Source organism: Musca autumnalis, unplaced genomic scaffold (genome assembly GCF_047663935.1).
Source record: "Musca autumnalis isolate F117 unplaced genomic scaffold, ASM4766393v1 scaffold_1, whole genome shotgun sequence".
Taxonomy (NCBI): Eukaryota; Metazoa; Arthropoda; class Insecta; order Diptera; family Muscidae; genus Musca; species Musca autumnalis.
In genome coordinates this window covers 119,242,230-119,314,318 of record NW_027411644.1, presented here as the reverse complement: position 1 = coordinate 119,314,318, position 72,089 = coordinate 119,242,230, and the positions used below count along the sequence as shown (strand labels likewise).

Sequence of the window (72,089 nt, the reverse complement as noted above, 5' to 3'; positions counted from 1 at the left end):
CTTTTTACCTGCATTAAAAATGTGTGTTTCTGACGTTTCGAAACACGTAGCTTCGCAGTTATTAAACACAACGGTGTTAAGAAATAACACTTCAGCCCTGATACTTGACTGACTTCTGAAACGTCAGTTGCTTTGTATTCGTGCATGAAACTAGGGGTCCTTAGATCGAGTTCCATACTAACGGATATGTTCTGTGACACACTTCACCTCTCACTTCACGTTACAAGCATTTTATTCACCCCATTTACGCTTCTTTTTAAATACCCTAATGAATCTTTGCCACAAGAAATTCGCGTGGAGAAATTGAGGCGTGAAGTGAGGTGTAATGTGTCTCAGAACATACCCGTAGAGTAATTTTTTTGAAATTGCAGTTTCGGAAATCAGTCATGTTTGCTTTTTACCTGCGGTAAAAATGCATATTTTTTGGGCCGATTCCGTACAGCGTGGCGAGTCGTGTCGCGTTGGCAAATGCAATTTTTCGATTCCGTATGGCAATATCGCCTGACGTCGTCAAATTTTGTCGCCGAAATGTTCATTTTCCGGCGACAACAAATTAGCTGTCGCCGTACATTTTTACTAACGAATAAAAATAAAATAAAAAAAAATAAAAATAACTTGTTATCGACGATTATTTTCTATCGCTGTACGTAGTGCATTTTTTAAATTTTGTCACAGAGACGATAGACGACGCGACATGACTCGCCTCGCTGTACGGAATCGGCCCATTTGACTTTTTGAAACACGTAGCTTCGCGGTTAATACGGCTTTAAGAAACATAATGGGGGTTATCATGAACGGCAATTCCCCGTGAATTTTTTTCACTTTCCTTAAGTTGCTACGGCGGAAAAACAAGTCACGGGAAAATTTCATTCATGATAACCCACAATACTTCACACATTTGCAGTCATTTGTCAAGCAACTGACGATACGGAAGTCAGCCTATATCTGATTCCTTGGGTGCAATAAAATGTTTGCAAGATGACAATAAAAACGCGGGTTTTTAACCATTTCGGAGCGTAGGTGATATATTGTCGTGATCAGGGAGCAAAAAGTTTTATCGCGATCCGAGCTTAGTCCCGGTCCACACTAGAACGATTTCAATGAATAAATTTCAAGAAATTAGGCGTTTAGATTGAGTTCCCACTATAGCAATTTCATAAAATTACTTTAGTATGGATCTCGATCTACGAACGACTAATTTCATGAAATTTTTCCAATGAAAACGCTCTATAGTGGACCGCGATATAACGGGTCAGCTCAAATTTCTGGATGCTTTATTGTTAGAGGACTTTAAAAATTGCATATTTAGAGGCCGACTTCAGTTGCGTTTCCGACAACAAATTTAGGGGTCGATCATCGATAACAATTATCGTTGAGTGGCGTTGCCAGTTGTCAAAATTGATCCACGTATGACGATACGGAAGTCAGCCTATATCTGATTCCTTGGGTGCAATAAAATGTTTGCAAGATGACAATAAAAACGCGGGTTTTTAACCATTTCGGAGCGTAGGTGATATATTGTCGTGATCAGGGAGCAAAAAGTTTTATCGCGATCCGAGCTTAGTCCCGGTCCACACTAGAACGATTTCAATGAATAAATTTCAAGAAATTAGGCGTTTAGATTGAGTTCCCACTATAGCAATTTCATAAAATTACTTTAGTATGGATCTCGATCTACGAACGACTAATTTCATGAAATTTTTCCAATGAAAACGCTCTATAGTGGACCGCGATATAACGGGTCAGCTCAAATTTCTGGATGCTTTATTGTTAGAGGACTTTAAAAATTGCATATTTAGAGGCCGACTTCAGTTGCGTTTCCGACAACAAATTTAGGGGTCGATCATCGATAACAATTATCGTTGAGTGGCGTTGCCAGTTGTCAAAATTGATCCACGTATGGCAACTCTCAACTGAAGTTGCGAATCTCAGTTGATGAAGCGGCTGTTTTTCAGCAACCACCAATTTAATTTAATAATTGAAATTTCCATTTCTGCATTGAAATTCATATCAGTTGATTTTGTAGACAGATTGGAATGTCTCGGTGTCATTTTGGACAATAAGTTGGACTTCACTTATCACATTGATCGAGTAGTCTCACGTACTAGCTTTGCTTTAGGCCAACTTTACAATTACAACTTGTTTTTACCTCGAGACATTAAAAAAGACTTTCATTAACGCTTTAGTCATGCCAAACATACTATATTGTCTTGAGCTTTTTTCCGGAACTACCTTATCCAGACTGAAACTTGTTAAAAACAACAATGCTATTCACGCTTTTCACACATAACGCCTTTCGCAATAGATTTTTTAGGATGCACATTTGACGATCTGATTAATCTTCGGTGCCTCCTCCCTTTTTTATAAGATTTTTAAATTCCAGTGTCCTTGTTTCCTTGCGACTTCCTTTACATTTTCTCGATTTACACGATCTACTAGCAGTTTTAAGTTAGAGTTTCTCGTCTCTTCAATTCCCTTCCCAATAATCTAAAAACGTTAAATTTCTACATTTCGAAAGCGCTTTCTTCTATTCTTTAGATCAACATATTAGTAATACCTCGCATATCCTGTTTTATTAATGTGTTATGATAAATTAACAGAAAAAAACAATTACATATGTATTTATAACTTTAAATTATAACTTTAGCTTATAAATAACATGTATTTATATATGAATTTGTATACACTATTTATATTACCGTATTTTGGAGTAGAAACTTTTATTATCAATATTGTAAAACTTATTGGCCTTAATGGGTACTTTACACGATATGTATTTTACATATGGATTGTCACTTTGCGTATAAATTTTGTATATAAAAGGTGACAACCCATATGTAAAATACATATCGTGTAAAGCAGGGGTGCTCAGAATTGTTCGTGTATTAGTAGTGCAATGGCAAATGAGAAATAAAGAGAGAATACGTGTGGTTTGTTTTTACGCTGATCAGTATAGATGTAACAAAATGTTTCAATAAATAAAATACATAATAAAAAAATGATCATAATGCTGAATTTGACAAAAATGCCTGTCGTTTCACTTTATTTAACTGTATGATTATCTCTTCTGACAACGCAACTACAGTTGAGTTGCTATCCATAATCGACCCCATTAGAATGTTAGTGCGATTTTACTGAGAGATTTGTTATCGCCGAATGACGAATAACTAACCACCTTTTTTTATTTGTTATAGTTCTCTCCTAGTTTGATGCTAATTTATATTGAATATACATATGTATTTCTAAAAACAACGACAATCATTATTACTCCAACATATATTTTTGTCGGTACATTAAAAGTTTTCGTATCCACCTTTCCTGTTTCTGCTCCTGATCGCCTAAGAACTAAAAAATTAAATATTTATTGGCATTGTAAAGTTTGAAAAAAAAAAACAAATAAAACTTACATTTGGATGGAATATTTCATCATCTTTTGCTAAATCGCTCTGTATTTCCATAGGCTTTGGAAATGATACAGTTTCTGCATTGAGGTCTATAATAACTTTTTCCGATTTTTCTGCCTCACGATCTCTTGTACTAAAGAATGTTGCCGGCTTAAAAGAGTCTTCCTCGATAGTCTCCAAGGCTTTTTGTACCTTACTATCCATTAAGTCGATACTTTTGGTAGCATTTGCTGTGCTGTTGCCGGTGGATTGTGATGTTGCGCTGGGAGCTCCTCTTGAGTTGCTTTCTGAACTTGGAGTTGGAGCTCTTGTTTTACTACTACGTGATGTTGAGTATTTAGAAGATGTTCGGCTGCTTCTACTACTACGACTACCTCTGGAACTTTCAGATGATTCCGATGAAGAACTGCTAGAACTAGAACTTCGGCGATGATATTTTGATTTCTTTGAATGTTTAGATTTCGATTTGCTTTTGTGTCGTCTTGATGAAGAAGAGTAGTAATCCCGATCTCTGTCACGGTCACGTTCCCTGTCTCTATCACGCTCACGATCACGGTCTCTTTCACGATACCTATCCCTATCACGCTCCCGTTCTCTATCCTTTGACCTAGACGATCTATGTCTAGAACTTTGATAGCTTGACGATCGTGATGAAGCCCTTTCAGATCCTCCCATACTTCATAGAACTATTTTTGTTTATTCTTTCCTGTTTGCGAAGTAAATTTGTTGTTTTGTTTTTTTCCGGTTGAATTAGTTTAATGTAATGGTTCTGTGAAATGAACCGTCGAAACCTGAGCAGATTAAAAAAGGTACTTCTACAACAATAATCAAATGGCCTGTTCCATGGTACAATTAGAAAGGTAGATGCCTCAGCCCAGCTGATCGAATCTAAAACGTCAAAAAACTATGAATTCGCCATGAAAAATCAAAACAAAAAACCATATGATTCGGTAAGTAAGAGATAGCATGTCTACACTTTATAGACAAACACAAGCGACAAAAAGAGACAACAAGAGACCATTTAGCGAAAATTTTGGCAGTTTACATTACAAAAAAAGTTGCTTTGTTGTAGCAATTCGCCGATGCATCTACCTTTCTTATTGTACCATGGTACAAGTATTGTACCATGGTACAATTTTGCACAAGTAATTCACAGAAATGTAAAATAGAATAAACAATTGCTTTTATTTTATAAAAATAATAAAAAATGCATTTTACTTTTCCGAAAAATGTGTACGTGTAACTACGGATTTACTTTCTCACACACACAAATCAGAAAAGCACGAAATTTCTATTTTTTTCAATGAATTTTAGGTTTCGAATTTTTGTTCCGATAATATCGATAGGCAAAACTATCTATCGATATTTAATTTTTAAGAAATAATCGATTTTATCGATATTGTCATCGATATTTTGCCGGCACTCCATTGGGAAATTTAAAATATTTTTTATTTTGTTATTAAATACTTTTTATTTTATATTAACCATTTTTTGGAAATGTTAACACGCTTATCTCTTTTTGGAAAATGTAGAGATGTACAAACTGATTTATGTACTTGTAGGGATCTCTAACAACTACTAATAAAATGTAGCGAACGGAGTGCCTTTTTCACGACTCCGTTTGGACTGCATCCGGATGCTGTAAAATTGTGAGGAATTGGAGTGCCTTTTTCACGACTCCGTTGAACTGCATCCGGATGTTGTTAAAATGTGACAAGTGGATGTGATTCTTTGGATTGCATCCAAATGCGGTTAAAATGTGAGGAATGGAGTGCCTTTTTCACGACTCCGTTTGAATTGTATCAAAACATGCCGTGAAAGAACTAGTCCACATTGCACTACTTCCAATTTATTTTGCTAGGTTATATATTCTCAATGTACCAACAACAAGCCGTATGAACTTCAAAAGCGATGTCGACAACAGTGCTCTATGTTACAGAGGTTTAATTAGCAAAGCTAAGAACATAAGGAGATCGCAATATTCAAATAAATAGTCAGTGCAATATTTACATTAGAAGACGATGGTAGTGATGCTACCCTAGCTTTAAGTAAATGTTTGTGTTTTTATTTGTACGTGATTATTGCGAACAGGGCGACGACGATACCAAAGTCCAGCGTTTATCTGTTTGTCGGCATATATTTCAAATGAATTTGAATTTTTCGGCATCATGCCCAACAGTGTAAAAACGGCCAAAACGACACAAAACTTTACCCAAACGTTGTATCTGTTTACAGCTGAAGATGCAATTGAAGAAATTGCGAAATATCGAGCTTTATTTAATGAAAACAACATTGTATAACAAAAAGGTCGAAGAAAATTCAATATTTAACAGTTTTCTTCTTTCTGGATTCACTTTGGCAGTTTTGTTGAGATGTGTGTTTTACTTACTATTTGTATGTAGTCAAGCTTAATCTCATGTTTGTTGTTTTCAAAATTAAAAACAACAAGTTTAAAGTGGGATCAGCGTTGCCAGTATTTTTAAGCCTCTTTTCCCCAACTTGTCCAAAACTTTTCCCCAAAATTCCCCAGATTTTATTGAATTTCCTCAAAAAAATCCCCAAAATTTTTTTTTTTAACAAAAAATTACAAAATATCAAAAGTAGTTTTATTTTACTATTGAAATTCATATCATTAAACTTGTAAAGTATTCTATACACTTATATATGAATTAAATTAACGAGATTGGAAACTACACTTTCAAGTGATTCAGAATCAGTAGTCTCATTGGATTTATATAAATTTGTATAATGAACGAGTTGTAACATTGATTTACGTGGGTCAAAATTTCTGCAACAAATGGAGTTGTTAGAAAATTGATTATTTATTCTAGTAACACGTACTGCATTTTTTTTTTTTTTTTTTTTTTTTTTTTTTGAATATGATTCTAAATAGAAGACTCTTTCTACTTAAGAATTACTTGTTGGAACGGAAAGCATATTTAATACCATCTCCAATTAACGAATGACAACATTTTCCTTTGCGAATCGTAAACATTCGTGGAGATTTTTGTGTTGACAACTGGTTCTAAAAAGGTTCGTATAGAGCTAAAATTATGTTGACCCAGTGAATTGCTGCAAAAATGGCTTTTATGTTTAAAAAAACTGCATATTTGTAGGCATCGGTTTCAGCATTTGTAGTAACAGCGTTTAAGATATTCGGCACTGGTCTTTTTAACTTTAATAATTGTTTACTCAAAAAAGGTGCAAGTCAGAATGAAAGCCTAGGTCCATGGCTCCTCATGGTAAATATGCCGAGTAGTTTTCGATCGATTCCACTATTTTTTTTATATCTTCTTAATTTTTATAAATGGTTTCAATATTCGAGTCCACAGGGAAAAATGCATATTAACAATGTGCATCGGTTTGAAAACTTAAATTAAGGCCCGTTCTTACATATTTTCTTTAAAATCCCGTTTTGTAATACCTTACTTTAAGAAAAATAAGGAATAAAGTTCGCATTACCAGGGATTTGTTATTACATCTTCCATTCCATTTCAAGGAAAACAGTCTGTATACATCAAATTTACTCAAATCGGATTGGTTGATTTGAATTTGCTCTCAAATTTTACTTGTTTTTGGGCGCACTTTAAATTTTAAAAGGAACACAAAGTTCCTTTTAGTTTATCTGACACTTATTATTAAAGCAAACTTGTAGGAATAAAAAACGGGTTATCTGTCCGAAATCGGCCAACATTTAACAACAAAAAGGATATTATAACGGGCCTAATACCCCGGTTACACTTAACCGGATTAACCCAGTGGGTTTGGATTTCAAATGTCAATTCCATAGCGCAAACGTTAAATAAATCCCCTCAAAGTGAGTTAACCCGGCAAAAAACTATAGAGTAACCGTGCTGTAAGCATATTTATCTTTTTTATAATTGGATACATGAATGTTAAATAAATGGTCTGTTCCAGTACTGCAAAAATCTATTAATTTTAATTTCATCATTGCCCATCAATCCGGAAATCATTTCTGCAGTTTAGTCCCCTTCAGCAGTAGAAATGATGGAAAACGTTATTTCAATTCAACCCACTGTTCTAGTACGCTGTCAGTCTCCGCATAATAACACTTCAGATCTGTCATAAATTATTACAGCTGCGACCAGTTAGTATATATATATGCATGTTATTTGTGCGTCACGCATGCTACTGCTGTTCACGTTCTGAAATTAAAAAAGATCAGATAATCTGAAGTAATTAGTCAAAAAAGAAATTCCCCAAAAATCCCCAAATATTTTTAAGATTTCCTCAACATTTTCCCATGGTAGAACAAAGAAGGTAAAGTAAGTACTACAACAAATACAACTCAACAACAACCACATAGGAATTTGTTTTTGTTTGTAACACTAGTGTCAAATAAAAATGTAAACAAAATAAGGAAATGTCCAAGGCCTACAGAACAAGGTCTAGTATAAGGTCGGCCAATAAGCCCAGCTGACTATTATGTTTGATGTCAAAAACATTATTGTGATTTAAAATACAAAGGAACTAAAATCACAATAATGTAAAATCTATTATGTTTGTTGTCAAATGTTGTTAACAGAACTCTGAATGGCCAACTGTATAAACTGTGCTACAGAAGGTCGGACATTCAGAGTACTGTTAACAACATTTGACAACAAACATAATAGATTTTACATTATTGTGATTTTAGTTTCTTTGTATTTTAAATCACAATAATGTTTTTGACATAAAACATAATAATCAGCTGGGCTTATTAGCCGACTTTATGTAGGCCTTGGAAATGTCTATAAATTGGAATTTAAAAAACTATTATTTTTCCACATTTGATTGAATATTTTGGAAAACATAAATGAAAACTCGTTAGATTTTCAATTTGAATGTTTCCATATCATTCCACCAAATGCATTACTTCTCGCAGAAAGTATAATTCTTGCAAATATGTTTGAGGTCGCTGGGAATTCATTGAAAAAGGAGAAGCTGTTTCAATCTCTTGTTTTTGAAATCAAAAAACTCATGTTTATTAGGGCTTTATTTTTTCAAACTTATCAAAGTACCACTCCATATTAACAAATGTTGTACCGCCTCTATAAGCGGTTTTAGTGTGCGGCACGTCGTTCGGACCTGGAGGAGGTTACATGTCATTTATAGGAAGAGTCTTTATGGGAAATAGTTTTTTTCTGATGAATAAATTTGTTCTTCAAAAAATATATATCCCTAATATACATCGAACATAGAAATAAATATATAAAATGTCGTATGGAATTTGACACTAACACTACAGCCCATTTCAGTCAGCTGGGTATTGCTGTTACCTTTTCTTGTTCTACCATGACATTTTCCCAATTCCCCAAGTCGAAATTTTTTCCCCCATTTCAGATAAAAATTCCCCAATTTGGGGAAAAATCCCCAATACTGACAACGCTGAGTGGGATGTAGTTAAAATTGATTACTTTTGGGGATGGCAGAGAATACTAGTTTCGTCCAACGCCACTTGGACTCATCAGTTCTCTTAGTTCTTTGTATTGAAACAAAGAACCCTTCCCCAATTTTATGACGACTCGAGCTCAAAAATAAGTGTGACTGATGAATTCGTTTTAATGCGAATTCAACCGAAAACACCTAAAAACTCTCGTAGCCGCATATGTAAACCAAATTAACTACTCCCACAGGGTTCTTTGTTTCAATACAAAGAACTTAAGGCCTGCGTACATAAGCCGCTCTGCCTGATTGCCTTGCTTTCCTGCTTCATTTCTGACGTAATAAAAATAATAGAATAAAGACGAAATTTTGAACTGGGTTGCCATCAGTTGGAAATTGGGTCGGCCTTCTTTGTTCTTTTATTTTTTATTGAAGCAGCAAAGCAAGGCAATCAGGCAAAGCAGCTTATGTACGCAGGCCTTAAGAGAACTGATGAGTCCAAGTGGCGTTGGACGAAACTAGTATTCTCTGCCATCCCCAAAAGTAATCAATTTTAACTACATCCCACTTTAAACTAGTTGTTTTTAAATTTGAAAACAACAAACATGAGTTTAAGCTTAACTACATACAAATAGTAAGTTTTCTTCTTTCAATAAAAGCCTTTAACAACTATAGCAAGAACATTGGCACCCTGTCACTTCTGAAATGAAACGTATCTCTAAAAATCGATGTCAAATGAATAATACTCAAGTTTTCTAACCAAAAGTCATCCTATGGAATGTTGTTAGAATTGGTATACTAAAAGGGGGTCTAAGAGGATTATTTCGCAGTGTTACATGGATTTTGGTCAAAACAAATTTGTAATACACTTTCCACATTATAGTGAAGTTGTAAATCAGTGGGATCTAAAACCATATATTTTCATTGAACTTTACATTTTGTTGCAAAAATTAAGTGGATCATTTGGACCAATAAGTAATTATGATAAAGCCTTTGCTTACACGTTTCCTCAAAGCTTTCTTATAAAATTAGTAAACGATTCACAAAATTTATGAACCCCCTGTTTTTGTAACTATTTTTTGTTCGTTCGTCTATATTCGTAATAATTTGGGCATTCATAGCTCAGTCCCTCGATGACATACAGATCTAATTCTTCGTATACACGTTCTATATATAGTTAAGAATTCCTCATTCAAAAATCAGCTATTCACATTTGCGCTAAGGCGAGTAAATCGATTTACAAATTTTGACAATTCGTGTGAGAACATACAATTTCTTTTACAAAAACAGGGGGTTATGTTCATCTCTCTACCATATTAAAATAAAATAAATTTTTTTTTGATAAATGTAGAAAAGAAGAATTTTGCCTGGGGTCGGAGTCGAGCTTTTTTTCACGACTCCGACTCCAGCAAAATTTGCTAGACTCCGACTCCGCAACCCTGCTTCATACCCCTCGCCTATAAACTTGACGTCGTCATGTTGAAGTCGTGCTAGTCTGAGCATCGACTTACAAATTGTCGAGTATGCCGACACACACACACTTAATATTAGGTCTGTCTGGTTACTTTCCCGGCAAGAATTGTCCAGCAAGAACTTTCTCAGAGAGTAAGTAGTTTTTATTCTCTTTTGCAAGAAAATTGTAAAGAGTAAACAGACACCTTCCCAGCAAAAACCAGCAAGCAATCAGCTGACTTGCCAAAACAGAACAATTTCTCCGCTAACTACGCGTTTACACCAGACAGTTTGTCTTCAAATACAACTCTGATTTACTAACACATACATACATTTGTCGTTTGTCTTCCAGCTGTCCATCATTTTTTCACAGACAGTAAGGAAGACAAATTTTTGGCATTTTTGTAAAAATAAGTAAGATAATAATTGAAATGTGTTGAAAACAAAAGAACATGAACAAAAACAAAATATGTGAACGGAAAACAAAAGGATGTCGATGATTTTCATTCAAAATTTTACAACTGTTTTTGCAGTTGTCGGGACGCCTACGTCACACAGGCAAGTTGTGGTATTTTGACAATCAATACATGAAGTCAACTGTCCAGTCATTTGTAAACGCAGGGTTAAGGGGTGTTTACGCTATCTATCAATAGGTGTGTTCGTTTACTCAACAATTTGTACAAATTAGCTCTGTTCCTTTACGTGCAAGAATCTTAAAGTTTTACCACTTTTTACACGAAAAGCGTTCCTTTACTTCTGACACCATACAATTCATATGGGTAAGTTTAAAACTTTTACTACTTTTGCCGGTTTTACCATTTTCAAAAGTAAAGGAACAAACCAATTGTTACAAGTCTAGTAACTTCTTGTAATCGGCTAAAGTCTTTTGCATTGTACTGTAGAGTAAACGAACAACATCCAGTAACAATTTGTACAAATTTTGAGTAAACAAACACACATAAGCTCTGTTCCTTTACGTGCAAGAATCTTCAAATTTTACCACTTTTTACTCGAAAAGCGTTCCTTTACTTCAGGCACCATACAATTCATATGGGAGCAGTTTACAACTTTTACTACTTTTGCCGGTTTTACCACTTTCAAAAGTAAAGGAACAGACCAATAATGTCATATGAGCTGTCAGTTCTTTTATCCATTCGACAACCTTTATGTTTGTCAAAGTCCATACCACTTTTAGTTTTTGCGTTCACACTTGCATAAAATTTCATATGACCACAAAATATAAACCACGCAAATAACACAATATTGTTAAAAAATTTAATCGCACTCACATTTTCGTTTTCTTTACCTATCTCCATCATTTTTGGTAAAATTGTTTTCTTCTAACAATTAATTTCTCAAGTGCATACGAAAATGCATGGCCGAATAGAGCGCTTCCTAAATGAAAAATCTACATATGAGTTGCCACATCATTTTGATAGATGAAATTTTTCATAGTGGTCACACTATGAGTACAACATTCACATATAGCAAATTTGACATCTCATATGACATTCATAGATAGTGTAAACACCCCTTAATGAAAGAACCAAAAATGTTGTATTTTATTAAAAATAAAAATTACCCAAAAAGGATTTTTTCCACTTTGCAACTTTGTTCTCCAGCAAGAATTTGCAAACTCTCAGTAAAAGAACTGTCAAAATGTCTCTCTCGAATCGCTCTCTTTTGCTGACTTTTTGTGTTAACAGACGACTTCCAGCAACAATTGGTACAAATTGTTACAAATTTTAGGGTAACCAGACAGACCTATTTATGCTTCGGGTCCTTGTCTTGGTAGTACTTATATTGCAATTTGTTTGAATTTTCAGGGCCAACAGGCCCAAATTTCTTGACGTTTTTTGTTAAATCATTTTTTAAAACGTCTCAATAAATCTCCTCTGTCATAGTTTCCTTCAAAATCTGGATGTCACCAACGTCACTGCTTGATATCCATACCATAACTGATAGTTTTCCGAACATTACGGTATGGATTAAATTTTTTCCATGGCTGTAAAGGCCTCGTCACATAAGAGGATTTCTGGCTTAATTCATTAAGTTGCATGTTCTTCCGGCTTTAAGTCAAAAGTGAAAGCATATGAAATCGTGTTTCGTCACACATTCAGCCGCGTAGAGAATCAGAAATCCGTTTTCGGAAAACTGTTTGAGGGCCAGGGAAAACTGTTTGAGGGCCATAATTTTAGTCCCAGCAGAAAATATAACGTCATCCCACTACTTAATGCTTGGTTTACATTTACGAAATCCACTCGATTTCAACTGTAAAATCCATAGGTTAAACATCAAATGAAATCCAATGGATTTCTGATGAGATTTCATTTGACGTTTGAGCTATGGAATTGACAGTTGAAATCGAGTGGGTTTCGTAAATGTAAACTTAGCATTAGATGACATGAAAAGTTGTCTGCAACAAGTCTGAATAGTTTCTATATATTGTGCTGGGAGGGCAATGGTTTTTACCTAATCACTCGTGATGAAGGCTTGTTATTATGTGGCACCTTTCTGACTTTTCCATGTGACACACTTTCTCCAAAATCTTACTTGATTAGAAAAATCAATTATCGCTGGGAAAATCCCACGATTTTATTGCACATTCATTAATTTTGAAATTATTTAGTTGACATCACAAAAACCAGGTACCTATACTTTTTCCCGTTGTTTCTGTTATTTATGACCGATTTCTGCATTTATTTGCTTGATGTTGTCATTAACAGGTAAATCAGCAGATACGTACAAAAGAATTTCTTGTAGTAATTCGTAATTAAAAATTTAAGGTAAGAACACATTGAGAAATTCATGCTTATCCAAGCCTGAATTTGTGTAAAGGAATAAAGAAATCCAAAATCGCATTTGAATTAGGTAGTACCTTGCCTTTATTCATTTACTTTAAATTGAGCGTGAACCAAGCAACAAAAGTCATTGTGTTTCTACCCAGCAAAAAGTTTGCATCCGCGGATGCAGTTAAATCACTAGAACAATTGCCGCTGGAGTACATCTTTTCCTATGAATTCACCTATGAATTTTACAAGAGAGCGCGCAGCTAGGATGCACTCCATTTTGCTTCCACGGCACACAGCTAGGATGCACTCCATTTTCGATCCAAATCACAGCCTTTGATGTAGTGTTTTGGATTGAATTTAAATGCACTCTAAAGATGTTATAAAATGCAAGCCATTGCAAATATCCCAAAATAAATAAAATACATTGCTTATTCGTGTAAAACAAGAATATTAACTTTATTACATTAACACAAATTATAAAAACTCTCCATTAAATTTGATCGTAACTAATAGCTCATTTAGACTAGCCATAAATCCTCGACTGGATTTAATAAATCCAGTACAAATCTCATTGCATTTAGATATACATTTTGGAGGATTTAAGTGGCAGTCAGCTGATTTTTGTTCATAGCACAATTACCAAGGTAGATGCATCAGACCATCTGAACGAATGTGAAACGTCAAAAGAATTTTTTGTAAATTGAAATCGTCTCAAAAAGCATACGTCAAATTACAAATGTATTGTTTAATACTGAAAATGTTAGCACATTATGCTACTAATGCTTACTAAAGAGCAAATAAATTATTATTTTATCGCAGTTTGCCCATCTAAAATAAATAAACGAATTATTTTATCGTTTAGACATCACAAATATTAGTCTTGATTGATTAAAATCAACTTTGTACATCAAAACAAATTTAATTTTTCTGCCTTGTTTACAAATTTTTACATTTTAAATTATTTTTAGTGTAGCAATTCACCGATGCATCTACCTTGTTTCTTGTGCCAGCTTGCAACTTTTTGTATTTTCTAGCAACATGTTGCTAAAAACAGAGTTGTATACGAGGATTTATGCCAGATTTAAAACAAATCCACTCAATAGGAGGATTTATTTTTGTATGGGAAATCTGGTAGATTTTGGCTGGATTTAGCAAATAAATCCTGATAATGCGCTAAATCCGGCTAATGGTGTCATATCTAAATGGCATATAAGTTTACTTCCTCTACTCTGCTTGTTATAACATAGAAATTGATATTGCTTCATCATCCAAATGGTTTTTCATTTTTCCTTCTACTTCAGTTCAGATTTCCAAAAAACTCCAACTCCACTTCAAAAATATTTTGCGTCTCGCGAATTACAGCAATGTTCATAACTTTAGTTTGTATTTCTTTATTTTTTATAAAACAGATTCTTAGAATTTTAACACTCTTTCTTGTGTTCAGAAAAAAGACTGTAGGGATCAAAAAATTGGCTTGTTTGGCTAGGGATCTTTAAGCGATTGCTTCCAAAATGTATCGAGCGCAGCGCATTTTCATAACTCCGTGTGGACTGCGTCGAAAGATGTATTGAAATCATAACTCTGGATTGAACTACTTCCAAACTTTTTTTCTGGGTACCTTAAAGGCCTCGACACATAAGAAGCATGGCATTCTTGCTGAAGTCATATCTGATAAAAGACTAAAGACCAAGTTCGACCTAATAAAAAGATTTCAGAATCCCATTTGAATTAGGTCGAACTTGGTCTTTAGTCATTTACCAGATATGACTAATACCTTGTTCATACTGACGGTAATTCGCTCTCTATTCATTGTTCGAGCCCAAATTATGTATTAATTACTTCATTTTCCATACAAAATTCTGAGAGCGAAGAACGATTTTTATACATAGTTCAATTTAAATTACTCTCCGAATTTATTGAAATAAATTAATTTTGACAGACAAAATTCAAAATTTATGAAAAACACGAACATTTTTAGAAAAACTGCAAACATTAATGAAAAGTAAACGGTGGAACGATTAGTATGCATTCAGATCATAGTAAATTTTGTCTTCTCTTCCATTGCAGTTGCATATTTTGTTCATTGTTTCAAATTCATGTACAAATCTAGAAACAAAAATCAAATGCCTGCCTGAAAGTCTGTATACCAAAAAGTTATTTGGCAGGTCTCTCTTTCGTTAATTTTGAAAATAGAAAACTTGAAAAATGTGTTGAAAACACCACAATTTTCAAAAAAAATAGAAAACATGAATGAAAAGAAAAGAATTTAAAATAAAATATATGTTTGAAGGAAAGACAATTATTTTTCCAGTTCATATCAACTAATTTTGCATGTCTTTTGGTTGAAACTTCCTTTAAAATCAGCAAACAAAATGTATGAAAATATGAACTATATTGGTATGTCGTCATGATACAATGATACAAGGTAACCTCACCCTCGCAGCTCACAGAGTTGTATTCGCTTTGCCGTCCCTTCATTGACAAAATGATTTTGACAAACTTTGTATGTATATGTTAAAATATACATACATATGTCACTTATGTTTACATTTTCAATTTCAATTTAAATTTTTCCTATAATTTGGAGTCGATTATTAATGTTCGTTCGTCCGGCTGGAGTATAACTCTCGAACGGATCAGCCGATGTGGTGCACATTTTGGTCCTCGTTACATTATATCTAAACTAGTTCAATATTTTTCGCTGATGTGGTGCGTACGGGTAAGTAACCAGTTTGGTCCATAATTTGCATATCGTAATATTTCTTCTTGATATAGATGATAGATCGACTGTATCGGTCTCATCCCTTGGGTGTCTCCCACAGAAAATGTTGGCATAAATGCAGTTTGGACGCACGTCATGATATATTTTGCAGCATGCAGGATTTTTCGTGGGAAAATACATACTTCCGCTTTGTCCGAAATTTGCACATCAAAAAAGTTCTTCCAAACGTGCAACAAATCAAAGAACAAAAATGTTAGAGGATCGATTTGACATTTTTCCCAAAGGTATTCCTTGCGGTCTTGTTTAGAGCGATATAATGTGTTTTTTGGACAAGCGAATGCTTCCAGACATATTAGTCTAAAAGCTTCAAGAATTCCCACTGGTGGTCACAATAATTGAAAGGAGAGAGTGCGATTGGACCAACTTTTGCACAACGTAATATTTCTCTCAAATATGCGTCCTTGCTTCCTGACATGAGCCAAAGCTCAAAAAATCCTACGGTAATCAACCAAAATGGTTGTTTGGCACAATAACTATCGAGGGAAATGACTCCTAAAAATAGATCAAGTGCAAGATGGACTAAGGCGTGTCGAAAAGTTTATAGCGCGTATTCGTAATCATGACTACAGCACTTGTTAATATATGTTTTATTTAGATGATATGTATTTTTGCATCATTGATGTTTAATAATAAAAAATTGGAAAGTTATTATGGCTACAACATTGTATTATTTTGTGCCGGGGGGAATTAACACATTCTGAGATATGGACCCGAAATGACACACTATTTAGTGCCACTCCTTCTCTCGCACTAAAGTTTTTTCCGTTTTTAATACCTACCCCACAAACGCATAAAATGCTATTTATTATTTTTTTATTAGGACATTTTTCAGCCTTTATTATTTTGTGTACAGCCGTAGAAGAGATTCTAATCAAAAAGCAGAAGACTAGGGCTGACTTCCGTATCGTCAGATGCTATGTTGTTTTTAAACTTCGTCAACATATTTCAATAAATGCATCAGAAATATAAATGATACATGTTTGGTTTTTAACTTCGTTAATAATGCGCAATTGCGACGTTCTGATCTACATAGCTTCGCATTTGTTAAGTATCACGGCATTATGAAACACAATACTTCAGACATTTGCAGTCATTTGCCAAGCATCTGACGTTACAAAATTCAGCCTACATATATTACAAATAATGGATAATAGTTTGGTGGCAACACAGAAAAGTGGCTCTTAACCAATTCAACGTTGTTCTCATTGAGATCTTGAGACGGCGGACATGAGGGAAGACCTTGATGCGCAGATCACAGACAAGCTTGCTGATTGTTTCAGTTTATTAAGGCGAGACAAATAGGTATTAGCCATCTTGGGTTGACTGAAGTTGCATTCCTTCGATGACAAAACGATTCTCAAATGACAAAACGACCAACAATGCCACAATGAGCCAATTTCAACAAGTTCCGCTTGTCAACACTTGTGTTTCAATTCCGGGGAATGTTACGGAAATCACGACACAAGGATTCGTATACGCAATATACGATGAAGGGTCCACAGCAGGCAATGCGACGACGGTCGGGCATGGTTCCACAGTCAGCACGGAAGCGTTACACATTTGGTATTTTGCAACATTTGTACTTCATCAGAAACGATAAATGGCCTATAAATATGTCATCAATGTTGTGACCCTTAGATTGGACAAAGGTTGTTAAGCCGGAAGCAGCGATGACAGCGTAGCTGGTTTAGTAGTTGGTAGGGTACCATTGGGGAAGTCTTAGTAGGGGCGAACATGCGAGGCGGTCACAAAGCAACTGTCAAGAGCGATGACTACAACAACAACCACCACGGACTCGGGGAATACAAGCAACAGCACCTGTAACAAGCAACACACATTCTATATATAAAAATGTAATTCCATACATCAGCGCTCCAATTCAATTACTTACCAGCCTTTTCGCTGACAATGAAATACGTTCTACGCTAGTTACGGTCATCAATTGATGAATATCGTTGACGACATCAAGGACAATGGCTTCCTTAAACACTGCTCGCAAGCAAACGCTCTTTTCCTTGATTCATCCATTTCCCAATATACGAGACAACTTTTCGCATAGTTTGTGTATCTGCAGTCCGGAATTATACTAATTAAATGAATCACGAAAAGAACACACTTTCTCCCGCAATAGTGCCAAAGATGATGCTACATCGCTTGGCTAATTTAAATAATTATTAACTGAAATGTATTTGTTACAAAAAATTATATATGTACTAGATAAAATGTAAACAAACAATATTTTGTTATTGTTGTCATTGCCATACAATAACAACAACTTTCATATTGTTTGGAATGCAGGGTTGTATTTGGCAGCTCAAGGACGGTTTTTTCAAATGAGATTACCTTCTTATTCTGCCATGGTATGTCGTATGAACGGGTTAATTCGTAAACGTAATTGTGAGAACGAACAAAGTAATTATAGAACTGGTATGAACAATGCATTAAGCAAGAATGCGATGCATCTTATGTGTATAGGCCTTAAATTTTTAAAAATTCACCGTCTGGGGGCATGGTAGAACAAGAAAAGGTAGCAGCAATACCCAGCTGACTGAACTAAGCTGTAGTGTTAGTGTCAAATTCCATACGACATTTTATATATTTATTTCTATGTTTGATGTATATTAGGGATATATATTTTTTGAAGAAAAAAATTATTCATCTGAAATAAAAACAATTTCCCATAAAGACTCCTTCATATCATTGACATGTAACCTCCTCCAGGTCCGAACGCCATGTCGCACACTAAAACACCACTTATAGAGACGATAAAATATTTGTTAATATGTGTGGTATTTTATTAAACTTGAAAATAATAAAGCCCTAATAAACATGTGCTTTTTGTTTTCAAAAACAAAAGATTGAAACAGCTTCTCTTTTTTCAATGAATTACGAGCGAACCCAAACATTTTTGCAAGAATACTACTTCCTGCGTGATATTGTGCATTTAGTGGAATGATATGGAAACATTCAAACTGAAAATCTAACGAGATTTCATTCATGTTTTTCAAAATATTCAATCAAATGTGAAAAATTATTAGTTTTTTAAATTCCAATAATTTATAGACATTTCCTTATTTTGTTTACATTAATATTTGACACTAACGTTCCAAACAAAAACAAATTCCTATGTGGTTGTTGTTGAGTTGTATTTGTTGTAGTATTAACTTTACCTTATATTTGTTCTACCATGGTGTGGGGGTTTGTACCAATAAATTCAGAAGTAAAGGCCTGGGTACATAATCTGCCTTGCCTGATTGTCTTGCTTTCCTGCTGCATTTCTGACGTAATAAAAATAAAAGAATAAAGGAGGCCGAGCATGGCAGAACTACAAGGTATCACACCAGCTGATCGAATATGAAAAGCCAAATCCCTTTATAAAAAAATTATTTTTGTTGTAATTTCCCCAACAACATAAAGAAAGTTTTGACATAACATATTCAAAATTTTACGATGCCACTACCTGGGTAATTGTGCCATGAGGCCGAGCAAATTTTGAACTGGGTTGCCCTTTTCTTTTTTATTCTTTTATCAGAAGTAAGCAAGGTAGGCAGGCGAAGCAGCTTATGTACCCAGGCCTTAAAGGCCTGCGTACATAAGCCGCTCGGCTTTCTTACTTAATTCATTTCTGGTAATGGAATAAAGAAATGTCAGAACCACATTTCAATTAGGTCGAACTTGGCCTTTGGTCTTTTACCAGAAATGAATTAAGCAAGAAAGCCGAGCGGCTTATGTACGCAGGCCTTAATTCTTGCTCAAATTTGCCACAGGTAAAATAAAGTGGATTTTAGTATTTTAAGATTGGCAATTTTTTTTTAACTGCTGTGACTATATGTAGCATCCAATTGAAATATAACTGCAATAACCACATCTATCAACCGATTTTCTTTAAAACGGTACTGCCCGATTTACGATATTTTTTATTTTTATTTCTTTTTTATTTAGAAACAACTTTACATTAACTCAAAGCCATCTGGCCAGAAAAGATTAAATCATATTATATAGATTTATGTTTATATTTTTGGGGTTTTAGCGACACTTTATAACAGACTTGTATAATTTGGTATTTCAAGGTTTTGAAAGGTACCAAAAATTATTAAAATATGCCAATGTTTTGGTTTAGACCCCATACAACGGGACCAACCTGTTCAAAGAATTTTGACCATTGTGGGCGACAAAACTTAAAGGAGAAAACTGTCAAATGAAAAAATTATAAAGGAAATATTTTTCGTTTCAGATTTTAATAGAACAAGAATCCAGCCCCAGCTGTTCGAATATGAAGTGTCAAATCCCTTTATAAAAAATTATTTTTGTTTTTATTTCCACAACAACATAAAATAAGTTTTGATATAACATATTAAAAATTTTACGATACCTGTTCGAATATTAAGTGTCAAATCCCTTTATAAAAAATATTTTTGTTTTAATTTCCCCAACAACATAAAAATATTAAAAATTTTACGATGCCACTACATTGGTAGTTGTGTTATTTTGATTGGCATAAACTTGTTACAATTAATAAGTTTGTCCTTTTACTTTATATTTTTTACAAAATGATATCTGGAATAGAGCAAATGTGAACTTACCCTGTAGCATGGCAGAACTACCAGGTAGTGGTATCACACCAGCTGATCGAATATGAAAAGTCAAATCCATTTATAAAAAAATTATTTTTGTTGTAATTTCCCCAACAACATAAAGAAAGTTTTGACATAACATATTCAAAATACCTGGGTAATTGTGCCATGCCCTGTAGTTTTCAACAAATACAACTCAACAATAACCACATAGAAATTTGTTTTTATTTGTAAACGTTAGTGTCAACGTACATGTAATAGCCCGTTTCCACGGTACGTCGTTCGTTCTCTATTCGTTGTTCGACCCATAACTACGAATAAATTACTTATTTTCCCACACAAAATTCTATGAACGAACGACGATTTTTCTACGTTGTTCGATTAGAAATACTCTCTGAACGACGAATAAGTATGTCCCATCCCTAACAAATGAGAGCATTTATCGAAAAAATTAATGATGACATGTCTAAATTCAAAATTTAAAAATTTGTTGAAAACACAAAAATTTTTAGAAAAAAGGAAAAAGATGAATGAAAAATAATGAACTAAACATTTTATACAGATGCAGAAGGAAGATGGTTGTGTTTCCTTTTTAATTCCACACACATTTCTTGTCCATTATTTCAAAATCGCGTAAATAATCAGAAACAAAAAGGAAACAAATAACTGAAAGTCTGTATACACAACTATTGTTTTGACATGTCTCTCTCCCTTTAATTTTGAAAATAGAAACATATAAAAATATTTTGAAAATACAAAATTATTCAGAATTTATGGAAAAAATGAATGAAATGTGTGTAGTTAAATATAGAAGATACATTTGAAGGAAAGTCTATTGCTTTTCCTATTTATTTAATGTATATTTTATGTGTTTTCGGTTAAAATTTTCGTGAAAACAAGGAAACAAAATTGAAGGACATTTTGTTTATGTTTCTGTTAATTACGAATGGTGTCGTGGAAACGGGTTAATTCGTGTACGTCGTTCGACAGGCGAACAACGTAATTGAAACGCTCGTGTGAACATGACATAAGCAAAATAAGGAAATGTCTATATTTGATTGGAATTTAAAAAACTAATAATTTTTCACATTTGATTGAATATTTTGAAAAACATGAATAAAAACTCGTTACGCCATGTTCATACCAGCAGTTGAATCACGTTGTTCGCTCTCATAATTACGTACACGAATTAACCCGTTCATACGAAATGGTATATAATTCATAGCAACATGATTCATATTTTCATTTAGTCCCGGTCCACACTAGCGTGAATTTCATCAAAAAATTTCATGAAATTAGGCGTTCTTAAATCGAATTCCCCACTACAGCAATTTTATAATTTTACTCTACTATGGAAGTCGTTCTAGAGACGCATAATTTCATGCAATTTTTTCAATGAAATCACTCTAGTGTGGACCGGGACTTACTGATTTTAAAGAAAGTTTCAGCCCAAAGACGAGTAAAATTAATTGATATGAACTGAAAAAATATTTGTCCTTCTTTCAGATATCTATTTAATACTAAATTATATTATTTTCATTCATGTTTTCTATTTTTTCTCACAATTTTGGTGTTTTCTTTACATTTTGTTAATTTTTCTATTTTCGAAATTAACGAGAGAGAGGCCTGCCAGAAAAACTTTCTGTCACACGCAAAAAAAAATCGGCCTCTCTAACATATGCCCCAAACATATTTTGCAGCAAACATATATATGTTTGTAACAGTCCCAAACATAATATATGTTTGGGTCTGCAAACAAATATATGTTTGGGTGGAAGCAAATATATGTTTGGGTGCAAAGATATTTATGTTTGGGTGCAAAGATATATATATGTTTGGGTGCAAAGATATATATGTTTGGGTGCAAAGATATATATGTTTGGGTGCAAACAAAGATATGTTTGGGTGCAAAAAAATACAAACCCAAAAGGCACAAAAAAAAACAAACACATGCACCAGTGGGCGCTTACTGAGAGCAAGGGAGCGTAAAATTCAATGTAAAACACCTTAAAATGTGTGCTCACTTGCTCTCAGTAATGTCATGTTCACTCGAGCGTTTCAATTACGTTGTTCGCCTGTCGAACGACGTACATGAATTAACCCGTTTCCACGACACCATTCGTTATTAACAGAAACATAATCAAAATTTCCTTCATTTTTGTTTCCTTGTTTTCACGAAAATTTGAACGGAAAACACATAAAATATACATTAAATGAATAGGAAAAGCAATAGACTTTCCTTCAAATGTATCTTCTATATTTAACTACACACATTTCATTCATTTTTTTCATAAATTCTGAATAATTTTGTATTTTCAATATATTTTTATATGTTTCTATTTTCAAAATTAAAGAGAGACATGTCAAAACAATGTTTGTGTATACAGACTTTCAGTTATTTGTTTCCTTTTTGTTTCTGATTTTTTACGCGATTTTGAACTAATGGACAAGAAATGTGTGTGGAATTAAGAAGGAAACACAACCATCTTCCTTCGGCATCTATATAAAATGTTTAGTTCATTCATTTTCATTCATCTTTTTCCCTTTTTCTAAAAGTTTTTGTGTTTTCAACAAATTTTTCAATTTTGAATTTAGACATGTCATAATTAATTTTTTCGATAAATTCTCTCATTTGTTAGGGATGGGACATATTTTTTCGTCGTTCAGAGAGTATTTCTAATCGAACAACGTAGAAAAATCGTCGTTCGTTCATAGAATTTTGTGTGGGGAAATAAGTAATTTATTCGTAGTTATGGGTCGAACAACGAATAGAGAACGAACGACGTACCGTGGAAACGGGCTATAAGAACTCACTGGCTATCTCTATAGTATACACACAAATGTTGTGGTTTTTTATTGAAAGGCAAAAGAACAACAAACACATAGATATATACAAAATTCCAAAGAAATACATAACACACTTTAACAAAAGAAAACATATATTTGTTTGCAACCGGTCCCAAACATATATTTGTTTGGATCCAAACATATTTCTAACATAAATTTTTCTGCCTGCAGGCATTTGATTTCTGTTTCTAGATTTGTGCGCGAATTTGAAACGATGGACAAGAAATACAACTGCAATGAAAGAGAAGATAAAATTTGCTATGATTTCAATGTACGCTAGTCCTTAAACCGTTTGCTTTTCATTCATGTTTTACAGTTTTTCTACAAATGTTTGGGTTTTTAATAAATTTTTAAATTATTTATTTTTCCTGTCATAATTAATTTATTTCGATAAATTTTCTCATTTGTTAGAGATGGGACATATTTTATCGTCGTTCTGAGAGTAATTTATATTGAACAATGTACAAAAATCGTTGTTCGTTCTCAAAATTTTGTATGGGAAATGAAGTAACTACATCGTAATTTAGGTTCGAACAACGAATAGAGAGCGAATTAGCCATAGTATGAACAAGGCATTAGATGTTCAATTTGAATGTTTCCATATCATTCCACTAAATGCATAATTTTTTGCAGAAAGTAGAATTCTTGCAAAAATTTTTGAGGTCGCTGGTAATTCATTGAAAAAAGAGAAGCTGTTTCAATCGTTTGCTTTTGAAAACAAGAAAGCACATGTTTACTAGGGCTTTATTCTTCTCACACGGTGCTCTTGAAACAATTTTAAATGGAAGGTGCTTACACCTCGAAAGTTTTTGCGGATTCTGAAAGTACAATGCTTATAGATGAGAAAAATCAAAAAACAAAAAAAAATCGCCGGAGCGCTTTTTAAATAAATCGCGATTTAAGTTGACATTTTTAGGGGTGGTTTAGGTTTTCACGATTTTGCTTAAAAACCGCAAGTCCTATCAAAATGGGACTAAAGAAAATGTTGTAGGTATGAAAATTCTGTACAAGATTGACATTTATGGTATTCTCGTCGGTTTTACCGTTTTTGAGATATAGAAGTTCTAATTGGGACAATTCAAATTCAATTCAATTCTGTATAGCCCCCTTATAAAACAATGTCATGACTGCAAATTCCCAACTTAAACTTATATATCTAAAAAAATGTTACAACTTAGCTTTAAGATTTTCTCAGGTCCCATATCGATAAGACTTACCGTATTCAAGCAAAATCGCGAAACCCTAACAAAAAAACCTAAAAATGTAAACTGAGCTTCTTTATCTCAAAAATGGTACAAGCTGGGAACAAATGATAAACGTCAATCCTCTAGAGAAATTTCACAGCTACAACATTTTCTTTAGCTCCATTTAGACTGGACTTGCGGTTTCCAAGTAAAATCACGAAAACCAAACAAACACCTAAAAAAGTGAATTTTGACCGCGATTTTTTTAAAAATCCCTACAGCGATTTTTTCTTGTTTTTGGATTTTTCTCATCTATTAACACTGCTGTTTCAGAATTCACAAAAACTTTCCCTGTGTAAGCGGTTTTCATCAAAAGTTAGTTAAGACGCACCCTTCATGACATTGTTTTATAAAGGGGCTATACAGAATTGAATTGAATTTGAATTGTCCCAATTTGAACTTCTATATCTCAAAAACGGTATAACCGACGAGAATACCATAAATGTCAATCTTGTAGAGAATTTTCATACCTACAACATTTTCTTTAGTCCCATTTTGATAGGACTTGCAGTTCTTAAGCAAAATCGTGAAAACCTAAACCACCCCTAAAAATGTCAATTTAAATCGCGATTTATTTAAAAAGCGCTCCGGCGATTTTTTTTGTTTTTTGATTTTTCTCATCTATAAACCTTGTAGTTTCAGAATCCGCAAAAACTTCCGAGGTGTAAGCACCTTCCATTTAAAATTGTTTCAAGAGCACCGTGCTCAAGTTTAACAAAATACCAAACATATGGTCTGTTCCTTTACTTTTGAAAATGGTAAAACCGGGAATAGTAGTAAAAGTTGTAAACATATAATGTATCGTGTCTGAAATAAAGGAACGCTTTTCGAGTAAGAAGTGGTAAAACTTGAAGATTTTTGCACGTAAAGGAACAGAGCTATATTAACAAATATTGTACCGCCTCTATAAGCGGTGTTTTAGTATGTGGCATATCGGTCGGACCTGCAGGAGGGTTACATGTCAATGATATGAAGGAGTCTTTATGGGAAATAGTTTTTTTTTCTGATGAATAAATTTGTTCTTCAAAAAATATATATCCCTAATATACATCGAACATAGAAATAAATATATAAAATGTCGTATGGAATTTGACACTAACATTACAGCCCAGTTCAGTCAGCTTGGTATTGCTGCTACCTTTTCTTGTTCTACCATGATGTTGTTCTTTTAATATCCCAATAATTTGCAACAAAACAAAAAGCATTTGATTTCCAATTGATGGAAACATCTAAGATATTTTATTCGGTTATGTAATTTAATTAAGAAACAAAACGTTCATTAACAATTGTTTTTGAAATCAAAAGTACATATCTTCAACTTTATGTGGTTACAGTGTTTTATTATGACGTGCAATAAGTGTTCGCATCCTTTGTACCAACATTTTGTACGTTTGTGGTACATACACACTATTTGTTACATTTGGTTTTCATCGGTGAGTTATACATACTACATACAGTGTTTTATATAGCTACATATGTATATACATTTAATAAAATTCCAACAGTTAACCTTATAACTTTTTCGAATTTTTGTATATGGAGCATAGGGGATACATAAAATATTTATTTATTTCTCTTAATATAGACTGCTGTTGGGGCAGGTCTTAGACCTTGATGTGATTTAAATTGCCTTTCTTGGCTGCAATTGGTAGTTTGTCACCTTCCAAAAATGGATTCACTGCGGCAGATGCTGGAGATATACCAAAGTGCTTCTTAACTGGTGCATTGGAATTGTCAATCGTATTATCACTTTGAAATTGATGCATTAGGAATTTTTCCATTGTTGAAGCCATCTCACTGTTTCCTGCACTTGAGTCCTGACCAGCACAATCAAACATATGTTCACTGTCACAAGTGCAATCCTGCGCTGCTTGATATTCGCGACTGAATAATGCTGTGTTTTCGAAATCGGATATACATCCAGCACTTTGATCATAGCCCTGAGGACAGGGATTTGGTGGATTACAATAGGCTGGCAAACTCGCATCTGTCTTAATTAAAGTTGGAAAATGATTGGGGGCTTCACCCATACCACCGGATACATATTGATGACCCCACAATGAACTGTGTTGCATTAATTCCTGGTCACGTATGGATGGGTTATTGCCACCTGGAAAAATATTACGATATTCATAATCCTCGGGTGCATTTTGTCCCGAAGAACGTGATACTAAATCCAAGCCCTTTGGCAAATCTGTGTCAATGTCGAAATAATTATTAAGTGGGTCGTTTTCCTTTTCCATTCGATTTAACAGCTCCGTAAGAAGTACATCAGCAAAAATGCTTTCCTTCGACATTGGAGCATATGCCGAAACAATCGGGCCAGCTGTTATAGTCACTAAGAAAAATATGAGTTTCGTGGCCATTGTCGTTTCCATGAAAATTTCTAAAAAAAAACTAACAAAATCTTGAATTTAATTTCACATTGTTTACAAAGTTTTCATTAGTTACAAAACGGGTTTAATTTAGCAACGTCTATGTAGTTAAATTTTATAATTTACCTTTCTGTGTGATTTTTTTTTTATTTTTTCCTTTTTAGCACTATACCGTTATCGATTTTCCGAATGTTTGCCAACACAACAACAAGTGTGTGTGTATTCAGTGGACGTCATTATTTGGTGTTGCATATTTTTAGGATGTGAGTAGTTGGTAATACATAGATTTATGTCGTGGGTAGTTGGTATTGCATACTTTTAGATAAAGATGACTTAAAGTACGTTTACATATAGCCGGATTTAATATATCCACTGGATTTCAAATCTACAATCCAAAAAGCTCAAATGTAAACATGACCACATAGTGCACCAATAGTCGACACTTTAAGGATTTTGTTATCTTCAGTCTTATACTATGTTTACATTTACGAAATTCACTCGATTTCAACTGTCAATTCCATTGCTAAAACGTCAAATGAAATCCAATCGATTTCAGATGAGTTTTCATTTGACGTATACGCAAAGGAATTGACAGCTGAAATCGAGTGGATTTCGTAAATGTAAACATAGTATAATGTCCTTCCGAGTCTAAATCACATTTGGCACGGCGGTGCCGATGATTTTCGGCAATTTACACGCACACAAAGTTAGCTGACAATATTGTTTATGCCGACTACTGGGACATGCCGACATTAGGAGCACTTAAGGCCTGAGTACATAAGCTGCCTCGTCTAGTTGCCTTGCTTCCATGGCCCAATTACAGGTCCTCCAGCAAGCGAATTCAAAGAAAAACAAAGATTTAAAATGTCAAAATCATGGCCCAATTATACAGGTCCTCTCTCAAGCGAATTCAAACAATAACAAAGATTTGAAATGTCAAAATTCATAAACAAAGGCGAAAAATTTGATTTCGCCGACACGGAATATGTTTGAGGCGAATCTCTTTATTGTCAATTAAGGTAGATGCATACCATGGTAATTGTACCATTTTCCGAGAAAAGGTGTTGACGCAGTTATTTTTGTTTGGCGTAACAGAATATACCAGCTGATCGATCTTTAACTGCCAAAATAAGTTATTGTAAATTAAATTCTAACACAAAACACAACAAATGTTGACATTTTACGTGTACAACATAAAGTTGATTTGTTTTCTTTTTTCGATATACATCTACCTGTTCCACTACAGTTTGGCATTTCTCTACCTCACAGCGAATTCAAATGACAAATATGAATTTTGACAGCTCAAATCAAAATCATTTGTTTTTGAGAGAGGACCTTTATAATTGGGCCATGGTCAAAATTCATAAACAGAAGCGAAACAATTTTTTGAGGCGAATTTCTTTCTATCAATTCAGGCAGACATACAGTGCTGCTCAAAACATTTGCAACTCAGATGCCTATATCACATTTAGACTATTTTTAAGGACATTTCATGTTTTGAAATATATTTATTTTTACAATTTGATTCTATATTGACCCTACTTTCAAGATTTTAAAATGCTTATTCAGTTCTTAACACTTATGTTACAGAAATGTGTGAAATGTCGGATGATCACTTGTTTTGGTCTGCTCAAAACATATGCAACTCCGTGGTTCGAATATTTATTACCTAATTTTTGTTGAGTTTTTTGGTTTTTTGTTTGGCATAAGATGGGTTTTAATCAAAAGAAGGGGGCAAAAAGCTTTCATGAGAAATATATTTTATGCCGCCTATGTTTAATGTTGACAGACAAGTATGCCGAAAACAAGACATTTCTAATTTTTTAATAAAAACAAAAGTTATGGTCCGAAATTTGCATCAAAGATATGACAAATTTTCATTTCTGAAAATTGTGGATCCAACGCAGTCCAGAAATAAATATAAGAACATGACAATATTTAAAATTGAGCTGTATACCGCGTAAAAATTACTAAAATTGCGATAAGATGGGAAGGAGGTGAATGTACAACTAGATCTACTGCAGGGGATAATCAAATAATGATGCGAATTATTAAGCAGATCCCCCAGAGGACATCAACAGACGTTAAATAAAGGCTTTACATCGATAAATTTATACATATATACCGGTGTCCCAATATGGGCAAATTTTAGGAAAACAGTAATTTCCATGAAAAGTTCCATTTCCAAATTTTGCAAAAAATGTTTGGAATTGATTTTGGAGGTATAAAATCGAGTATTTTTCGTCGACTTAAATCAATATTTGAGTTATATGACTTGAAAAAATGTTCTTTATCACCAAGTCGAATGATTATCGATTTTGTCCTCTTATACAAAAAAGTTGACCCAAAACGAAGATGGTGTTTTAAAAAGGGGTCAATAAACAACCAACCTACAAAAATATTTGCTTTTCAAATCCATAAATTACCTCAGAACTTCATATATAAAAAGTGAAGTAGTCATTCCAGTTACAAATGTTTTGAGCAGCACAGTATACAAAACATTTTCCGAGAAAAAGTTGTTACTGTAGTTATGTTTGTTTGACGAAACAGCATTTTACAACAACAATGTTTTTGTAGAAAGTAAAATGATTGCTTAAGTCTGGAGTATTCCCCCCTTGGCTTAACGTCATCATTGCTTTCTTTGCAAAGAGTAATGTTTTCAATACGCACTGACAGCTTGCAAAATTTACTGATCGCTACCAATATCATGATCCCAGCGAAGGGAATTATCAATTGGCTTTTCAGTTTTTGAAATGATGATTTTTCTAGTGAAAACCTGAACTCTTTAAGCATCGAGTATTCTCATGTTAATGAGAATGATGCTCACTCCTCGGCTTTACAAAAAAAAACACCAGTACAAAATATTTGCAAGCTGACAGGACGATTCAACTAAGAAATCATCGATTTCTGTAAGTTGAGATAACATCAACACAGTTACCTGGGATTCAATTGATGTCCAACGATTGTATCAGATCATATCGACACCTCCAAATAATAGTATGCTAAGTCTAAAAAGTGAGTTTTGCAGGAGAAGCTCTCAAAGTTTGGAAATTTTTTTGTACTTCAGTACTATGCTAAGTCAATATTTGTTTATAACTTCTGTTCGGATTGACCGATCATTACCAAAATTAGACAGAATTTAAGTTAAAGGACGTTCGACACCTCCAAATTATAGTTTGCTAATTCTGAAAAGCGAGTTTTGCAGGACAAGCTCTAAAAGTTTGGAAATTTCTTTGACCTTCAGTACTATGCTAAGTAAATATTTGTTTATAACTTCTGTTCGGATTGTCCGATCATTACCAAAATTTGACAGAATTTAAGTTCAAGGACGCTAAATATAAAAATGTAAAGAACTTATAAACACGCTAAGTCGACTTAGCATACTATTGTTTGGAGGCGTCGATATTACAAGGCAATTCGAGAACTTCTACACTGCACCCCGCTTATTTACCTCTCTGCTTAACTGCCTTTCCCGTTTAATTGCCTAACAATCTGAATCCCCAAAGTTTTTTCATATAAATGAGTTGAAACTTAACTACTTTTCTATATGTACCCAATTCGGATATTTGCCCGTCAAATATTTCCCCAAAAAGAACAGTTAATAATAGCTTTGTTCCTTTACTTTTTTAATGGTAAGAGTGGTAAAAGAGAAAAGTGTCAAAATTGCTCTCTCATGAACATTTTTACCAGAAAAGTAAAGAAACGGAAAAATTGTAGATCTGGCAGCTATGTCAAAAAGAAACATAAAAAATCAATTTTCGTCTTTTATTTCACAGTTTTTAATTTAGTTTTGTCAGCGTTCGACTTTTTCTTCTGTTTTTCGTCCATTTTCTTCTTCATTGTGAAATAATCGTCAAACAAAAGTCGAAAAATCAATTCTGCAATTTTTTACCTGCAGAAATTTGTCTGGTAGCCTGTGGTAGAAGAGAAATTCATTTTCGCTCTCTCCTCTCTCACTCTCTTAAAAATTGCTTCCAGTTTTGCCACTTTTCGGGGTTAAGGAACGCTTTGCAGGTTAAACATGGTAACAAATGGTAAAAATTGTAACCTCAGGTAAGTAAAGGAACACAGCTAATGTTTTTTTCGGTTTATTACCCGCACTGCTGTATTTATGAGAAAATTAATTTCGACGACTACGTGAATTGTGATGAAGATGTCCAGTGTTATGTTATGGTGTTATGTTCACTGATGACTAAATTTCTTATTGATTAAATAATATAACTTATATATTTTTAGACTTTATTATAGACCGTTTTGTTTTTTGGCGATTATGTTCTAATTGTTGTCATTTTTTTGTAGGGCTGAGATGAGATTTTTGTAACTACCCACATGAGGTAGTTATGCGGGATTTTCGTAACTGCCTTTCCCGCATAACTGCCTCAATTTTTTGGAATTTTATTAGAGGTAGTTAACCGGGGTGCAGTATGTAATTTGCACCAAAAATTCCGCGGAATCTATTAACTTCCTGAGAAATCTGAGGAAAAACGTGCATTTATCGACGTCCAGGAAGGTATATTTCGCACAAGAACAACTTCAAAGCTTTCTAGGGTTTCAAGATTTGCAATCTTACACTAATTTTGTGCTTTTTTTAAAATACAATTCCCGAAAAAACCAAAGAATTACGCAAGGTTCGGCTTTAATGAGCTATAAAGGAAGTGCGTCCTTAAATAACGGCATTAAACCCCCAAAAATTATTCGCCAAAACTAGAAAATGTATAAATTTTGCTGCTAATTCCATAAATTGTACGGTAATACACATATGTATTTCCTTGGGGTGTATGTAAACTTTTGTCCCCATCATTTTTGGTTTTTGTAAAATTTACCGTTATTTGTATTAAGGAATATACTTTTGTTGTATTAAATATCTGGCCTGTTCCCGTACTTTATTAAGTGGTAAAAGTCGTAAAAGTTGTAAAAGTCGTAAACGATTTTCATATAAATTTTGTGTACGGGAACGCAAAATGTGTAAAAGTGGTAAAAATTGTAAAAACTTTTTAGTTCTGGAACAGAGCTATTGTGTATAAGCGAGAAGAAATAAAACTGTATACTTGGAATTTCATAAAAATCATTACTTACCCCATAACCCGAGATTTATGGGGTGTATGTAAACTTTTGTCTCTGGCTGTATGCAATGAGCAACAAAATACGCCTAGCAAAATTTGCATCCCATGGTACAATTATTACAATCACTTTTCATCCCTGGGTTCAATTCACTGAGGAATTTTATAAAATAGCATGCGGCTAGGAATGTGTCACTTTTGCTTCCAAAGCACAGGACTGAATGCAGTCCATTTTGTATCCACAGCTCGACTTTTTATGTAGTGCTTTTGATTAAAGGCTTTAAACGGCGTTTGCACTAGAGCTTTTTTGCCGGGTTAACCTTCTTTATGAGGACTTGTTTGACGTTTACGCTATGGAATTGACATTCGAAACCCAAACGCACTGGATTAACCCGGTTAAGTGCAAACGGGATATTATGCTTGGTTTACATTTACGAAATCCACTCGATTTCAACTGTCAAATCCATAGATTAAACGTCAAATGAAATCCAGATGAGATTTCATTTGACGTTTGAGCTATGGAATTTACAGTTGAAATCGAGTGGATTTCGTAAATGTAAACTTAGCATTACTCTAGTGCAATTAATAGCTCTGTTCCAGAACTAAAAAGTTTTTACAATTTTTACCACTTTTACACATTTTGCGTTCCCGTACACAAAATTTATATGAAAATCGTTTACGACTTTTACAACTTTTACCACTTTATAAAGTACGGGAACAGGCCAAATATGTGTGTTCGTTTACTCAAAATTTGTACAAATTGTTACTGGATGTTGTTCGTTTACTCTACAGTACAATGCAAGAGACCTTATACCTTGTTCATACTGACGGTAATTGGCTCTCTATTCTTTGTTCGAGCCCAAATTATGTATTAATTACTTCATTTCCCATAAAAATTTTTGAGAGCGAAGAACGATTTTTGTGCATTGTTCAATTAAAATTAAGCTGGGTACACATTGTCAGTTTTGAATGACAGCTTTGTTGTTGCTTGCTAGTGTGGCCGTTCATTTTTGTCATTCATCATGCAACCGCAAAATATTTTGTGATTGCTGAACGGTTTGACAGTTATCGATAATTGCGAAATATCGACATTCAAAACTGACAATGTGTACCCAGCTTTACTCTCCGAACGACGATAAAATATCCCAGCAAAAAGTTTGCATCCGCGGATGCAGTTAAATCACTAGAACACAGCAAAAAGTTTGCATCCGCGGATGCAGTTAAATCACTAGAACAATTGCCGCTGGAGTACATATTTTCCTATGAATTTTACAAGAGAGCACGCAGCTAGGATGCACTCCATTTTGCTTCCACGGCACACATCTAGGATGCACTCCATTTTCGATCCAAATCACAGCCTTTGATGTAGTTTTTTGGATTGAATTTAAATGCTTTCTAAAGATGTTATAAAATGCAAGCCATTGCAAATATCCCAAAATAAATAAAATACATTGCTTATTCGTGTAAAACAAGAATATTAACTATATTACATTAACACAAATTATAAAAACTCTCCATTAAATTTGATCGTAACTAAGTTTACTTCCTCTACTCTGCTTTTTATGACATCGAAATTGATATTGCTTCATCATCCAAATGGTTTTTCATTTTTCCTCCAAAAAACTCCAACTCCACTTCAAAATAATTTGCATCTCGTGAATTACAGCAATGTTCATAGTTTGTACAGTCGGACCTCGATTATCCGTTATGGTCGGGACCGGAGGCATTACGGATAATCGATTTTCACGGATAATGGAGGCAATGTTTTTATGCAGTTTTTGAACATATTTTTAAGTAAAAATGTCATAGTATTGTAGTATTGTACAATAATAATAGAGACAGTGATTTTTGTTATATTTCTAAAGGTAATCTACAAAATTTTAGAAGGATACATAATACCATCATTAGATTCATCTGAATAGCCTGTTTATATTATAGCTTTTTGTCGGGTTAACCTTCTTTATAAGGATTTATTTGACGTATACCCAATGGAATTGACATTTAAAACCCAGTGGGTTAGTTAAATGTTCTATATAAATGTACTATAATATAAACATGACCTAAAATCAACAAACAAAAAGTATGAAAATATGAACTATGTCGTATGAACGGGTTAATTCGTTTACGTAATTGTGAGAACGAACAACGTTATTAAAGTACTGGTATGAACATGGCATTAGTCGATTACAAGAAGTTAGGCCATGTTTATATTATAGCCTTTTGCAGGGTTCACCTTCTTTATGAGGATTTATTTGAAATATAAGCAATGGAATTGACATTTAAAAACCAGTGGGTTTGTTAAATCCTGTTATATATAAACGTACTATTATATTAACACCTTTTGCAGGGTTATGCTTGGTTTACATTTACGAAATCCACTCGATTTCAACTGTCAAATCCATAGGTTAAACGTCAAATGAAATCCAGATGAGATTTCATTTGACGTTTGAGCTATGGAATTGACAATTGAAATCGAGTGGATTTCGTAAATGTAAACTTAGCATTAACCTTCTTAATGAGGATTTATTTGACGTATACCATGGTACAATTACATAGGTAGATGCATCGGCGAATTGCTACAACAAAGCAACTTTTTTGTAATGTAAACTGTAATGAAAACATGCTATCTCTTACTTACCGAATCATATGGTTTTTTGTTTTGATTAGATGCCTCAGCGCAGCTGATCGAATCTAAAACGTCAAAAAACTAGGAATTCGCCATAAAAAATCAAAACAAAAACCATATGATTTGGTAAGTAATGCTTGGTTTACATTCGCCGTCGTTTCGTGATTTCGCGCGGAATCAAGCTAAATTTATCATGATTTCGCGTACAAAAATGAAATCATCTCATTTCGTAATTTCAGCGAAATCAACATTGAAATCACAGTACTCGTGATATACAACCCTGTTTTTGCCTGAAAAAGTACCAAAAGTTGCAACACTTTTCACGTATCACAATAAACAAGGTAGATGGTCAATTGCTGCGACAAAAATTTGTAAACAATGTGAAAAAATATTTGGTCTGTTCCAGTACTGCACATTTCTACACATTTTTACTATTTTTTTTTCGATAACATAAAGGAAAAATCGGTTATCGGAGTAAAAATGTGTAGAAATGTGTAGTACTGGAACAGACCAATTATATTACTTTCTTTCATTGCCATTTTTCATTGTTTTCCCGTACTTTTTTAATGGTAATGTTAAAAAAGAGCGAATTGTCAAAAATTGCTTTCCCATACAATTTTTTTAAAAAAGTCGGAAATGGAAAAATGACGGAAATTGCATAAACTCCAGCAGAAACGTCAAAATCAACATATCAGCCATCGTATCCACATGCTATTAGACAAGCTGCTAGTTTCTACTAGGCCAAATTTGTATAAAAAAACGAAAAAAAAGGAGAAGAGGGTGTTATTCAGCGATAAGAGAAGTGCAAGTCTTGCTAGATTTCGGAGTACCGGAACGCATTTTCAACACTAAACGGGAAAACTACTGCAAATAGAAATATTTTGCAGGTTCTGAACACAAATTTTATCTATCAAAATTTATTATTATGATGTCTCAACGATAAAATATTTTGTTATTTGTTAGTATTATATACAATTAATACGTTATATATATATAACTTTACTATAATTTTCGGAAAAAAAGCAGTAAAGTTCTATAATTCAATTTACAACAACTTGTTTTGAAAATTCATCTTCGATCAGCTGTACATATGCATCTACCTTGATTATTGTAATATGTTTGAAATCAACAAAAAATAAGTGTAAACATCGGGGTGTATTTCAGGATTTCGTGAAATCCAGTGGATTTTGGGACGCAAGAGTAAACTTGGCATAAGAGATAGAATGTACTCGCTTTATAGACAAACACATGCGATAAAACGAGACAACAAGAGACCATTTGGCGAAAATTTTGACATTTTACATTACAAAAAAGTTGCTTTGTTGTAGCAATTCGCTGATGCATCTACCTAAGTAATTGTACCATGACTTTTACAAATTATTGAGTAAGTCCCGTGAATTTAATTAACACATTTCATGAAATTAGGCGTTCTTAAATCGAACTCCCCACTACAACAATCTTATGATTTTACTCTACTATGAAATTCGATCTAGAAACGCCTATTTTCATGAAATTTTTCCAATCAAATCTCTCTAGTGTGGACCGGGACTAAACGAACACGCCTAGTTTTATAAATGAGAAGCTTGAGCGAGCGGTTCCAAAAACTACAAAACATGTACTAAGTCCTTGGTCACACTAGCGAGTTCCATTGAAACAATTTCATGAAATCAAGGGTTCCTAGGTCGAGTTTCATACATGAATAATACCATAAATTTGCTGTAGTGGGGAACTCGATCTATAAATACCTAAAAGTTCCAATGAAACCATGGTACAATTTTTTGTTTTGATTTTTCATGGTGAATTCCTAGTTTTTTGACATTTTATGCTAAGTTTACATTTACGAAATCCACTCGATTTCAACTGTCAATTCCATACCTCAAACGTCAAATGAAATCACATCTGAAATCCATTGGATTTCATTTGACGTTTAACCGTTGCATTTGACAATTGAAATCGAGTGGATTTCGTAAATGTAAACCAAGCATTAGATTCGATCAACTGGGCTGAGGCATCTACCTAACCCTGCAATTACAAATGACAGGACAGTCGACTTCATGTATTGATTGTCAAAATCCCACAACTTGCCTTAAACATTGGTCGCAAATGTGAATTCTTTGGCTAAAAGTCAATTTTTTGACATTCTTCCTTTGAATTTTTTTCTTCGCAATATGGAAGTAAACACTCCAAAACAACAAAAACAATGATTGTTTATTCCAAATTTGCATTTACCGTTAGACGAGAAGGAGTCAATGTAGAGATTTATTTATTGTGTTATTAATCGAGTTGAGTGCGCAGTATTTTGTGATAATTTGTGGGTTATAAAATCGCAATAAGTAAAAGTGTAAAGGTAAAACTCAAATATGGATAAGAAAGTAGAATGTAAATAGAATCATTTTCCAAAAAGAACAGAAGAAAAATTCGGTCTAAGAACAAAGCTCTGGAACACTCCTATAGTACGTTTATATATAACCGGATTTAACAAACCCACTGGGTTTTAAATGTCAATTCCATTACATACACGTCAAACAAATCCTCATAAAGAATGTTAACCCAGCAAAAGGCTATAATATAAACATGGCCTTAAATTCTTACATTCAGTTTCAAAGGTAAAATTGTTATGGACCGAAATAATTTTGATCGCTAGTGGTCGATGTTAGAAAAAATCAAAAATACTTTGATGTGTATACTTTAATAAAAAAATCATTTTAAGGTGCGATTCGTTGCGATAAATGATGCACAATTTTTTCAGGCTACATCAAATTCCGAAATATTTTATTTTCGGCTGGTACAAAATTAATTCTAAGAAACACAATTTTGAACCGATTTTCCTGAAAACTTGGTATTTTTATTTTGAGAGTCCAGAGAATATTTCAACCAAAAATTATCGACATAGGTCCACGTTGGGTTATAGCCCCCATATAAGGGTACTCCCAATTTAAGGTAATTTGACAAATATAGCCATATTTTTAAGCCGATTTAGCTGTAATTTTGCATTTTGATTTCTTAAAAGGTATGAACCCTTCGCACCAAAAATTATAAACATAGGTCAAAGTTTAATATATTTTAAAGGTTTTTTGGAAATTCAGGTTGAAAATAATTCTGAATTAATATTTTGTGACAGTAATTATAAATAAAACTAAATATTAATAAAAAGGAGCGTTCAAATAGTTTTGGCCAGAAAAATTTGATTTCGGACCAGTGTGCTGTGTGACGTAGGCATCCCGACAACTGCAAAAACAGTTGAAAAAATTTTAATGGAAATCATCGACTTCTTTTTGTTTTCCGTTCACATATTTTGTTTTTGTTCATGTTCTTTTGTTTTCAACACATTTCAATCATTATCTCACTTATTTTTTACAAAAATGCCAAAAATTTGTCTTCCTTACTGTCTGTGAAAAAATGATGGACAGCTGGGAGACAAACGACAAATGTATCGTTACGGAATTAGATTTAACTAATGTCCGTGTAGACGTTGTTTTATTCCCCGATACGATTTGTACCAAATAAAACAGGGTTCGTTTTAGATTACGTTTCTACAATGCTTTATTTACTTTATTACACTTATTCGGAGCTGACTGTTATAGCTAAGTACACAGCTTTACTTTACTTCTTTACTAGTCGATGTTTACACTTCGGTATAAAATTCACAACTGCTCACTGTTTGGCCGGCATCTCATATTTATACCCAAAATCTCCTTGGTCTAGAATTATCTACACAATCTGGCCACATCTCGAATCTGTGCAGCGAACACACAGACGCACATTCGCACTAAGCGAACAACCATACTCACATACATACATGGGGGAATACAATTGGACGACAAGCACAGTAATGACGTAACAAGAACAAACAAGTGCAAAGAAGTAACAAACTAAACAATAATTACATGATTATGGCAAAACAAAATAAAAGCACATTAATGAAAGGTAAAGTAACATCTAGAATAATGAAGAGAGTTCTACATGGTAGTTGTTGTTGCTTAAATAAAGTAACTGCGTAATAAAAACTTTACGTTACAATTCAAATTTTTAAATTAACGGAAATTAAACTAAACTAACTTAAACCTATCAGTTACATTCGTAACATTGCCTCCCGCTTAAGCCTGTTCGTCCCGAATAGGCACAGTTCCCTCTCGGTGGTATGGGCAATGGTAACACAGCCTCCCGCTTAAGCCTGTTCCTCTTGACTAGACGCAATTCTCGTCCCGTAGTGGTGGCAACTGTTTTTGATGTACCCTCTACTGCGTCAGCTTTGGACTTTTGCTCTTCTGAACGACATTGCTTTCTCTCCAGGAATCCTGACGTTATACCTTCTTTCTTTGTGGTCACCTTCCTAAGTGCCACCTGGTCGTCATCGGACTTGTCCTTCCTTGTTGTACGGCCGCTTTTCGATGGACCTTTCCTCGACATACATCTTCGCTTTCTCGTCTTCGTTGCTGGATTCTTCCGCTTTCCTACGGGCCAATTGTCGGCGGCTTCCACCTTCAGCGTACGGACATCGACAGCGATCTCTCCGGATTCTGCCTTTGGGCGATGTTTGCTTTTCTCGTTGTAGCCCACACTTATCGGTATTTCCACATTGGACCATGTCATCACACGGTGCTTTATGTCCAGGTTGATATCGAAGGCAATCATGAAGTCTACACCAAGTATAACTTCGTCCACAATATCGGCCACTATAAAATCGAAATTTACCGATTTTCTACCCATGCTCAGCCTTTGGTAGGCCTTTCCATGCACCGTTGTAGTCTCGCCTGTGGCCGTCCGCAATTTGACTCCATTTAACGGCAATACCTTCCCTTTTACCAAATCCGGTCTAATAATGGACTTTGTTGCACCAGTGTCCAATGTCAAGGTACGAAATACACCATTGACGAAGCCTTTAACCGTCAAGTTGTGATTCTCCTGCTGGACTATGGCTATAGAGATTGTGGGACCATTGTTTTCATCATCTGCCAGCGGCGCTTCGTGATTGACGGAATTTACTTTTTTTGATTCACCTGATGTCTCATTTTTCGGATTCTTAGCCACAAGTTCGTCTTCGCTTTTCAAAGGCGGTGAGGCGGATCTGGTCCTTGGTCGTTGCAATCTGCATTCTCGTGCAATGTGTCCAGCTTTCCGACAGTTGTAGCAAGTCCTTCTCGTTTTGCCAGCCCTTCGTTTCACTTTATCTATTACCTGCATTAGTGCATCTTTCATTAGTTCGACAACGGTCTGAGGATTGTTGTCCTCAACTTCCAGCTTCCGCACATTGCAAGCCTGAGGTTTCACCATTGTCTCTTGCTTATGTCCGCCACCGTACTTTAGTTCGAGAGCTGCAATTATATCTCCATAGTTGTTTCTAGAAGCGGCGGGAATATTCTGTAATACGTCAGCAGCACCGCCCTTCAATGCCATAAGTAGTCGTACCGCCTTGTCGTTGTCGTTCCACGAATTCCTCGAAGACACCGCCTCGAATTGTAATTTGAAGACATCAAACGATGTAGATCCGTCGAATTCAGGAGGCTTGATTTTCAGAGTGTTATCAATAACTCGCACTGGCCCTCCTTTGATTTCCAGTTCAGACATTTTCTTTTCCAGATTCACAATCTTCTCGTCGTGGGCCAGAAATTGCCTATCCAATTTCTTTAAATGGTTTTCCATAACCTCGAATCGCTTTCCAATAACTTGCGTAATATTATCGAGTCTTTCGCTGATTTTCGCCTCTAATTCTTCCAATTTTTCGTCGAATTCCTCCGTCAGACATTTGAAGCTTTCATTTATTGCAATAGATTCCTCTTCCATTCTCTTATTAAATTCCTTCGCCAACGTTACTGCAATAACTTTTGCAACCTCCGTATAACTCGGAACCGCGTCTGAAGTTTCATCTCTAATATCAAACTCATATTCGTCGATGTTCATTCCACGGCGCTCGAACTCTTCCAACAAGCGTTTTTGTAGTTCGGCCTTGTTGCCAGTAGAACACAACTCCCACTTACTTAGCTCCTTCTTCAAATCTTCCTTTCGTAGATCCTTGAACCTCATCTTCATTGTAGGATTATCGTAATCCCACTTCTGACACCAATTGTTACGGAATTAGATTTAACTAATGTCCGTGTAGACGTTGTTTTATTCCCCGATACGATTTGTACCAAATAAAACAGGGTTCGTTTTAGATTACGTTTCTACAATGCTTTATTTACTTTATTACACTTATTCGGAGCTGACTGTTATAGCTAAGTACACAGCTTTACTTTACTTCTTTACTAGTCGATGTTTACACTTCGGTATAAAATTCACAACTGCTCACTGTTTGGCCGGCATCTCATATTTATACCCAAAATCTCCTTGGTCTAGAATTATCTACACAATCTGGCCACATCTCGAATCTGTGCAGCGAACACACAGACGCACATTCGCACTAAGCGAACAACCATACTCACATACATACATGGGGGAATACAATTGGACGACAAGCACAGTAATGACGTAACAAGAACAAACAAGTGCAAAGAAGTAACAAACTAAACAATAATTACATGATTATGGCAAAACAAAATAAAAGCACATTAATGAAAGGTAAAGTAACATCTAGAATAATGAAGAGAGTTCTACATGGTAGTTGTTGTTGCTTAAATAAAGTAACTGCGTAATAAAAACTTTACGTTACAATTCAAATTTTTAAATTAACGGAAATTAAACTAAACTAACTTAAACCTATCAGTTACATTCGTAACAGTATGTATGTGTTAGTAAATCAGAGTTGTATTTGAAGACAAACTGTCTGGTGTAAACGCCTAGTAAGCATGGTAGAATAAAGTAAAGGTAGGCCACAGCTAACAGCTGATTACAATTTTTTCTTTTTATGGCCTAATCTGTCAAAAGCAGGGTTGACATTTTGTACTGTTTTTGGCATTATGCAATCATAAAGGTAGACACATGGCTGAATTGTTCTAACAAAAAACTTCTGCTGTAACACTATATCTTAAAATTGAAAACAAGGACAAAAAATGTGTATTCGCGTGGCAAAATAAAATTGTTTTTTTTTTTTTTTTAGCAAAACTTACGAATGAACGATTTGTCAAATATTGATATTAATCATGGCACAATTACCCAGGTAGTGGCATCGTAAAATTTTGAATATGTTATGTCAAAACTTTCTTTATGTTGTTGGGGAAATTACAACAAAAATAATTTTTTTATAAAGGGATTTGACTTTTCATATTCGATCAGCTGGTGTGATACCACTACCTGACTAATTGTGCCATGATATTAATTTAAATTTGTTCCAAAAGTACGGGAATGTAAAAATTACAATTTTTGCAAAAATTACTCAGTCAATTCCAGCAACCTCTCTCAGTGAATTTTACTCTCTCAAGCAAGAAAAATTGCAGAAAGTTATCGAACAACAATTTGTAAAAACTTGCAAGAAATCGACTGTTTTGAAAAAGAAGAAGAAGAAAAGTGTTGCATCAATTTGATGTTCTTGTTTTCCATGATTTTTTATATTTTTCAGCTTTTGATGTTTAATTTTTTGATATTTCAATGTTTAATTTTGTTTTCGCCAAACAAGAATAAAAAATAAAACAAAACAAATGTTTTCAAATCAGCTGATCAGACTTGCAAATTTTTGCTGGGAAAATTTGTCCCGTCACAAAACTCTCCAAAAATCTCTCCAAACTCGCTCTCTTTTGCTGGATAATTTTGTTATCGAACAGCATTCAGCAAAAATTTGTACGAATTTGTACAAATTATTGGGTTATCGTACACACCTAATGTCAAGTAGAAAATAAGTGAATGAAATTTTTTCACTGTCATAAGTTTGGGAAGAACTTTTGCTATTTTTGGAACACTTTTCCAACAAGAATATTATGGAGCCTAGCTAAAGAAATGTTTTTACTCTATATGGCACTTTTAACATATAAAAAGTGAAGCTCTAAGTTCCATATGTTTTTGTAATACGGGATAGCTATGCAGATACATCTACCATTATTACACTTCCGTTACACATGCCAGTAAATTGGTGCCAATTGAGTACATGTATTATACTCGAAAATTCCGAAAAAGTGTTCGACTGGCATGCAGTTTTCTTGTGTGTTTACACATGCCAGTGCAAGTTCAATTTCAAAATTATTTTAAGCCGCATTAACACACAAAAGTGCATTATATTTCAGATTTAAAACACAATTTACAACATATTTTATTACTTTTTATTTTATTTCGTTTTAAAAAGATTGTTTTCTAATCATAAGCATAATGAATCTGGTATTGCCGCCTTTTCATATTGTATAATCCCAGAGGGGTAACCTATATTTGCATGAAAAATATCAAAATTGTGTCTTTACTACACTAATATATTGCAGCTACCAAGACGTATTATTTGTGTTTCCTAATCTTTTTGAAAATATGATTTAAATCTTTGCATTCTTATAAGAAACAAAAATGTACATGGATTAAAAAATAGTCTCGGCAACTCTTTTTTCATTTTCGACATATCACTGGTAGCCAGATCAAAATTTTGCTGGCATGAAAAATCTAGTGCCAGTGGAGTCGACAATTCAAAAAATGTAATTGTGGTAGTAAAATATTGTGTATGTATTGAATTTTTCGAACTGTCACTGGCATGTGTAAAGGTTGGGTTCATGGTACAATAAAGTAGAGGTAGGCCAGGTATGAAAATCACTGAGAAATGCCACCCTGCAGCCATGGCTTAAAACGTCAAATGGCACGGTACAATAATAATGGTAGATGTACCTGCATAGCTATCCCGTATTACAAAAAACTTATGGAACTTAAAGCTTCACTTTTTATATGTTAAAAGTGCCATATAGTGTAAAAACATTTCTTTAGCTAGGCTCCAGAATATTCTTGTTGGAAAAGTGTTCCAAAAATAGCAAAAGTTCTTCCCAAACTTATGACAGTGAAAAAATGTCATTCACTTATTTTCTACTTGACAAGTTTGGCTAATCTGACATCGTGATTGCTGGTATCCGATTTGCAGATAAATGTCAGCAGAATTTTTACAAAAATTGTAATTTTTACATTCCCATACTTTTGGAACAAATTTAAATTAATATCAATATTTGATAAATTGTTCATTCGTAAGTTTTGCTAAAAAAATCAACAATTTTATTTTGCCACGCGAATACATATTTTTTGTCCTTGTTTTCAATTTTAAGATATAGTGTTACAGCAGAAGTTTTTTGTTGGAACAATTCAGCGATACATCTACCTTTATGATTGCATAATGTCAAAAACAGTACAAAATGTCAACCCTGCTTTTGACAGATTAGGCCATAAAAGGAAAAAAATTGTAATCAGCTGTTAGCTGTGGCCTACCTTTACTTTATTCTACCATGGTTGGGTTATTGTACCATGCCATTTGACGTTTTAAGCCATGACTGCAGGTTGGCATTTTTCAGTGATTTTCATACCTGGCCTACCTCTACTTTATTGTACCATGTACCTAAGTAATTGTACCATGAATGAAACCATACTAGTGTGACCTTCGACTAATGAAGGTTGCTTTCACATCAGCTGTCACAGCATGCAGTCAATCAGTCAGTCAGTCGATCAAAGAAAGAAGAAGAAATAAACATTTTGAGACATTTTTTGCGCGCCTCCGATTATTTTTTGCAATTTACAATTTTTAGGTCAAAATATAGATAGTACAAATAATTAATTGATTTCCACACAAGTTATTACGTTATAAACTAAGTTGAGATGGCCACTAAAGAAGAATCCAAAACACAAAATTGGAAGAGACCAGATGAGGTTAGTTGCTTGTTTCGTCAAAATATCATATGATTGATTGGAGATTGTTAATTTTTACAGCTTATGAGATTGCAAAGACTGAAACAAAAGAAGAAACAGCTTGCGGCACGTTTTAACAACAATAATAATAACAACAATGCAAAGTTTACCATTACGGAGACGGATAAGTCTTCCCTTTTGGAGGCTAAAATGGCACAGAAAAGGAAGAACCCATTCGCAAAGTAAGTCTATTGTTTTGGTTCATAAGAGTTAAAAATCGCTAAAACTTCTTAACGTAGGTCCACTGATAATGCTAAAAAACCAAAAACAGATTTGGATTCTGAAGACTCGTTAATGGGTTTCATTACATCCCCGTCCTTACCTAAAACCGAAGCATTTGTCAAAGAAACGCCAACACGACCACCTCCAGCAAAATTAGTTTTACAGCCCTTTGATGCAAGCTCATTTTCCAAATTGCTACAGCAATCTGCTTCAGGCCCCGATGATGACGATGCTGTGGTAGTGGAACAGAATATAACAAAACACCTGCCAATGGATTGGAGTATAAAAAGTCGTGTTCGGTTCTTTTGTTGTTCAGATCTGCCAGCAACCCAATTAAAGACCAGTCAACTGGCCAGTGGTCTCACGAGCTTTGTACGTTGTTTGGACACACAAAAGGAGGAAGAAAACGGTCTTGACATCTCTCCAGCCACAAGATTTAATCAGGCCACATACTATTGGCAACATCCTCACATTCCATGGATGACTTTATTTCCACGTAATGCTCGAGAAAATGCTGGAATAACCACAGGTGAACGCGAAAGAAAAGCCCTTGCCGAAGACTGGGACTACAGTTTTCGAGGTCTATTTCAGCTGCTGAGGGCAAGACAATGCGCTTACTTCTACCTCTGTGCCAATGGTTTCACAGTACTATTTCGGGCAGCTGGTACGGGTGGAAGGGCTGAAATCCATGCATTGATGTCGCCATCAACAAGAGGCATGCGACAAGCTCTACGCCAAGAGGGAATAGAATTCACCATGCCTTTGAAAAAAGATGGCAGTGGTTTAAATAAATCGTTAGATGGAGAAAATAGTAATTCACCAACATCAAATGGAAATTTGGCCAACACTGAGAATGGTAATGAGAGGGAAGAAAACAACGAGAAGCTCTGCAATGGAGATGGTGCTGAAGGCGATAAGGAAGATGATAATGATGATGACGACGACGATGAGGAAGGTGATGATTGGTTACAAAGTCTTGGCGTTGATGAGAAAGAAATACGAAAGATACAAACTGCCCATCAACGAAAACTAAAAGCTCAGGAAATGTCCGAAGATTTTAGCGACAATTCCCTGTTACTCATAGAAGGTGTAGAGTGTCAAGGTTTCTTCAGTTTTTTGCTCAATGCTAAGAGTACTATAAGTTCAATAGGACGTTTGGCTGGCGTCCCTCCAACCTTATTATCTCCTGTTGCATTTCCAAAGGCAACAATGATGCATTTAAATTCACGTTCAAGTAAAGTACGAATGGATGGTGTCGATTACTTTAGCATCGAGGTCAAGGGTACAATACTCCCCTCCTTTTTACCCTACGTGTGCCAATTACTTGGAGAAACCAAGGATACATTTAGTGCAACATTAGCTTCTTCAATGAGTACATTGGCATTTAGTAAAGCTACTCACAAACTACTCGTCGAAGTATCTGCTGGTCAGAATCAAGACAAGAAGGACGAATCCGAGCAACATAATGCCGAAATGGAGAATGCTGCTGGTCAAGTATTTGGCAAGGAAAATCTCTCGGATTGTGGTCTGCAGCCGTATGTAGTGGAAAATATGTGTCGAACTGGCAATCAAGCGGTTACAATTTTGGAACGAGTATGTTATGATAAGGAATACGGTTTTGCGTGGAGCTAGTTATATAGTTGATTGACGTGTCTGTCAATGTCGTCATCATGTTAGCAATAAAATTGTCCCATATTCAATGTTGTTTTATTTATGTTTAAAAATAAATAGTATATTAAAATTGCAGGCTTTTAGTGAAATCTTTGTCGTTTCTTTTGAAAAATAAAATGACGTTTGTTTGTATGTAGGAAGGAGCTGTATTGCTGTTGATCTGTGGGTTTTTTAAAGTCATTTTTTAATGCCTCTACTATATAAATAACAGCAATTAACAATTATTTTGATGAATGTTGGAAACCAAACATACTCACAATACTGATGGAAATTCTAAAGGATTCGATTTATCTCTTAAGTGTCGCCTGATAGATGCTACGTAAACTATATTATCTTCACTGTCATCAAAAAATAGTTCCACTGAGCTTATCATTTTAGAAAACTATAACTTTTGTGTACAACTTACTCTGATATTTTTTCTGATTTATTCAAAACAACGCTCCGCTACATCACCGATAACTTGTTATCGACGATTATTTTCTATCGCTCTACGTAGTAACATTTTTAAATTTTGTCGCAGAGACGATTGACGACATGACTCGCGTCGCAATACGGAATCAACCCATTAAATGAACTCGTTTTTCATATAAAGAATTATTGGGTTATATAATTTGGCGTTATAAGAATACTATTCTGTCAAGGACACTAAATTTAGCCCAGCTGGGTTTCGTTTTTTCTCTTTAAAAAAATAGATTCTTTACGTGGAAAAATCTTCAATTTTTGCCCCTTTTTACATGAAAATCGTATCACTACTTTAAAATCCATACAATTTAAATGCGAGCTGTTTACAACATTTGCCACTTCAAGAAGTAAAGGAATAAACTAACAATTAGGGAGACTTATTTCGCCCATATCGATAGATTTTTCGAGGACACTGAGGCCTTTTCAAGAGTTGGGCACATACTAATAAAATCAAGGCATCTATGATTTTATCACTGACTGCAAAAGAATCGGTCAACAAAAATAAGGATTCAAAGGCTTGAGTTAGCTGGATGAAGGGCAAAAATTGAATGTTGGGAATTGGGACCGATTATAAAAGAAATCCGGCTTAAACGGAACATTTTGTCGCATATCCGAGATTTGTTCCCGTCCATAGGAAAAGTCTTAAGTCCCCGTCAAAGTCCGGCTATATATGGAAATATTTCGATATAAACAAAGCGTATGTCAAAACCAGGCGTGAATAGCATTGCAGATGCAAAAGACTTAATCTATCGGAATCGAGTCCAAACATTCATCCTGCTCCATATGAAGGAAACACACGTATTAACAACTATTAACGGAATTTCAAAATCACAATTACATATATAGAAAACTCTTTCTTTCTATTGTAAAAATATTTATTTTGAGTAAAAACTAAATTGCTACAAACTAATGATCGACTATAATTAATTCGTCTATGCTCCAATCCTCATACGAATGATCTGGAAGGTATCGTCTAATAATAATGGGAATTTTCTTTTGTTTCAACTCCTTCATAGCAATCTGTAGGGGATCAGTTTCACCTTCCAATTCGACCATGATAGGGGCACACATAGCAATTTGCAAGGCTCTAGTACCCAAAACACGCGCTCTTTCATATTTCGTCATGTACTTCGTGGTAATACGCTTTGATTTGGGAACACCGCCACCAGCCGCACCAGGAGCAATTATTTCAATATTATCTACTTCTTCTTCCTGATTGATTTCATCGATATTGTCCTCCTCGTCAACATCATCGAACTCATCACCTCCAACACTGAAATTACAAAAAAAATATGAAAAATATGTAGCGCAAGATTAGGAACAAAACGTGGTGCGTGTGATGTACTTATACAGCTATAGAAGGTATACGCGCTTTCCATACCGAATATGCGAAAAAGTAACATTTTACAATTGGCATAAACTTACTCGTCGTTATCGTAATCTCCATCATCCATATTTAAAGATGAATTTATTCAAGAAGTTTTTAGGAAATGTATAGAAATTGGTTACAGAATTGTTTGCGAACACACACTGTCAACACTAGCTAACAAGTAGTGAGTAGTTGTAAATATTCGTAGGAAAACAATGTTACTAGACATGGTTGTATTTGACGATACCAAAACAGTGTTGTCAATACATATAATAGCTGGTTTGTACTTATGCCAAGTTTACATTTACGCTCCAAAATCCACTGGATTTCACGAAATCCTGAAATACACCCGTTGTTTAGACTTATTTTTTGTTGATTTCAAATATATCACAATAATCAAGGTATATGCATATGCGCAACTGACCGAACATGAATTTTCAAAACAAGTTGTTTTAAATTTAATTAGTTCTTAAAAATATACGACCATGTAGAACTTTACTGCTATGTATAATACTAACATATGAACAAAAAATTAAACAAAAATAGCGCTGAATAGTCCCAATTTACATTAGGCGAGTTTACTTGCGGCAATTGTCAGTTTGATGGAGAGAGAGGTGAGGTATATGGTAACCCTTTGCCTCTCAACACCCTCTCTCACCCACAAACCGACAATTGCCGCAAGTAAACTCGCCTAATGTAAATTGGGACATAACACCATCTTCTCATATTTTCTGCTATACAATTTTGGCAATTAGGTCCCTGATATTTCTGCACAAAATCATAACCAGTAAAAAACCGAAAAATCTCTACGACAAATTAATTTTCAATCTGCCCAGCAGAAGTAGACGTCTAGTACCCCTTAGACGACGGAGTTTACTTTCCGAACAGCACTTCTATATCTTTTCTATACGTCTTTGGAAAGGATCTTTAATTTCTTACCCTCGATAAATGTTTAGAAACTTTTTAAGACTTTTTCTTTTTTCTTTTACTTTCAGTTAAAAATATGTTTGTGCCAATTTATAATTTTGATACTTGTTATTTCATTAATTATTTTCTCAATTTAAATTATATTTAAATTATTAAATTTATTATTTACATTAAATTGGATATTGTATATTTTTATATAATCCTGCACTATAATTATAAGAATTAATTTCTTGTTGTGTAGGTTTTCAATAAATAAATAAATATACAAATAAATAAATACATAAATAAATAAATAAATAAATAAATAAATAAAAAACAAAATAAGAACAAAACAAATTTGTATGGGAAAGCAATTTGTGACAATTCGCTCTTTTTTCTAACATTACTACTAATGAAAAATTGCATTATAACAAAATAATTTAATAGTTTTTCCCATTGTTTACAAATTTTGATTCTAAAATTATTATTATATTAATTATATTACTATTGTAGTAAGATAATGTAAGTTATTGGTAATGTTGGCTTTTTTTATATTACAATTGATGAATAAATGAAATGAAAATGAAAATTGCTTGTTGCAGCAATTGACCATATACCTTGTTTATTGTGATACGTGAAAAGTGTTGCAACTTTTACTTTCGGCGTCATTTTGTGATTTCGAAGGCGTTTCGTGGTTTCGCGCGGAATCAAGCAAAATTTATCATGATTTCGCATACAAAAATGAAATCATCTCATTTCGCGATTTCAGCGAAATCAACATCGAAATCACAGTATACATGATATACAACCCTGTTTTTGCCTAAAAAAGTACCAAAAGTTGCCACACTTTTCACGTATCACAATAAACAAGGTAGATGGTTAATTGATGCAACAAAAAATTTTAGTTTCAAAATTTGTAAACAATGTGAAAAAATATTAAACTACTTTGTTACAATGCTATTTTCAGTGTTTTCCGTACTTTTTTAATGGTAATGTTAGAAAAAAGAGCGAATTTTCAAAAATTGCTTTCCCATACAAATTTCTTAACAAATACTGGAACGGAAAAATGACGTAAATGCAAAAACTCCAGCAGAATTGTCAAAATCAACGTATCAGCTGTCATATTCAGATACCAATAAACATGCTGCTAGTTTCTACTATGCCTTCTTTGATGGCTAATTCAATTTACAACAGCTTGTTTTGAAAATTCATGTTCGATCAGCTGCGCATATGCATCTACCTTGATTATTGTGATATGTTTGAAATCAAAAAAAAAAAAAAAAAAAAAATAAGTGTAAACACCGGGGTGTATTTCAGGATTTCGTTAAATCCAGTGGATTTTGGAGCGTAAGTGTAAACTTGGCATTATTTTTTGTTGATTTTAAACATATCAAAATAATCAAGGCAGATGCATACCCAGCAAAAAAGTTTGGAAGTAGTGCAATGCAGAGTTATGATTTCAATACATCTTTCGATGCAGTCCACACGGAGTTATGAAAATGCACTGCGCTCGATACATTTTGGAAGCACTCGCTTAAAGATCCCTAGCCAACCAAGCCAATTTTTTGATCCCTACAGTCGCAGTATTTTTTTCTGAACACAAGAAAGTGTGTTAAAATTCTAAGAATTTGTTTTATAAAAAATAAAGAAATACAAACTAAAGTTATGAACATTGCTGTAATTCACGAGACGCAAATTATGTATGAAGTGGAGTTGGAGTTTTTTGGAAATCTGAACTGAAGTAGGAGGAAAAATGAAAAACCATTTGGATGATGAAGCAATATCAATTTCGATGTCATAAAAAGCAGAGTAGTGGAAGTAAACTTATTTACGATCAAATTTAATGGAGAGTTTTTATAATTTGTGTTAATGTAATAAAGTTAATAATCTTGTATTTTGTTTTTCAAAATAGTCAGGCTTAATCCCATAGTCGTTGTTTTAATATTTTATTAAAACAACTTTAATTTATTAGTGGGAAAAAATTGGCTGTGTTTACCAAGGGGTAAGGCAGGGAATACTATAGTTTCAGATCTCGCCACAGATCTTCATCAGTTCCCTTATTTCTTGTTTTTCAACAAGAAACTTTTTATACCCAAGTGTCAATTGCAAATTTTTCCCACTGCTATGCATTCGTCGATTCTCGACGAAAAACATTACAACATATTGCTGTAGTATGCAATACCAACAAATTAGTTATGTGTTTTTTCGTCGAGAATCGACGAACGCATAGCAGTGGGAAAAAATTGGTTTTGTTTGCAAGTGAAGTTGCTAGAGTTTATGTAGTGCCAAAGAAATTCTCGATCAGAGTGTTTCTTTGCGCACGTATCTATTTGAGGTAGCAATTGACACTTGGGTATAAAAAGTTTCTTGTTGAAAAACAAGAAATAAGGGAACCAACCAACCAAAAAGGACCAATTTTTTCCCACTAATAAATTAAAGTTGTTTTAATAAAATATTAAAACAACGACTATGGGATTAACAGGGTGTTTTTGTAAAAATGCTGTCACACGAACCGTTCGTACTAAAACGTATACGTTCAAAATTTGGTTCTTGTAAAATTTTACGAACCACTCGTTTTTATCTGAAAGCTTTCGTCTATTTCATAAAAGCTTTTATATTTCAGGGTTTCCATGATACTTATTTTGTGAATTTTGCATAGGCATCTGCACGTAAAATGTGCTACTTGATGGCAACTCCGATAAACAGATGAACAACAAAAAATAAGAAAAAAATGTAAACAAATGTGTCCAAAAATAATTGTGATAATATGAAGAAACGGATGTACATATACGCGTGTGCTTCTATGGAAATAAATAAAAATGCATTCCCTTCCACTTTTCGAGTCTTTTGTGCCATTTATTACTCAAATTATTTAATTTTTATTCAAAACGATGGGTCTTTTCCATTCGTTTATTTTTGACGTATTCGTTCGTCTGATTTTGTTACGAAAACCAAAAAATTACGAAAACAAAAAGCTTTCATTTGTCACACGAATACAAACGTCAACCGCTATGAAAACCAAATTGTGTCTTCGTTCATGAAATCGACGAACGAATGGGCAAAAACTTTTTACAAAAACACGCTGTAAGCCTGCCTATTTTGAAAAACAAAATAGAAGTCGTCATCCCAAACAAAAAACGCCAACCCCCCTAGTTAATAATCTTTTTTTACACGAATAAGCAATGTATTTTATTTATTTTGGGATATTTGCAATGGATTGCATTTTATAACATCTTTAGACTGTATTTAAATTCAATCAAAAACACTACATCAAAGGCTGTGATTTGGATCGAAAATGGAGTGCATCCTAGCTGTGTGCCGTGGAAGCAAAATGGATTGCATCATAGCTGTGCGCTCTCTTGTAAAATTCATAGGTGAATTCATAAGAAAAGATGTACTCCAGCGGCAATTGTTCTAGTGATTTAACTGCATCCGCGGATGCAAACTTTTTGCTGGGTATGTGCAGCTGATGGAAAATGAATTTTCAAAACCAGTTTTTGCAAATTTAATTTGTCGTTAAAATATACTACAATAGAGACATTTACTGAATTATTTGGAAAATCATCGTAAAATTGGGTATATCAACAAATGTCATAATTACTGTGTATAATACTAACAACTGTACAAATAAAAAATTATTTTATCGTTGAAGCATCTTAATTTTGTACTAGAAATGCATTCCCGTACTGAACTCGCACTTTTCTTTAAACAAAAATGGAGCAGAATAACATTTTCTGCTATACAAATTTGGACGAGTAGAAACTAGTGTTTGGTTTACATTTCGTGATTTCGAAGGCGTTTCGTGCCAAAAGTTCCAACACTTTTCACGTATCACAATAAATAAGGCGAATTTAACAAAGTGATCAAAAAGGAGAATTCAGGCCGTAGTCATCATTTTCTGTAAATTTTTTCTGCGCGAAATATCCACAAAAGGTAGAAGAAAACGGTAAAATATTCTTCGCGAAGTTTGAATAAAGATTTTGTAGACATTTATTCTTTATAGAAGCGAATTATTTGTTATTTATTTTTGATTAAACATACATATGTTTTGACAGCAAATGAAGACATCAGTTGGTATTATTGTATCACCTTCTTTCTTGCACCATGTTTGCAATGCTATTTTTCATTGCGTTCCCGTACTTTTTTACTGGTAATGTTAGAAAAAAGAGCGAATTGTCAAAAATTACTTTCCCATACAAATTTGTTAAAAATATGAGAACGGAAAAATTACGGAAATTGCAAAATCTCCAGCAGAATGTCAAATTCAACGTATTCAGATGCCAATAAACATACTGTTAGTTTCTACTCTGCCAAATTTGTATAGCAGAATATAGAAGAATATAAGAATATAAATAGAAGTGCAAATCTAGCTAGATTTCGTAGTACGGGAACGTATTTTTAGCACTAAACGGGAAAACTAGTGCAAGTAGTAATATTTTGCAGGTGCTGAACACAGCTTTTATCTATCAAAATGTATTATTATTACTATCTCTCAACGATAAAATATTTTTTTTTTTGTTCTTTTGATAGTTTTTTAATACGATATATAGATAATTTTACGATAATTTTCGAAATAAAGCAGTGAAGTTCTATATTGTCGTATATTTTTAACAACTAATTCAATTTAAAACAACTTCTTTTGAAAATTCATGTTCGGTCAGCTGCGCATATGCATCTACCTTGATTATTGTGATATGTTTGAAATCAACAAAAAATAACAACCTGTTTCACTATGTCGAACAAAAATGAAACCGAAAGAAAAACAACTAAACTCGTGTATAATTTTTAAATTTTGTAGTTGTTGTTGGCGTTTTTTATTGTTGGACTGCAGAATTTTACATCTTTGTGTTTTATTTCAGCTTTAGTCCATATTTTGTTGTAATTCAATTGTTTGAATAACAACAAAATATTTTAAAGTGGTTATGAAATTGATTAGTTGCGGGCGAAGGGTAGGGAATACTATAGTTTCAGTTGTCACCAAACAACTTCATCAGTTCCCTTTTTCGCCGACTCTGTATCGATAAACAGGTCAATAAAGCCATCTAGCAAATTAAATAAAAAGAGAAATTTGCTGTATGGCCCTAAAGCTGTTTACCCTACAATTTGAGTCGAACTAAAGAATTTCATATTCACCACTGTTTTTATGTCGTCTTTGCTTCGCAAAGAATACGAACATAGGAGTGTTGCTTCAATAAGCGGGGGTAAAAACAACAAGAAAGTTGTTTTTGCATTACGCATTGGTCAACAAGGCCGTGCTGATGCCTATTATTGTTGTTGGCGTTTTTTATTGTTGGACTGCAGAATTTTACATCTTTGTGTTTTATTTCAGCTTTAGTCCATATTTTGTTGTAATTCAATTGTTTGAATAACAACAAAATATTTTAAAGTGGATATGAAATTGATTAGTTGCGGGCGAAGGGTAGGGAATACTATAGTTTCAGTTGTCACCAAACAACTTCATAAGTTCCCTTTTTCGCCGACTCTGTATCGATAAACAGGTCAATAAAGCCATCTAGCAAATTAAATAAAATGAGAAATTTGCTGTATGGCCCTAAAGCTGTTTACCCTACAATTTGAGTCGAACTAAAGAATTTCATATCCACCACTGTTTTTATGTCGTCTTTGCTTCGCAAAGAATACGAACATAGGAGTGTTGCTTCAATAAGCGGGGGTAAAAACAACAAGAAAGTTGTTTTTGCATTACGCATTGGTCAACAAGGCCGTGCTGATGCCTATTATTGTTGTTGGCGTTTTTTATTGTTGGACTGCAGAATTTTACATCTTTGTGTTTTATTTCAGCTTTAGTCCATATTTTGTTGTAATTCAGTTGTTTGAATAACAACAAAATATTTTAAAGTGGATATGAAATTGATTAGTTGCGGGCGAAGGGTAGGGAATACTATAGTTTCAGTTGTCACCAAACAACTTCATCAGTTCCCTTTTTCGCCGACTCTGTACTGATGAAGTTGTTTGGTGACAACTGAAACTATAGTATTCCCTACCCTTCGCCCGCAACTAATCAATTTCATATCCACTTTAAAATATTTTGTATAAAGGGAACTGATGAAGTTGTTTGGTGACAACTGAAACTATAGTATTCCCTACCCTTCGCCCGCAACTAATCAATTTCATATCCACTTTAAAATATTTTGTTGTTATTCAAACAATTGAATTACAACAAAATATGGACTAAAGCTGAAATAAAACACAAAGATTTTGTAGTTGTTTTAAAGCAAACACAAAGACAATATGGCCATGAAAACCAAAGTTTTGGTGTTTTTCGTTCGCAATCATTTTATTTCGACATAGTGAAACAGGCCCTAATGCCAAGTTTACACTAGCGCTCCAAAATCCACTGGATTTCACGAAATCCTGAAATACACCCCGGTGTTTACACTTATTTTTTGTTGATTTCAAACATATCACAATGATCAAGGTAGATGCATATGCGCAGCTGATCGAACATGAATTTTCACAAGTTGTTGTAAATTGAATTAATCAACAAAATATAAAAATATAGAACTTTACAACTTTATTTGGAAAATTATCGTAAAATTATCTATATATCGTATTAATTGTGTATAGTACTAACAAATGAAAAAATAAAAAAAATGATTTTATCGTTGAGACATCATAATAATAAATTTTGATAGATAAAAGTTGTGCTCAGAACCTGCATAATATTAGTACTTGCAGTAGTTTTCCCGTTTAGTGCTAAAAATGCGTTCCCCTACTCCGAAATCTAGCAAGACTTGCACTTCTCTTTAAACAAAAATAGCCTAGTAGAAACTAGCAGCAAGTATCATGGCGGAATAAGAAGGTGTTACATCGATAACAATAATCGGGTCATTTACCACACCAAACGTCAACATTTGTTCGCAAATTTTGACGTTTGGTCTGGTAAGTGGCTGATACCTTGATTTTGACATTTATGCAGGAGTTTGTGCAATTTCCGTCATTTTTCCGTTCCCGTATTTTTTAAGAAATTTGTAAAATTACCATTAAAAAAGTACGGGAACACAATGACAAATAGCATTGTAACAAAATAATTTAATATTGTTTACAAATTTTGATACTACAATTTTTTGTTGCAGCAATTGACCATCTACCTTGTTTATTGTGGTACGTGAAAAGTGTTGCAACTTTTGGTACTTTTTTAGGCAAAAACAGGGTTGTATATCATCTGTACTGTGATTTCGATGTTGATTTCGCTGAAATCACGAAATGAGATGATTTCATTTTTGTATGCGAAATCATACAAAAATCGAAATCACAAAACGACGCCGAATGTAAACCAAGCATAATGCCAAGTTTACACTTTTGCTCTAAAATCCACTGGATTTCACGAAATCCTGAAATACACCCCGGTGTTTACACTTATTTTTTTGTTGATTTCAAGCATATCACAATAATCAAGGTAGATGCAAATGCGCAGCTGATCGAACATGAATTTTCGAAAAAAGTTGTTGTAAATTGAATTAATCATCAAAAATTTACGACAATATAGAACTTTACTGCATCATTTCGAAAATGATCGTAAAATTATCTATATATCGTATTAATAGTTTATAATACTAAGAAATTAAAAACTAAAAAATGATTTTATCGTTGAGAGATTATAATAATAAATGTTGATACATAAAAATTGTGTTCAGAAACTGCAAAATATTACTACTTGCAGTATTTTCCCCGTTTAGTGCTAGAAATGCGTTACAGTACTCCGAAATCTAGCAAGACTTGCACTTGATTTTGAATAAAAGCCTCTTCTCCTGTTCTCTGCTATAAAAATTTGGCCAAGTAAAAACTAGCAGCATGTTTTTTGGAATCTGAACACGATGGCTGATACGCTGATTTTGGCATTTTTGCTGGAGTTTTTGCAATTTCCGTTATTTTTTCGTTCTCGTATTTTTTAAGAAATTTGTATGGGGAAGCAATTTTTGACAATTCGATCTATTTTCTAACATTACCATTAAAAAAAAGTACGGGAACACAATGAAAAATAGCATTGTAACAATGTAATTTAATATTTTTTCACGTTGTCTACAAATTTTGATATTAACATATTTTGTTCCAGCAATTCGCACATCTACCTTGTTTATTGTGATACGTGAAAAGTGTTGCAACTTTTGGTACTTTTTAAGGCAAAAGCAAGGTTGTATATCATGTGTACTGTGATTTCGATGTTGATTTCGCTGAAATCACGAAATAAGATGATTTCATTTTTGTATGCGAAATCATGATAAATTTTGCATGATTCCGCGCGAAATCACGAAACGCCTTCGAAATCACGAAAAGACGCCGAATGTAAACCAAACATAAGTGTAAAGACCGGGATGTATTTCGGGATTTCGTGATATCCAGTGGATTTTGGGGCGTAAGTGTAAACTTGGCATATCAGTTGTTTGCTGGCATCTGATTGCCCGACACGTTGATTTTGACATTTTTATTGCAAAATTCATACTTTTTCAGTTATTGCCATTATTTAATTAAAAACACTCGTTTCTAATAGCTCATTTAGACTAGCCATAAATCCTCGACTGGATTTAATAAATCCAGTACAAATCTCATTGCATTTAGATATACATTTTGGAGGATTAAAATGGCAGTCAGCTGATTTTTGTTCATAGCACAATTACCAAGGTAGATGCATCAGCCCATCTGAACGAATTCGAAACGTCAAAAGTTTTTTTTTTTAAATTGAATTCGTCTCAAAAAACATACGTCAAATTACAAATTTATTGTTTAATACTGAAAATGTTAGCACATTATGCTACTAATGCTAACTAAAGAGCAAATAAAGAATTATTTTATCGCAGTTTGCCCATTTAAAATAAATAAACGAATTATTTTATCGTTTAGACATCGTAAATATTAGTCTTGGTTGATTAAAATCAAGTTTGTACATCAAAACAAATTTAATTTTTCCGCCTTGTTTACAAATTTTTACATTTTAAATTATTTTTAGTGTAGCAATTCACCGATGCATCTACCTTGTTTCTTGTGCCTGCTTGCAACTTTTTGTATTTTCTAGCAACATGTTGCAAAAGACAGGGTTGTATACGAGGATTTATGCCAGACTTAAAACAAATCCACTCAATAGGAGGATTTATTTTTGTATGGGAAATCTGGTAGATTTCGGCTGGATTTAGCAAATAAAACCTGATAATGAGCTAAATCCGGCTAATGGTGTCATATCTAAATGGCATATAACACATTCATGATAGTGGCGGTTCCATAGCACAATGGAGTCAATTGCACTGTCTCCTTATGCTTGGTTTACATTCGTCGTCGTTTCGTGATTTCGCGCGGAATCAAGCAAATTTGATCATGATTTCGCATATAAAAATTAAATCATCTCATTTCGTGATTTCAGGGAAATCAACATCGAAATCACAGTACAAATGATGTACATCCCTGTTTTTGCCTAAAAAAGTACCAAAAGTTGCAACTTTTTTCACGTATCACAATAAACAAGGTAGATGGTCAATTGCTGCAACAACAAATTTTAGTATAAAAATTTGTAAACAATGTGAAAAAAATATTAAATTACTGTGTTACAAAGCTATTTTTTCAGCGTTTTCTCGTACTTTTTTAATTGTAATGTTAGAAAAAAAGAGCGAATTGTCAAAAAATGCTTCCCCATACAAATTTCTTAAAAAATACGGGAACGGAAAAATGACGTAAATTGCAAAAACTCCAGCAGAAATATTAAAATCAACGTATCAGCTATCATGTTTAGATGGCAATGAACATGCTGCTAGTTTCTACTATTCCAAAATTGTATGGCAGAAAACAGGAGAAGAGTGTGTTATTCAGCGCTATTTTTGGTTTAAAGAGAAGTGCAAGTTCTGCTAGATTTCGGAGTACGGGAACGCATTTTTATCACTTAACGGGGAAACTACTGCAAGTAGTAATATTTTGTAGGTTCTGAACACAACTTTTATCTATCAAAATTTATTATTACGATGTCTCAGCGATAAAATCATTTTTATTTATTCATTTGTTAGTACTATACACAATTAATACGATATATAGATAATTTTCGAAATAAAGTTATAAATTTCTATATTGTCGTATAGTTTTGATGCCTAAATCCATTTACAACACATTTGATTAATGAAATAGTGAACATTTAACTATTAATATTAATTTAATTATTAATGTTAATTATTTTGTGTTGTCTTTTAGTTTATTTATTTTCTTGTTCCTTTACTTTTAAAAATGGCAAAACCGGCAAAAGTAGTAAAAATTGTAGACTGCTCCCATATGAATTGTATGGTGTCGTAAGTAAAGGAACGCTTTTCGAGTAAAAAGCGGTAAACCTTGAAGATTCTTGCACGTAAAAGAACAGGTTTATGTTTGTTGTTTTTATTGGTATGAGAAACACAACAAACGCGAGTGGTAAAATCAAACGTTAACGTGTGTGGACACTTACGAAACTTGAAAATAAACTTTATGCTAAGTTTACATTTACGAAATCTACTCGATTTCAACTGTCAATTCCATAGCTCAAACGTCAAATGAAATCTCATCTGGATTTCATTTGACGAGTGGATTTCGTAAATGTAAACCAAGCATTAAAGAAATTGGTTTCAAGAAACCTTGCTAGCATGGTAGAATAAAGTAAAGGTAGGTCACAGCTAACAGCTGATTACATTTTTTTCTTTTTATGGCCTAATCTGTCTAAAGCAGTGTTGAAATTTTTTACTGTTTTTGCCATTATGCAATAATAAAGGAAGATGCATCGTTGAATTGTTCCAACAAAAAAAAAACTTCTGCTGTAACACTGTATCTTAAAATTGAAAACAATGACAAAAAATTAGATTCGCATGGCAAAGTAAAATTTTTGATTTTTTAGTACAGCCCAATTATGAATATAAACTCCCCGTGAGTTTTCTCACTTCTTCCTTTAAGTTGAAACAGCAGAAAGACAAAACTCACGGGGAGTTTACGTTCATAATCACCCTTATAGTAAAACTTACGAAAGAACGATTTGTCAAACATTGATATTAATTGAAACTTGTTCGAAAAGTACGGGAATGTAAAAATCGCAATTTTTGTAAAATTTCTAGCTGAAATTTATCTGCAAATCGGATGCCAGCAATCACGATGTTAGATCAGCCAAACTTGTCAAGTAGAAAATAAAAGAATGACATTTTTTCACTGTCATAAGTTTGTGCACAACTTTTGCTATTTTTGGAACACTCTCCAGCAAGAATATTCTGGAGCCTAGCTAAAGTAATTTTTATTTTTTACTCTATTTGGTACTTTTAACATATAAACACTGAAGTTTTAAGTTCCATATGTTTTTTGTAAAACGGTTTAGCTACACAGATACATCTACCATTATTATTGTACCATGCCATGTGACGTTTAAAGCCATGGCTGCAGGGTTGTACTTTGCAGTGATTTTCGTACCTGGCCTACCTCTACTTTACAGTACCATGCTTGCTAGTCTGACCAACAACATAGGGGTAGCTTACACTATATGTAAATGTCATATGACATGAAATTTTCCATTACATAGTCGCTAATATGTGCAATATTGGGGATTTTCCTTAAGCCATTTACTTTGCGCGTCCACACCAGCAAAAATGTAATAAAATTACGTCTCCACATTGCCTGCGTGGGTAGATATGGAATGTTTTTATTTCGTGTCATATGACATTAATAGATAGTGTAAACTACCTCTTAGAAATTTCCAATCACCTCTGATATTTTCATAATTAGTAAAATCTTCTGAATGTCTTTGATGTATGTATAAAAGTGTAATTTATTTGATAAAATTTGATAATTTTTTCTAAAAACACAAACACTTAACATTAGGTCTGTTCTATAACTCAAAAGTTTGTACAAATTTGTACAAACTTTTACAAAATGCGGTTCGATAACAAACATGTACAGTAAACGAGAAGTGGGAAGTAGTTGCAAGTACTTGCAAGAACTTTTTACTTGCGAAGTTATCGAACAGATCTATTTTCTCTTTGTTTTCACAACAATTAGGGCACACAATATGTGTGTTCGTTTACTCAAAATTTGTACGAATTGTTACTGGATGTTGTTCGTTTACTCTACAGTACAATGCAAAAGACCTTAGTCAATTACAAGAAGTTACTGGACTTGTACAAATTGTTGAGTAAACGAACACACCTAATGTATGAAAAAGACCCTTCAGTGCTGCCAAATTCAATTATTATTTTCCTCACATTATTCATGAATCATGATGCGAGGAATGTTTTCTAGAGAAAAATCTATTCCGCGAAAGTTGTATTCCGCAGGAATATTCGTGATTGGGCTGAGTATTTCCCACAATCTTTGTACAAAATATGCAAAATAAACACTTTTGTTGGGATTTTATACAATAATCTTTAACATGTGGTTGGAAATTTATTAAAAATTGAACAAATTTTTCAAAATAATATCAGTTTGCAAACTCAGTCACTCTCCACTTTTTGTACCGATCAACGATGGGTTGGGGGAATTTTGCACATTTGCACAATTTTTGCACAACAATTGTCGAAAAAACCACTGGATAAATGCATATTTTCAATTATCTTTATTTCAATACTCATATTTTTAAAATTTTTGCCATTATTTAATTAAAAGCACTCGTTTTTAATACATTCATTCCAATCACATTTGATGTTTTTCATAATTATTAAAAACTTCTGAAGTCTTTGATGTATAATGCTTGGTTTACATTACGAAATCCACTCGTTTTCAACTGTCAATTCATTTGCGTATACGTCAAATGAAAACTCATCTGAAATCCATTGAATTTCTTTTGACGTTTAATCAATGGAAAACGTAGTATTATAGTTTTCCTATTAGCGAACATTTTTAGATCATTATATTAAATCAGAAGGATTTCCAATTGGGATATAAAATTAAAATAGAATTAAGGTAAATATTACAACGCTTGAAATAATAGTGGAAATGACATGATGCGCATCCGATTTTCCAAAACAGCGAAACAATCCCTTTTATTTGATATACACTTTGTGAAATTGCATTTGGCGACCGTTGCGATCAGTTGCATGTCAGGGTGCATGTCAGGCGATCAGTTGCATGTCAGGGTGCAAAAAAATAGTAAAATGCCCATAATATCCACGAAGTACATTTGCATTTTATGCGCATCCGATTTCAATGACAACCATTAATAAATACGTCATTCTATGCCATTTCAGTGCGATACATCAAGAACAGTGGATATAGCATCGCACTCAGTTTTTAGACAGGCGTTCTGCTCCATTTATCTGAGTAGGAATGACACATCCAAAATGCGTCTAAATACGCGATATTTCCAAAAAATTTTTTCATATTTTCGAAATTTGAGGGGTATCATATCCACCGATCTAGTGGATGGATTTAAACGCTCAATTCAGAACGTAAAAAAACTAAATTTACGTGGGTTTCCACTGACATCAAATGGCATATGTAAATTTTGAATCCAAAAAACTGTTTTTTTAGAAGAATTTACGCACAAAAATTTCGATTTTGAACGCGGATTGCCGTGATCCTCTGAAGGTTACACGCCCATGTTATACATTAAAAAATGCGAAATTTCGAGTACTACAATCACATAATAAGCTTTCAGATAAATCCGGCTACGCGTCCCGATTAGAGCAAAAATTCAAAAAATCCATTTTTCAGTCTTCAAAATGTCCGCATCCGTTTGAGGTATATACAGTGGATATATTAAAAAATCATACATTTGAAACCTCATCTCTGAAGTGTATTCTTTAGCTTCTTCTTTGAGCATTAAGTTCTAAATTGTCTTGTAAAGCCACTAATTTGAAATTTACACAAAACAACTCGTTTCCTTCAACGCTTTTTTCCTATTTTTTACATTAATACGACCACAGCTTCCGCTCAAATTATTATTTTATTTTATACCTCAGTTTCAACATAAGTTAATTTTCTACAAAAATGTCGATATACATATCGAGCCCTTCCCGCGAAAAATATGTAAGCGACATTTTTTCGATTTTCTTTTCCATTATAACTCTGCCATGTACCGTTACGAAATTAGAGCAAAAACTATTTTGATGTAAGCGCCCTTTTTGTTTTGTTTACATTTTTAGGTGACAGCGAATTGTCGCTTACATCAAAATTCCACGTTAACATACCATGTAGTTATTCGACGCATTAATCTTATAATTGTTCGAATAAATACTTGCTATAAACGTAAGTTGCTTTGTTTTTAAATTGTAGATGTGATTTACTCTAAAATTTTTTTTCAAATAAATTTTTTTTTAATATAACCCCCACTTTTTAATGTAATTGCCAGATTGCGTGACAGCGAAAAGGATGTAAGCGACACAAATTACCGTTATATTGAAGAAATTCCACAAATGATACCAAAATTTAATAAAAAGTTTTGGTTAGATCAATAGTTATTCACCTTTTTCGCGGGAAGGGCTCGATATATTCTTGATCAGGTAAAATTCTTAAAGTCGATATAACCATGTCCGTCCGTATGTTGAAATCAAGATACAGCTCGCAATTTTTAACATAGGGCTTCGTAATTTAGTATAGAAGTTTCTATTACTCTTAGGATGTTTGGTATTGCAAATGGGCTATATCGGTCCACGTTTTGATATAGCCCCTATAGAACGGTACCACCCGATTTTGGGTATTTAGAAGGGGTTTCGGCATTTTGAGGGTTATGGCTACAATAATCCACCGAAATGACTGAAATTTGGTATTTGGCCTTCATTTGGGGTATTAAACGTTGCACAAGTGCAACTTCAAAGCTTTCTAGGATCTCAAAATCTGCAATCTGACACTAATATTGTAGTTTTTATAAAGTAAAATACCTAAAAAAGGAAATAAATCAGCAAGGGTCAGCTTTAACGAGCTATACAAGAAGTCTGGCATTAAATAACGGCATTCAACCCCCAAATATAGTTTTATTTTTTCTAAAACATATCTCAGATACCTAGACCCATTCGCCAAAACAATAAAATGTATAAATTTTGCAGCTAATTCCATAAATTATACGATAATACTCATATTTCCTTGGGGCGTGCGTAAACTTTTGTAACTATAATTTTTTTGTTTTTGAAAAATTTATCGTTATGTATACAGTAGAGTCACGATAATTCGTATCTCGATAATTCATAATCTTCCATAATTCGTATAAGCTGTCGGTCCCTTGAAGCAATTTTCTTCGCATTTTAACCTCGCTAATTCGAAATCCTCGATAATTGGTATAAAACTGCCGGTCCCTTGAATTAAGAATTGTCAATGTTCTATGTACTGTATTATGAAATATACTTTTGTTGTATTAAGTCCCAATTTACATTAGGCCATTTTACTTGCGGCAATTGTCAGTTTGTGGGTGAGAGAGGGTATTGAGAGGCAAAGGGTTACCATATACCTCACCTCTCTCTCCATTAAACTGACAATTGCCGCAAGGAAAATTGCCTAATATAAATATGGACTAAATATTGTTTATTAGGGCGAAACCTATAGCTCTGCGTGTTGCGTGGGCGTTCAAAAATACAAAAACAAAATACATGTATTTGTTGTTGTTTTCAATTTGAAATACATGTATTTTGTTTTTGTATTTTTGAACGCACACGCAACACGCAGAGCTATAGGTTTCGCCCTTAGTGAGAAGAAATAAAACTACGTACATACTTGGAATTTCATAAATATCATTACTTATCCTAAAACACGAGATTTATGGGGCGTATGTATACTTTTGTAATGCTTATACTAGCTGTGTTCCAGAACTACAAAGTTTTTACAATTTTTACGACTTTTACACATTTTACTCGAAAAAGCGTTCCCGTACACAAAAAAGTTGTAAAATGTTCACTTCTCTTTAAACAAAAATGGCGCTGAATGACGCTCTCTTTAAAAACTTTTTACACGACAAATTTGGGCGAGTAAAAAAATAGTAACATGGTTGCCGGCGTCTGATTGGCTAATACGCCGACTTTGACATTTGTTCCAGTTTTTTTTGACGTATTTTCCATTTTTCCGTTCCCGAACTATTTCAAAAAACGTGTGTGTGAGAACAAATTTTTTGCCGTTCTCTCTTTTACGAGTTTTACCATTAAAAAGTACGGGAACGAAGCTACTATGTTTACATTTACGAAATCCACTCGATTTCATCTGTCAATTCCATTGTGTATACGTCAAATGAAAACTCGTCTGAAATCGATTGGATTTCATTTGACGTTTGAGCAATGGAATTGACAGTTGAAATCAACTGGATTTCGTAAATATAAACATAGTATTAGTTTACATTTGGCGTCGTTTCGTGATTTCGCGCGGAATCGAGCAAAATTTATCATGATTTCGCATACAAAAATGAAATCATCTCATTTCGTGATTTCAGCGAAATCAACATCGAAATCACAGTACACATGATATACAACCCTGTTTTTGCCTAAAAAAGTACCAAAAGTTGCAACACTTTTCACGTATCACAATAAACAAGGTAGATGGTCAATTGCTGCAACAAAAAATTTTAGTATCAAAATTTGTAAACAATGTGAAAATATATTAAATTACTTTGTTACAATGCTATTTTTCATTGTGTTCCCGTACTTTTTTAATGGTAATGTTAGAAAAAAAGAGCGAATTGTCAAAAATTGCTTCCCCATACAAATTTCTTAAAAAAATACGGGAACGGAAAAATGACGGAAATTGCAAAAACTCCAGCATAAATGTCAAAATCAACGTATCAGCTATCATATTAGATGCCAATGAACATGCTTGCTGCTAGTTTCTACTAGGCCAAAATTGTATGGCGGAAAACAGGAGAAGAGGGTGCTATTCGGCGCTATTTTAGTTTAAAGAGAAGTGCAAGTTTTATAGATTTCGGAGTACAGGAACGCATTTTTAGCACTAAACGGGAGAACTACTGCAAGTACTAATATTGTGCAGGTTCTGAACACAAATTTTTACTCTATCAAAATTTATTATAACGAAGTCTCAACGATAAAATCATTTTTTTATTTTATTTTTTTTTTCATTTGTTTGTACTATACACAATTAATACGATATATAGATAATTTTACGATAAATTTCCAAATAAAGTTGTAAAGTTCTATATTGTCGTATATTTTTGATGATTAATTCAATTTACAACAACTTGTTTTGAAAATTCATGTTCGATCAGCTGCGCATATGCATCTACCTTGATCATTGTGATACGTTTGAAATCAACAAAAAATAAGTGTAAACACCGGGGTGTATTTCAGGATTTCGTGAAATCCAGTGGATTTTGGAGCGCAAGTGTAAACTTGGCATAAGACTGTGTACATCGAGCATACCCAGCAAAAAGTTTGCATCCGCGGATGCAGTTAAATCACTAGAACAATTGCCGCTGGAGTACATCTTTTCCTATGAATTCACCTATGAATTTTACAAGAGAGCGCGCAGCTAGGATGCACTCCATTTTGCTTCCACGGCACACAGCTAGGATGCACTCCATTTTCGATCCAAATCACAGCCTTTGATGTAGTGTTTTGGATTGAATTTAAATGCAGTCTAAAGATGTTATAAAATGCAAGCCATGGAAAATATTCCAAAATAAATAAAATACATTGCTTATTCGTGTAAAACAAGAATATTAACTTTATTACCTTTACACAAATTATAAAAACTCTCCATTAAATTTGATCGTAACTAAGTTGACTTCCTCTACTCTGCTTTTTATGACATCGAAATTGATATGCTTCATCATCCAAATGGTTTTTCATTTTTCCTCCTACTTCAGTTCAGATTTCCGAAAAACTCTAAAGCCCCCGGCACATACGGTACGTTGTGCGACGCGTCGCGCGTTGAAAACAACAACCATATGAAAAATGTGTAAGTGATGCCAAGTTTGTTCTTGAAGTTTTCATGTGGTTGTTGTAACACAACGCTCAACGCGCCGTATGTGCCGAGGCCTTTACTCCACTTCAAAAATAATTTGCGTCTCGTGAATTACAGCAATGTTCATAACTTTAGTTTGTATTTCTTTATTTTTTATAAAACAAATTCTTAGACTTTTAACACTCTTTCTTGTGTTCAGAAAAAAAGGACTGTGACTGTAGGGATCAAAAAATTGGCTTGCTTGGCTAGGGATCTCTAAGCGAGTGCTTCCAAAATGTATCGAGCGCAGTGCATTTTCATAACTCCGTGTGGACTGCATCGAAAGATGTATTGAAATCATAACTCTGCATTGCACTACTTCCAAACTTTTTTGCTGGGTAGAAATAAATACAGTGGCACAGGAAAGTATACATACACCCTACAAAAATGCAGTTTAGGCTAAATCGTTGGGTTTTTTACAGCAACAACTGCACTGTGTGGCTCCTTGGTGACAAAATAACCATAATTACACAAATTTATTTTAATCTAATACGTATATTTAATACAATTAAAGAATATCAATTTTCACAACACAGAAAAGTAAGTATACATACACCCCAAGGAAATACGAGTATTTTCGTAAAATTTATGGAATTAGTAGCAACATTTATACATTTTTTAGTTTTGGCGAATGTCTCTGGGTGTGTGAGATATATTTTAGAGAAAAGACAATAATTTTTGGGGGTCAAATGCCGTTACATAGGGTCAAATTTCATACATATATGCCACGTTAAAGCTGACCCTTGCTTAATTTTTTGCGTTTTTAGGTATTGTACTTTATAAAAAGCACAAAATTCGTATCAGATGGCAAATCTTGAGACCCTAAAAAGCTTTGAAGTTGTTTTTGTGCATAATATACCTTCCTGAACGTCGATAAATGCACGTTTTCCCTCAGATTTCTCAGGAGTGAATAGATTCCGCGGAATTCTTGGTGCAAATTACATATAGATGGCCTTGAATTGCCTTGTAATATTGTCGGATACAATGCTTGGGCATCACTTGACTCAAAAATGTACAATTATACGAAACGTTTCGCGTCTATAGTAACGGTAATGATCATAATACGAAAACGACGTTGTTCACAGTACAAATTTCATGGTTTTTTGGTAGTGCTTATATTTTGTTGCTTTAGAAGCTTTATGAAAAGGTTTGTAACAAAATATGTCACATTTCTGATTCAATTAATGCCCAAGCATTGTATCCGACAATATTACAAGGCAATTCAAGGCCATCTATATGTAATTTGCACCAAGAATTCCGCGGAATCTATTCACTTCCTGAGAAATCTGAGGGAAAACGTGCATTTATCGACGTTCAGGAAGGTATATTATGTACAAAAACAACTTCAAAGCTTTTTAGGGTCTCAAGATTTGCCATCTGATACGAATTTTGTGCTTTTTATAAAGTACAATACCTAAAAAACGCAAAAAATTAAGCAAGGGTCAGCTTTAACGTGGCATATATGAAATTTGACCCTAAGTAACGGCATTTGACCCCCAAAAATTCTTGTCTTTTCCAATGAACGGAAATAAACAAAACGATTCCCGTACCAATCACACAAAGCCACAAACTTTTCAGCTTCTCTGAATCGTTTCATTCTCACAACCAAAACATAAACACAAACTTTTCAATGTAAAAAGATGGAAACCGTACGATTGCGGAAATGTAACTTCGGTTATGCTTTGCCGAGTTGTTTCATTCACCACCGAAACAAGAAGTATTTTTGGGAAACGTTTGCCGTGCGTATTGTCAATGACACACTCAGACACACACACATGTGATTGCTTAACAACCCTATAAGAGAGCATCAGCATACCACAGTGAATTTTATCAACCACCAAACGTTTTTGATTTATTCACATGTGTTTAGTACTATTCCATTTTCTATCTGCTCTTGTGGAGTTGAGTACTTTTCGCTTATCGTTTTGTTCGCACTCACGAATATAAACAAAACAAAACTAAACAGCGAGCTCGGCCAACGAGGGTTATGTTTCGTTTTGTATTGTTCCTATGGAAAATACGAAACGAAACGATTGGAAATGTTATTTAAAGTATTTTTACGTACTCTGGTCTTTTCTCTAAAATATATCTCACACACCCAGAGACATTCGCCAAAACTAAAAAATGTATAAATTTTGCTACTAATTCCATAAATTTTACGATAATACTCGTATTTCCTTGGGGTGTATGTATACTTTTCTGTGTTGTGAAAATTGAATTTCTTTAATTGTATCATGGTACAATAATACAGGTAGCATTATCATGCCAGCTGATGGTAACATAAGCTTCGTTCCCGTACTTTTTAATAGTAAAACTCGTAAAAGAGAGAACTGCAAAAAATTTGTTGTCACACACAAGTTTCTTGAAATAGTTCGGGAACGGAAAAACGGAAAATACGTCAAAAAAACTGGAACAAATGTCAAAGTCGGCATATCAGCCAATCAGACGCCGGCAACCATGTTACTATTTTTTTACTCGCCCAAATTTGTCGTGTAAAAAGTTTTTAAAGAGAGCGTCATTCAGCGCCATTTTTGTTTAAAGAGAAGTGAACATTTTACAACTTTTTTGTGTACGGGAACGCTTTTTCGAGTAAAATGTGTAAAAGTCGTAAAAATTGTAAAAACTTTTTAGTTCTGGAACACAGCTATAATGTGTCAACTGCATTGGATTGATGTCAAATTTTGACACCTTATGTTACCAACAATTGTCGATGCGGCTACCTGTGTATTTGTACCATGAATTGTATTAAATACATATACGTATTAGATTTTTTTTGTCACCAAGGATCCACACAGTGCAGTTGTTGCTGTAAAAACCCAACGATTTAGCCTAAACTGCATTTTTGTAGGGTGTATGTATACTTTCCTGTGCCACTGTACATACAGTGAATCACAGTCAAAAGTATCCACTTCACTTTCTTTCATTAAAACTGCGATTTCTAAGAGTTAATTAATGATAGCGATTTCATTCTTTTTTATATTGTTACATTAGTGTCTTAACTTAAATATTATAAAATAAAAATAACAAAATTCAGGTAAGTTTAGATAAAAAAAAAATTGTTAAACATCGATTTCTACCTCACAGTGAAAAGTATGCACTCTAAAAGTTTCATGAAACCAAAAGGATTTCTTAGGAGTTTAGCACTTGGTATGACATCCTTTGTTATCCTTTACAGCTTTTAGCCTTTTTGGCAAAGATTTAACCAAGTTTTCGGGGCAAGATATCGGAATTTTTCCCCATTCTTCTTGCAAGGCATATTTCAGGGTTCCTCTACTTTAGGTGTTACGATTTTTTATATTTGTCTCCAAAATACTCCTTAAATTATCTATAGGATTCAAATCCGGGGATCGGGGAGGTGTTTGAATCACTTTTGGACAGTTTCATAGCATCCATTTTGGAAAAATATGTGATTTGTGCTCGGGCTCATATACTGATAAAATTGGAATGTTGTTCCAAATCCCATTTTTTCAGCGCCTAAATTTCAAATTATCCTTTCAGAATATTTAAATAATACATCTTATCCAAAACAGGTTATACCCAGGTTACATTATTGAAGGTTGACCCACTGGGTTTAATAGATCCAGTGTGTTAATCTTTGCTGATTACACTTACCTTTTCAAGGATATAAACTGTCAGCTGATGATTGTTTACGTATACATACAAAATAACTAATAAAGTCGTGTGTTACACTTTTACAATTTCTCGTATGAGATATCGTCCCCTCTTTGCTCATATTGGTATATTTTACACACAGGGATACAGTTTTGTATCATGGCATCAAGCGTACTATTTGTTAAAAAAAGTGTCTAATGAAAAAAATAAATAATTTTATGATTTTCAAATAACTATAGATTTATTAACTCCATAAAATCTCATGCGACCAATCGTAAACGTGTAAAATACGACAAACTCTGTTGCAACTTTTTGAGTAGAGTTGGATTTTTTGCATAAATACCGAATACAACACTGTTTTTTTGGTTGATTTGTGCCGGATTTGAAATAAACACAGCCGTGAGAGGATTTAATTTTTGTATGGCAAATCTGGTCAAATTTGACCAGATTATACCCCGGTTACACTATTGAAGGTTAACCCACTGGGTTTAATAGATCCAGTGGGTTAATCTTTGCTGGTTACACTTAGCTTTTCGAGGATATAAACTGTCAGCTGATGTTTGTTTACGTATACATACAACATAACCAATAAAGTCGTGTGTTACACTTTTACAATTTCTCGTAGGAGATATCGTCGTATCTTTGCTCATATTGGTATATTTTACACACAGGGATACATTTTTGTATCACGGTATCAATCGTACTGTTTGTTAAAAAAGTGTCTAATGAAAAAAATAAATAATTTTATGATTTCCAAATAACTTTAGATTTATTAACTCCATAAAATCTCATGCGACCAATCGTTAACGTGTAAAACACGACAAACTCTGTTGCAAAGACAGTTGTAACTTTTGGTACTTTTTGAGTAGAGTTGGATTTTTTTGCACAAATACCGAATACAACACTGTATTTTTGGTGGATTTGTGCCGGATTTAAAATAAACCCAGTCATGAGAGGATTTAATTTTTGTATGGCAAATCTGGTCAGATTTGAGAAGATTAAGCAAATAAATCCTCATGAAGTGGGTTAAACCGGCAAAAAGCTGTAGTGTAACCGTGCTATTAAGCAATAAATCCTCATGATGTGGGTTAACCCGGCAAAAAGCTGTAGTGTGACCGTGCTATTAAAGTTGTCTTCATTGCTTTCATTAGCAGCCTGTTTTGGTCATATGGACCAATTAAGGTATGTCATAGGGCAAATACCGCCTTGGACCCCAAACACACAATTTCAAAATTAAGCACGTTGTACGAGTGTCTTTATCGAAAGAGTTAAGGATAAGATGTATTATTTAAACATTCTGAAAGAATAATTTGAAATTTAGGCGCTGAAAAAATGGGATTTGAATCCTATAGATAATTTATGGAGTATTTTGGAGACAAATATAAAAAATCGTAACATCTAAAGTATAGGAACCCTGAAAAATATGCCTTCCAAGAAGAATGGGGAAAAATTCCGATATCTTGCCCCGAAAACTTAGTTAAATCTTTGCCAAAAAGGCTAAAAGCTGTAAAGGATAACAAAGGATGTCATACCAAGTGCTAAACTCCTAAGAAATCCTTTTGGTTTCATGAAACTTTTAGAGTGCATATTTTTCACTGTGAGCTAGAAATCGATGTTGTTTAACCATTTTTATTTTTTTA

The 72,089-nt window shown here is 33.8% G+C and overlaps 5 protein-coding genes across 6 annotated transcripts; 1 reads left to right on the top strand and 4 right to left on the bottom strand.

Annotated features, from left to right (window-relative positions):
• Nucleotides 1-2,507: 2,507 nt before the first annotated feature.
• Nucleotides 2,508-4,207, bottom strand: LOC141390786 (uncharacterized). The gene is made up of 2 exons (XM_073963751.1): nucleotides 3,408-4,207; nucleotides 2,508-3,345 (listed from the first exon to the last, which is right to left on the bottom strand). The coding sequence occupies exons 1-2, from the start codon at nucleotides 4,077-4,079 to the stop codon at nucleotides 3,265-3,267; spliced, it is 753 nt and encodes a 250-aa protein (XP_073819852.1). The 5' UTR covers nucleotides 4,080-4,207; the 3' UTR covers nucleotides 2,508-3,264.
• A 12,409-nt stretch (nucleotides 4,208-16,616) lies between these two features.
• LOC141399619 (uncharacterized) lies at nucleotides 16,617-18,169 on the bottom strand. The gene is made up of 3 exons (XM_073978757.1): nucleotides 17,583-18,169; nucleotides 17,482-17,533; nucleotides 16,617-17,236 (listed from the first exon to the last, which is right to left on the bottom strand). The coding sequence occupies exons 1-3, from the start codon at nucleotides 17,680-17,682 to the stop codon at nucleotides 17,173-17,175; spliced, it is 216 nt and encodes a 71-aa protein (XP_073834858.1). The 5' UTR covers nucleotides 17,683-18,169; the 3' UTR covers nucleotides 16,617-17,172.
• A 7,515-nt stretch (nucleotides 18,170-25,684) lies between these two features.
• Nucleotides 25,685-27,105, bottom strand: 7B2 (Secretogranin_V domain-containing protein 7B2). Of its 2 annotated transcripts, none has more exons than XM_073989757.1 (2): nucleotides 26,982-27,105; nucleotides 25,685-26,877 (listed from the first exon to the last, which is right to left on the bottom strand). In XM_073989757.1, exon 2 carries the CDS (start codon nucleotides 26,856-26,858, stop codon nucleotides 26,085-26,087), a length of 774 nt encoding a protein of 257 aa, XP_073845858.1. In that variant the 5' UTR covers nucleotides 26,859-26,877; nucleotides 26,982-27,105; the 3' UTR covers nucleotides 25,685-26,084. The 2 variants fall into 2 exon arrangements, with proteins under 2 accessions (XP_073845858.1, XP_073845865.1); XM_073989764.1 differs by having other exon boundaries at nucleotides 25,685-26,866.
• A 16,908-nt stretch (nucleotides 27,106-44,013) lies between these two features.
• hd (humpty dumpty) lies at nucleotides 44,014-46,315 on the top strand. Its single transcript, XM_073963750.1, has 3 exons — nucleotides 44,014-44,294; nucleotides 44,355-44,515; nucleotides 44,573-46,315. The coding sequence occupies exons 1-3, from the start codon at nucleotides 44,244-44,246 to the stop codon at nucleotides 46,185-46,187; spliced, it is 1,827 nt and encodes a 608-aa protein (XP_073819851.1). The 5' UTR covers nucleotides 44,014-44,243; the 3' UTR covers nucleotides 46,188-46,315.
• A 1,207-nt stretch (nucleotides 46,316-47,522) lies between these two features.
• Polr2F (RNA polymerase II subunit RpII18) lies at nucleotides 47,523-48,271 on the bottom strand. The gene is made up of 2 exons (XM_073963749.1): nucleotides 48,114-48,271; nucleotides 47,523-47,961 (listed from the first exon to the last, which is right to left on the bottom strand). Exons 1-2 carry the CDS (start codon nucleotides 48,140-48,142, stop codon nucleotides 47,595-47,597), a joined length of 396 nt encoding a protein of 131 aa, XP_073819850.1. The 5' UTR covers nucleotides 48,143-48,271; the 3' UTR covers nucleotides 47,523-47,594.
• Between the last annotated feature and the right edge of the window lie 23,818 nt (nucleotides 48,272-72,089).

Excerpts from the sequence above, each read along its gene's own strand:
- LOC141399619 (XM_073978757.1), bottom strand. The coding sequence starts at position 17,682 with ATGTATGGAATTACATTTTTATATATAGAATGTGTGTTGCTTGTTACA. Across the intron at positions 17,534-17,582 it reads TGGTTGTTGTTGTAGTCATC|ACTTCCCCAATGGTACCCTA; the intron begins GCTCTTGACAGT and ends GCCCCTACTAAG. Across the intron at positions 17,237-17,481 it reads CCAGCTACGCTGTCATCGCT|TGTTGACAAGCGGAACTTGT; the intron begins GCTTCCGGCTTA and ends TTGAAACACAAG.
- LOC141390786 (XM_073963751.1), bottom strand. The coding sequence starts at position 4,079 with ATGGGAGGATCTGAAAGGGCTTCATCACGATCGTCAAGCTATCAAAGT. Across the intron at positions 3,346-3,407 it reads ATGAAATATTCCATCCAAAT|TTCTTAGGCGATCAGGAGCA; the intron begins GTAAGTTTTATT and ends TTAATTTTTTAG.
- Polr2F (XM_073963749.1), bottom strand. The coding sequence starts at position 48,142 with ATGGATGATGGAGATTACGATAACGACGA. Across the intron at positions 47,962-48,113 it reads GGAGATTACGATAACGACGA|TGTTGGAGGTGATGAGTTCG; the intron begins GTAAGTTTATGC and ends TTGTAATTTCAG.
- hd (XM_073963750.1), top strand. The coding sequence starts at position 44,244 with ATGGCCACTAAAGAAGAATCCAAAACACAAAATTGGAAGAGACCAGAT. Across the intron at positions 44,295-44,354 it reads ATTGGAAGAGACCAGATGAG|CTTATGAGATTGCAAAGACT; the intron begins GTTAGTTGCTTG and ends TAATTTTTACAG. Across the intron at positions 44,516-44,572 it reads AGGAAGAACCCATTCGCAAA|GTCCACTGATAATGCTAAAA; the intron begins GTAAGTCTATTG and ends TTCTTAACGTAG.
- 7B2 (XM_073989757.1), bottom strand. The coding sequence starts at position 26,858 with ATGGAAACGACAATGGCCACGAAACTCATATTTTTCTTAGTGACTATA.